Here is a 60,948-nt window from a genome sequence, read left to right as displayed (position 1 = left end):
AGTTCACCAAACTGACCAGTGCCAGCCCTACCCTTTACAGACCCAGGCTCTCACTCACAACAGTGACCAGCAGTCATCAGTGCAGAAGGAAACAGGGAACATGCAGCTACAGAAGCAATCATGCCAGGGCAGTGGGGCTCACACTGGCGACTCCAAAGTCACAATACTGCTTGGCTGACTGGCACCAATATTAAGGGAAACATCTGCACTGAAAATGCAACTCTTCTAGGGCTTTACCTAAAAACGCCACATTGGTACTTCCAGTTTTTCTCCCATTAGTGTTCTGAAGTTCTTGACATGAAGGTCTGGTCACATGACACATTCTGTAAGGTTACACCGATCCAGTTTTATACTAGACACAAATGTGACCTGAACATTCTAATTTAGTTTCTTCCTCTCAGAGCAGGGAGATGAAAGGGAACCAACCACCCTATTATTTTTGCCACCAATGCTGCACCCACTGCTGTCAGTACTTCCACAAGATGCTCTGCACGGCTTACTATTTCCACTATTTCACCAGCCAACATTGAGCTCACAATTCTTCATTGCTATTCTTCAACTAAACTGTACAGTAAGTTCTGCAGGGATGGATCCAATATTTCTACTTTTATTTACAAATATCACATAAATGGATTCTAGTTGAATCTACATGTTTAAATCCATCGGCTAAAAACATATTACATATTGTAAACATGGCAATATTTAATACAGTATCTATTCTAAAATATTTTCATGTCATGATCACATTTGTTATACCTGAAATTGAATTCATACACATTAAAGAATTACTAGCAATGGTTGCTCACTTTACAGTTGAGGAAAGGGGGCTAGGGCTATGTTTTATTATCTCAGAAACATCTTCAAAGTAAAGTTAAAGCTTGTCTTTGATTGGCTCCGTGTGTCCTTTTTTTTTGTATCCATATTTAAAATGAAGATTGACACAGAAAATAGCTAGGGCCCCTTCTAATTTACAGTATTTTAAAAAATCAGTTTAAGATTCTTAGGGAGAGTGTCTGTTGTGAAGAATTTTAAAAAAACAAAAACAAAAACAAAAACCTGCTGCAAAATAAACTTAACGGGAACGGGACATCAGACTGTCAGTAAAAGCTGGCCAGGGTGTCAGTCCTGCTTGGGCTGCAGCTGCCGTTTCCAGGCCTCATTCAAGTAAACTAGTCGTTTGTAGTTGATGATGAGAAGGATGAAGTTCAGCACATATGTGGTAACGCAGATGATGCAGAACTCCTTCAGCACAAAGTACAGGATGTAGGCCAGGTACACAGACCCCACCACAGACACGATGGAGGACGTCATGAGGATCAGAGCCGCGACTGCGCTCGCTGTTAGGCCTGCAAGAGAGAGACATGGCTGAGCCCACTGCCAGGCCAGGGGTTGCCTGAGGTCCACTGCAGTACATGAATACTGATCAGATGGGGTGCGAGTTTCACAGCATTTCACATGAAACACTGCTTGTTTCATAAGCTAGTCTTAGCTGAGGATATGCACACAGAGAAGATATGCAATCTCACCATCACATGAAGCAAGGAAGCCGATCTGCAAGATCAACAGCCCTGGCTCTCCTAATGCATATAGGGACAGGACAGCAACTTTTTCTTCCAAGCTGTACACATTTGGTGGCCCCCAACCCCCGCAGCACTTTCACTGCAGGCTCCCCATCTGTGGAAATTAAAATTTGCTTTTCATCTTTAGATCAAAATTTATCAAAAATCCACATGGGAGATGTCTATGCCAACATACTGCGAAAGAAGGGGGAAAGGTCTTGATAAACATTTCAGAATGGGCTGACTGGTGGATAAGGGAAGCCACACTTGGCCAGGTGGCCACATGTGGTCAAAGGCAGCAGTGTGTTACACCAGGGCTCTTAAGACAGACATGTGCCTGAGTTCTTGACTCACCTTCCCCTGTTATTTTGTAACAACATAAAAGTGGATGCACTTATTTTCAAGGACAGAGAAGGCATGGCATATTAAACCACCCTCTTACCCAATGGCTAACAAACAGTAACAAGAAAAGAAGAGGAGGTGATGGCAGACTGGAGGAAGTCATCAGGACTCAAACCTTGGGGACTACTGGTAGCAAGAGAGGTGACGAGAAGATGCCCGTGGGCTAAGCTCCACCATAGGGATTTAGCTTGGTCAGAACTAAGATGCTGTTCAATTACTTGTGCCAGAAACTGGCAAATCTGGCCAGCCACCTGCTTTTGTTAATAAAGCTTTATTGAACCCAGCCATTCTCATTTATATGAGTATAGGTGCTTTCACGCTAGAAAGACAGAGATGGGTAGCTGCAGAGGCCAGGAAAGCCTAAACTGGCTCCTTACTGAAAAAGTTTGCTCATCTGACCTCTGCTAAACTTCTAAGATTTCAAAGAAAAAAACCCCAATTTTGTCTCCTTAATTTTACCTACAATGGTCAGTTTTAAAAATGACATGGGCAGGCTGGTCTGTAGTGTCAGTGGTCAGCTGCTTGCCTTGCATGCACAAGGCCCTGGGGTTGATACCCAGCACCATGAAAAACAGATAAATAAAACAACATTAAAACAACATGAACACTTTCTTACTTTCTCCATGTTTCTCTCTTCTGAAGCCTACCAACAAGACTTGTGAGAACAAAGGGAGCTAGGATCAAGCTGATTAAATGACCACAAAAAGAATGCAATGTCAATGCTGCTAGTAGCTACAAAGTTGTTATAATGTAACCAGGTACTTGTGGCTTGGGGGGAAATTACCAGTAGAATTTAAAATGTGCTATAACTCTAAATAAATGATGGGGCAGCGATGTAATATTTCCCAGCTGTAAAAAAAATAATAAAAAAATAAAGACACAATGTACTGTTATTTCTTACAAAGATTATCAAGATAGATCAGTCAAGCAAAAGAAGTGGGGGTGGAGGGCAAGTTGTAGAACAGTATGTATAGCATCTGCCTTTTATATTTAGAATGGGAGGAAAATTAAGATCATATATTTATATTTTCCTGTGCATGCATAAAGAAACTCTAGAACAACAATGAGCTGTCAGTCACGGTGCAGGGCCATGGAAACTGGGCCAAGTGGAACTTCTGAAGCATGTGAATGTGTATCCATGAAGAAATTAAATCTCAAATGCGGCATCTCACATGGCTTGGTGGGGGTGAAGATGGTGTGCTCTGGAGTAGCAAGATAACTTCAAATGTGCCTCCAGTGATAGACACTGACATTACAAACACATAAGAGTCTAAAGACCTTAGAAAGCATAAATGGAAGTAATACACATGATACATATGACCTGAATCATGCATTAAAAAAAAACTAACCAATTAACATTACATATAGAATTTTTATTATTTCACCTTTATTTCCAAAAATTGATACAAAGACTTTTCTTAGGCTCTTTCCTTTTAAGGGAAAACAAACCATTCCATTGCATTTGGGCTTATATTTTATATTCTTCTTCAGAAATTCAACAAAATATATGGAATTAAAAAGTGAAATTTCTCCCCTCCACCACATCCTTTCCTATGCTTTTAAATGCACATATATAAACATGTATTTTACCCTATACTTATTAAGCCACAATTTGCTTTTTTCACTGAGTAGTACCTTAAGCTTTCCAGGATTTACAAACAGACCTACTGTTCCTTGAATGAATACATACAATTTTCTGATAGGAATGTGCCCTAATTTATTCAACCATTACCTATCACCTAGGCATCTTCCAATTTTTGCTATTTTAAATTGTACTGCTATGAATATCTTTGTGCAATGTCTTTGTACTTTTGCAGGATAAATATACAGATAAAGAACTGGGCAAACTTGATGAAAGGATCATTCAGAAAAATTCACAGTTTGCAATTTGCCTCTTAACATCTACTTCAGATGGAAGAGTTAAATGTATTTTTAATGAATCAAATCACAGAAGTCCTGGCAGACCACGGAATGAAACATTAACAATTAAAATGCACAGGCAAAAAAGGATGCATCTAAATCTACAGCTATAAAAATTTATACAATAAAAATTCACAAAACATAAAAAGTATAAAGAAGTAAAATGTTCACAACAAATATGAACACGGACTATTATCAGGATCTCCATAATTAAATGGGCAATAAAAGGAAATTTAAATACAATAAAATTAAAATAATAGCTAACAATATTTAACTATTAGAAATTTTTAAAAATATTAAAAAATGAAAACTGATGAAGCTTCAGGGAAACCAGACAACTAGGGGAAAAGCAAACCAGTAATATCTATTAAAATACAAACACTATTCTATGCTTTTGACCCATTAACCCCATGCCTAGAAATTTATATTATGGAAAAGAGTCCAAGAGGAAGGGAGGGCTGTAAAAAAAAAAAAAGTTGAGTATTGCAGCAGTATTTACGATATAAAAAGCATGAAACCCAGATGTCACCAGTAGCAAAACACACGAAGGGGACAGGCAGCACTGCATTGGAAATCAAGGAGCACGAAGAGTCACCTGAGGAAGCAGGAGACAGGGCTGGGGTACTCTGCAGCAGAGCGCTGGCCTGGCACATGCACGGCTGGCCGCAGCCCCCCACCATACACGCACACAGCAGAAGACAGTGCAAACAGCAGGTATATGAAGGCAATGGAGGTGTGGGTGCAGCTTACTGTTAATGCTTTCTTGATACAGGATATTTAAAACAGCTACTGGGTCAATAATAAAACAAGAAAAAACGTTAACAGGGAAGAATGTTGGATCACAACTGCCTTAAATGGAGCTGGTTTGGGACACCATGAGATGCTGCTCTCCATGATTAAACAAACACCAAGTGACACTGAGTTCAACGTAAGCACTGTAGAAATTCTGGTGAATCACATTTCACAACACAAAAATATGGAGCGAGCTAGTGGTTCTATCATTAACATATGCTTTTATTTACTATAAAAACACTTAGGGCAAGGGCACAAAGTACTGAGTGAACATAACAAACTTATTTTTGTATTGCTGTATAAATACTTACCAAGTAATAACTGTAGTATATAAAATATAAGTCCAAAGACACTGTTTGGCTGGTTTAATACACCATCCTTTCCAAAAATGGAACCCAAAAGACCAAATCCTCGACCCCATCTGTAAAATAAGGAAAACCAGTAACCCTATATTTGAGATTCCCTATTTTTAAAAATGTAAAATTATTTGAGAATGTTATCCAATTCTTAATCAACTAAGTTGCCAAATTCTTAAATATCTTTTGTTCAGAGTGATTTACCCAAAGAGGGAGCCAGTCCTAATTTTCAGTATTGCATCTGATTAAAAAAAAGGATTGCATAGAAACATATCTAAAACTGCCAATATACCCATCTGAATCTCCTAAGTGGCTCATTTCTATCTATTCCTTTTCTGATGTCGTCGTCATTTTCAGGAGGGAGCCTCTCTCAATTTGAGCCAGGGTCAGCAGCACCACTGACCTTTGGGCTAGGGATTCCTTGTGGTAGGGGCTGTTTTGGAAGGAGTGTTCAACAGCATCCTTGACCTGCTAGGTGCTAGAGCACTCCCCAACCCCCAATGAGACTACCCAAGATGCCTGAAGCCATTGTCAAACCTGGGGTGGGGATGGAGAGCTAATGGCTGAACCATTTTAGGTCTTCCATGGAAGATGGAAGAGCTGTTTCCTGGCAAAGTTTACCAGGTTATGTATGAAAAAAGACATCTTGGGAACACACTTTTAAATGCAGGACAGTATCAGCAACTATAGGTCTTCCCTAGAACCATATCTCAAAGGTAAAACTGATTTATATGCCCCATCATTTTTTAAAGTTAAATTTCAAATTTTCCATTTAACAGTTTTTTTTTTCAGAATGCTATGTTCTTAGTTTAAAAAGGATTAATTCTGGTTTAATAAAACCTGATACAAATGTCAAATTAATATTTACTTTAGATAAAAACTTTTGAAGGTTATTTTAACTCTGAATGAACGTGCTTTTTAAATACCAAAAAGAAAACAGTTATTGATGTTGTCAGTTGAGAGGCACTCTAATAAAACCTAAACTTTAATTCTGAAGATAGACTGCCTGAAAAATAAAGATTAATGGTTTAAAAGTACTCATGTTCAAAAAAGCTGAGTGAAACCCCTTCAGAATAACCATGTTGAGAGACAGGAATAACCCCAGTTCTACAACCAAGAGCTGTAAATACTTTTACTGTATAGTTATGTTAAAAAACACAAAGTAATTGCCATTATGTTCATTTATTTATTCTTTCATCCATCAAATGCTCACTGAATGTGTACCAGGCGGACACTGAAGTGCTGGGGAACTAGGAGTGGATGCACTGGACAAGGTGCTGCCCTTGGGGAGCTTACAATCTAGTGGGAGAAGTAATAGTCAGGTAAACAAAAGACCAAATGACCCTGAGGAACCAAGAAGCCTACTAGTGTTTGTAGCCAGGCAAACTAGTGTGTGGGTGTACTCACCATCAGGACCTCTGGAAGATCAAGTGTAGTCACCCAGGGAGGTCTTGTTAACATGCATATTTTGCTTCAGTGGGTCTATGGGGGCTTAGACTCTGCATTCTCCCAAATACAAACAAGACCCCCTCTAGGTGATGTTCAAGCTTCTAGTTTGAAGACTATACTATGAGGTCACTGCTCTGGACAGAGGATGGGTGAAGGAAACTACTCTAGCTAGGCAGCTAAGGAAAGCCTCTCTCAGGAATTCAGTTTGAGCTAAATCAGATCCTGAATGATAAGAAGCCAGTCTCACGAGGAACAGCAGATATAAAGGCTTTGAATGAGCTACCAGTGTACAAAGAAAGCCATCAAGGCTGACAGTGATAAGGGGGAGAGGGGCAGGAGAACCTAGCACAAGTCCAACCATTTAAATTACTTAGGGCCTGGTTTGTAGGCTTGATTAAGAATCTGAATTTTATTCTAATTGCAGTAAAGGACACTTACGATAGAAGCTTATTTATAATCACTCTTGGCCATGGTGTAAAGACCCAAACTGCAGGGGGGCAGGAGCACAGACAGGGAGAAACCACATGCCGTCAAACTTCTTAGCCTCACTCATCTGAAGTACAAATTCAAATTTAAACACTGCCTTTGGCCAATGGAAATAATGGGCATACTGCCAAAATTATCAGGGATAAACAATGTCTTAATCATTCATGTAAGATCACATGGATATTTTCCTTGAAAACAATGTGGTAATCCACAAAATGAATACAGTATCTTATCAAAGAAATACACCTTAAGATTTCAAAACAAAACAATACCAAAGCCTTATAGAACAAAACAGACTTCCCTATTCCAGCACTCCCCACACACACGTTCTGATCCCCAAAGACAAACATTCTACCTTCTGATCCCCAAAGACAAACATTCTGATGTTTTCAAAACTGTTTTTCACTCCTATTCACTTGAACATTTATAAATAGTGTTTATTTTGTCATTTCTTGATTTACGAATTCTAAATATTATCTTTTGACTTTCTAATATGGCAGGATGGAACACTGCTTTAAAAAAAAAAAATTTAGGGGCTGGGGCTGTAGCTCAGTGGTAGAGCGCCTGTCTTGCATGTGTGAGGCACTGGGTTCGATCCTCAGCACCACATAAAAATGGATAAATAAAGATACTGTGGGCTGGGAATGTGGCTCAAGCGGTAACGTGCTCGCCTGCCTTGCACGGGGTGCTGGGTTTGATCCTCAGCACCACATAAAAAGAAAACTGAAAAATAAATATTAAAAAAAAATTCTCTATCTTAAAAAAAAAGGTATTGTGTCCATCTACAACTAAAAAAATATTTTAAAAAATAAATTTAAAAAATCTTATTACAGAAACTTCAAACGCATGTGTACAAAGTGAACAGAACAGTGTAATAAACCACCCACCACCCAACTGCAATAATTGTGCCTTTCTTGTTTCATCACCATCTCTACCTACTTACCACTCTGGTTATTTTTAGTTATTTTCTTTAAGGTAAAATTTACATACCCATATAATTTTGACAAATGGACACACCTGGGTAGTCCACACCCATCATTATATAGAATGCTCTCATTTCTCCAGTTAAGTTCTGCTGAGTCCTCGCCCATCCATCCATGATTCCCTGCCCATGTGCAAAGGCATGGTGGACAGTCAGGCTCGTAGGAACCCAGCCTCTGAACCAGAGTGACATCACTGTCTTGTGGACCTCAGTGTTGTACTTTTGCCCTTACGTCACACTATATATATATATATATATATATATATATATTTACTTGTTTATTTATTTGAGCTGTAGTTGGACACAACACCTTCATTTCATTTATTTATTTATTTTTATGTGGTGCTGAGGATCGAACCCAGCGCCCCACACGTGCTAGGTGAGGCTCTACTGCTGAGCCCAACCCCAGCTCCACATTCTAGTATTTTAAACCAAACAGAATAGCCACTAGTTTTCTTAATAGTTAAAATAGTGAATTTGATGAAGTTGCATGTAATAACTGTAACAAATCAACTCACAAGCAAAGCAGGCCACATTACATGGGCATTTTCCTTGGATGTCTTTTTGTGACATGTATTTCACTTGGGGTGACGCCCTTGTGGTGCGTCCATCCATGTCGTAGCATGTGTTGGGACTTCTTGTGCAAGGCACTGAAGGCACACACCACACTGTGTTTACCCATTCAGCTATCTGCATGGCCTTGGTGGCTTCCACACTTGGCATGTAAAACTATACGTATGTATTTAGCCTCTTGATCCAAACAATCACAAATGCTCCTATAATTTTTCACCCATCCCTTTGAAAGGAGCAAGCCCATTTCAGGTACAGTCAATGTCCAGGCCATCAAATGAGAAGAGGTCCTTAACAAGAAGAAACTGGAATATCCCTCCTACCATTTTGTTGTTAAGGTTAACAGAGTGGCTTATGGGGAAGAGGTAGCTCTGGACAAAAACAGAAAAATAATCCATATTTCCTTCATTTTAAATTTATGAATTATGGTATATCATCAATTTAGCGACAACTTTCCAGAAAGAAAAATGACTATATGTTGATCCAGATGGCAAAATCAACTACAGATATTAAAAATATTGACGTTAATTGTTTGGGTTTATAAAATATTTGTCAAAGTTTCTTTGGTGGAAATGAACTTGTACCTAGAAATGGCCTCTTTCTTGGGTTAATTTTTCAACTTATCTCAGTAATTCACAAGGGATATAACCACTAGAGAGAATAGCTCCTGGGAAGGGTAACGAGGTGGGGTGCTGCAGGTGGCCACCAGGTTTGCGTGGCAACACACACATCCAATGCTTAGTTGGAGAGGACTGTTGGGAGGTTTTTTGAGTAACTCAGTGGAAGACTATTTATTTGGTAGGCTTTTTGTTTTTCTTATTTTCAACTTTACTTTACATATATAGTTTAAAAAAACCAGGGCTGGGGGCTAGGGTTGTGGCTCAGTGGTAGGGCATTTGCCTAACACACACGAGGCCCTAGGTTCGATCCTCAGCACCAAATAAAAATAAATTAATAAAGATATTGTGTCCAACTAAAAAAAAAAAATATATATATATATATAAAATCAGGGCTGGGGTTGTGGCTCAGTGGTACAGTGTGTGAGGTATTGGGTTTGATCCCCAGAACCACATTAAAAAAAAATAGGTAAACAAAATAAATGTATCCATCTACAACTAAAAATATATTTTTTAAAAAAAATCAGATGGCGCTAAAACACTTAGGATAAAAAACAGTGGTCCTCTGAACCTGAGTTACCTCAGAAGCAAGTGCTTACAATTCACATCAGTGGTTTCTCTACATATTTACCTACAAATTTCTTTTCTTCCTCCCACCCTGTTGCTAGGGAGGGAACCCAGGGCCTCACACCTGCTAGGAGAGCATTCTACCACTGAGCCAACCCAGCCTCTACAAATTTCGTTGTATAAAAATGCTGATCATTTCTAGACAATCAATATGGTACCTAGACTATGACTTATGACTTAGTGCATTTTCACACTGCCCTCGACATTGAGCTGAATTGAGCCAGGTGCTGAGTGGACAGGACGCCAACACAACACAGAGCTGCCAGTCTGTGCCTACTTCCCCAGCAGGTTAAAGTTTTGCACACTAAATGAAAGTTCACAAATAAACCAGGAAGCAGAGGCCACATGGCCACCAGGCCTCTTCATCTCTTGGAACTGGTAGTGAGCTCCATGAGTCAGTCCTTCCTCACGTTCCCATCATTCAAGCTGCTTTCGCATTTTCCCTCTGCCACTCCAAGGTGAAGTCCTATGTATCTAAACATAGCCACAATGATGTTCAAAAAGTGGTTTGTCTGTGATGTCAAGTCCCAGCACGCAGGAGGCTGAGGCAGGAGGATTATTTAAGACCAGGAGTTCAAGGTCAGCCTGGGCAATACAGCAAGACCCATTCTCTTAAACAAAAAAAATAAGAAAAAAGAAAAGGAAAGAAAAAGAGGAGGAGAGGGAGGAGGAGGAAGAGGGGGAAGAAGAAAAAAAGAAGAGATGAGGAAGCTAAAAATGAAAAAGGACCATTGTGCTGACTTCATAGTCGTTCCCACATTAAAAGTAGTCTGAATATACCAATTAAAAAACATTGTCATTGGGCTGGGGTTGTGGTTCAGTGGTAAAGCACTGAGTGGCAAAGCCCTGGGTTCAATCCTCAGCACCACATAAAAATAAATAAATAAATTAAAGATATTGTATCCCCGTACAACTAAAAAATATTGTTTTAAAAAAAATTGTTATTGTCAAACTTCATAAGCTGAGTTTAAGAAATTAATTTTAATATAACATAGGTTGAAACTAAAAAGATGAAAAAAAGATATACCATACGATACTAATCAAAGAAAACTAGAGCCCGGTATAGTGGCACTTGCTTATAATCCCAGCTATTTGGGATGCTCAAGCAAGAGGATTACAAGTCTGGGGCTAGCCTCAGCAACTTGATGTGACTCTGCTGCAAAATTTAAAAGGCTGGGGATGCAGCTCAGCAGCGAAGTTCTCCTGAGTCCAAGCATTATAAAAAAAGAAAACTAGATTATAGTTAAAATGCTAAATTTTATGTTATGCATACTTTACTGACAAGAAAAAAAATATAGTAGCTGTATTAACACTAGAAAATGCAGTTTCCAGAACAAGGGAATTTACTAGAGAAGGGAAAGAGACATACAATGAGAAAAGGTCAAGTGACCAATAAGACAATCCTAAATGTAAATGCATCTAACAGGAAAACTCCAAAATAAATGAAACAAACAGATTAAACTGAAAGGAGAAATGAATCTACAATTATGTATAAGGACTTCAATATACCTCTCTCAGTAACTGACAGGACAGAAAGTCAGAAAGGAAACAGAAGGCCTGACCAGAATTATTACTCATCCAACCTCACAGTTACAAGCACTCCACCCAACAACAGCAGAACACATGTTCTTTTCATAGACACAGAACACTCACCAAAATAGACTATTACAATAAATAAAACACAAACATATTGTAAACAAAATTTAACAACAAAAAAATTGGACGTAGGGTGCTGAAGACTGAATTCTGGGATTTGTGCATTAAGCACACACCTTACCACCAAGCTACATCTCCAGCCTAAGCACGTGCCCTACCATTGAGTTACATCTCCAGCCTAACAAGCAAATTTAAAATAACAGAAATCATAAAAGATGTCTTCTGACCATAATAAAATTAAACTAGAAATCAGTAGCAGAAAGATATCTGGAAAGTGTACTACTATTAAGAAATTAAATAACATTTTGAAATTTACAAATTCCACATGAGGTGATAGATATGTCCACCCTGGTACCCCACTAATGTGTGAAATTTTTATATTTTCATGTATCAATTAAAAATAAAATTTTAATTTAAAAAAATTCATGAATCAGCTGGGTGCAGTAGCACATGCCTGTAATCCCTGAGATTTGGGAGGCTGAGGCAGGAGGATTCCAGTAACTTAGTGAGGGCCCAGCAACTCGGCAAAACCCTGTTTCTAAATAAAACATTAAAAAATGGCTGTGAATATGACTCAGTAGTTAAGTGCCCCTGGGTTCAATCCCTGGTATCCCCACCCCCCAAGAAAAAATCATGAATCAAATAAGTTATACATAAATAAGAAAATATTCTGAACTAAATAAAACAACATAAAAGAATTGGTGGCATGCAGCTAAAGCAGTGCTCAATGGAAATTATTAGCGTTATTAAAGTGTTTATATTAGAAAAGAAGAAATCAGCCAGGCATGGTGGTGCACACCTGTAATCCCAGTGGCTCATGAGGCTGAGGCAGGAGAATTGTGAATTCAAAGCTAGTCTCAGCAAAAGAGAGGCAACTAAGCAACTCAGTGAGACCCTGTCTCTAAATAAAATACAAAATGGGGCTGGGAATGTGGCTCAGTGGCCAAGTGCCCCTGAGTTCAATCCCCGGTACCACCACCCCAAAAAAGAAAAGTATTATGCTTTAGATAATGAGCTGTCTCCCAAGAGTTCTTATGTTAATGTCGGAATGTGAAATGCTTGGATTGTGAGAGCTACAACCTAATCCTTGTAGGAAGAGACTGTGGGCAGGGGGCATGGCTGGAAGGGGTAGGTCACTGAGGGTGTGTCCTTCAAGGGTGCATCTTATTCCCTATGGTCCCTTCCTCCTTCCTGGCTGCAACAGGTGGAGCACTTTTTGCCTACCACACCCTTCCAGCATGATGTGCTGCCTCACCTAGGGCTCAGAGCAATGTAGTGGGCGGTTTATGGGCTAAGTCTCTGACATCATGAGCCAAAACAAACTTTTTCTCCTTTGAGTTGTTCTTGCAGGTATTTTGGTAATCATGATGAGAAATTGATCAACACAACAATGAAATCAATAAATCTCTAGTTAACCTTTATTCACAAACAGAGGTGAGGTGGGGAGAGAGGAGACATACATATACACAAAGTATTAGCTAGGCACACCTGTAATCCCAGCAGAGGCTAAGGCAGGAGGATTGCAAATTTGTGTAACTCAGCAAGATTCTGTCTCAAAATAAAAAAAAATAAAACAGGCTGGGGAAGTAACTCAGTGGTAGAGTACCCTGAGTTCAGTCCCCAGGACCTTAAAAAAAAAAAAAAAAGACCAATATCAGAAATGAAAGAGAGGGTATCACAACAAACACATTAAGAAAAGGAAATACTACATATGATCTGTGCCCACAAATTTGAAAAGTTGCATGAAAAAAACAATATTCTGAAATTCACAAATACCAAAATTCACTCAAGAAGTTAGCAGAGAACCCAAACAGTACTATTAATAGTTTTAAAAAATTTCAAAGAAAACCAAACTCCTGGTCTACATTGTTTGTTTTCCTGCAAAAATTCTACCAAATATATAATACCAATTCTGCACAATTTCTTCCAGAAAACAGAAGAGTGAATACTTCCCAACTCACTTTGTAAGGCTATCCTGACATCAAAACCAGGCTAAAGCATTAGAAGAAAAACAAGACAAATGGAAAGAAAACTCACTGCAGATCAATATTAACCATGAAAACAAGACATAAAAAATCTTAAAAAAATAAAAATAAAACCCTACAACACTGTCAATCAAATTCAGTGACAGACAGGATAATACATTGTAACCAATAGGGATTACTTCTGGGAATTCAAGGCTGGTTCAACCTTCAAAAGTCTATTAGTGTAATTAATCATATATCAATGTTCATAATAAAAAATGCTTTGCAAAGGAGGAAGAGAAAGGATTGTCCTTGATCTTATATACTCACCCAAAGGAAAAAAAAATCCTAGAATTAACATCACAATAAATGAAGAAAGACTAAATTCTTTCCCCCTAAAATAGGAATAAAATGACAATGTTTGCTTGTTCCATTCCTATTCAATACTAGCCAGTGGAATAAAGTGGGGGGAGCATTCAGGTTAGAAAGGAAGATGAATTGTTCGGAAAATTCCAAATGGGAAAATGAATACATAAATGAACAAGGGCCAAATCCCGCATAAATACAAATTCTACACTACAATTACATGAAGGGAAGAAGAAAGATAAAAATCAACAGGGGCAAAGAGATTAGGTGAGGAGACAGGGCCAAAGATGACAACTCATTCTTAGAAGATGAAAAATAAATGAATAAATGAAAACTGGCAGAACAAAGAAAGCTGATAGTAGGTGACTGCAGAAGATGTCATCGTAGGATGATTTGGGTAGCAAAGCCCCGGGAGGGCTCAGGAAGAAATGGTATCAAGAATCTCAGAAGCAAGAAGTAGAGGTGAAAACAGGAGAACTGGTACAAGCCCTATCCATGTACACTTCTAATAACAGTCATTTTACTGAATCTTAATATGAACAGATAGCCAAAGACATTTAGAAGAAAGACCTAACATGAAAGAGGTAAAAACAAAGTAAATAAACTGTAATACTTGTAGGAAGTAGACATAATGCAGGTAATAGAAGAAAACTGTATTGAATAGCACTTCCTGTCCCCTGCTCCTTCCACCCTGATCTCCATAGCTAGCTAGATCCCACATTCCAGGAGACCTAGTCATGTGTATATTATAATCTTTTTTTTTTTTTTTTGCCCTGTGGAAAAAAAATAAATATAAAATTCTGAACCACCATCTCTGATCAATAACTGACTGCTTCAGTTTTTTTGCTTTGGCTTTTCTGCTCTGCTTCCAATTTAGGAACAAGAAGTGAAAGAACAGTATCCTCCCATAACCAATCACACAGGGTACCTCCCCTCTGTTTAGTCCTTGTCCTAGCTTCTCTATACAACAACTTCCAACCAGGGAATAAATACCTCAGGTCTCCCCCCTGCTCCCCCTCCCAAAGTATTTATATTCCCCCTTTGAGTCTGTGTCAAATGCAAATAATAGTGGCTGATGCCCTTGCTATATATATCAAGCTCTGAGTAATAGCCTCTTGTTCTCATGTGCGCCAATTTCCACATAAGAGGTAAAAAGCTTCTAGAATTAAGAAGTGAATGAATTTATAGATCACAAGGTCAATACACAAAACTCAAAATTATTTCTATATATTAGCAACTTGTTGGAAATTTTAAAAAAGTGTCATTTACAACAGCACATACATAAAGAACGAACATATATAGGTACAAATCTAACAAAATATGTGTAGTTAACTATATGCTCAAAGTTATGAATGAAATAAGTCAAAGAAGGCCTACACACGTAAGAGACTATGTTCAATATGCCGGACGACTCAATATTATCCAGTTTATTAATTCTCCTCAGACTGCTCTATAGAGTCAATGCAATTTTAATCAATAAGACTTTTTTTGTAGACAATGACAATAATTTATATAAAAAGGTAAAGGAACTAGAAAAGCCACAGCAGTTTTGAAAAAGAATAAAGTTGGAAAATAATAACTTCAAGACATTCTAAAACCTCAGTTATTAAGACAGTGTGGCAGTGGTAAAGGACAGACACAACGACCAAGGGAAGACTAAGAGGCCAGAAACACATAATGTGGGGGCCACACCAGCAATCCCAGCAACTTGGGAGGCCAAGGCAAGAGAGTCACAGGTTCAAGATCAGCCCGAGCAACTTAGCGAGACCCTGTCTCAAAAATTAAAAAAAAAAAATAAATTAGAAACAGACATAAGTGATGTTTTTAGCATAAGTTCAAAGACAATTCAATGGAAAAAAGAATAGTCTTTTCAACAAATACTGCTAGAACAATTAGACATCCACATGCAACCTCACCTCCAAAACTGAAAATGACGAGAAAATACCCATAAGAAACTCAACCTGTATTTCATCCCTTAAACACCACTTACCATTAGAGAAGATGGCAGACTGGACTTCATCAAAAGTCCAAACCTTTGATTTAGGAAAGACACTCTTTTTTGGGAGGTGGGTGGATGTGGGGCGAGTACTGGAAATTGAACCCAAGGGCACTTAATTGCTGAGCCACATCTCCAGCCCTTAAAAAAATTTTTTTTTTTTTGGGGGGGTAGTTGTATATGGATAGAATGACTGCACCAGCCCCCTAGCCCTTTTAAAAAATATGTTATTTAAAGACAGAGTCTTGCTAAGTTGCATAGGGTTTTGCTAAATTATTGAAGCTGGCTTTGAACTCACAATTCTCCTGCCTCAGCCTCCTGAGCTGTTGGGATAGGAAAGACACTCTAAAATGCCTATAATATAAGGATTTTTGGTTTTAGTATCAAGGATTTAACCTATGGGCACTTTACTACTGAGCCACATCCTCAGCCCTTTTTATTTTGAGGCAGGGTCTTGCTAAGTTGCTGAGGCTGGCTTTGAACTTGTGATCTTCTTGCCTCAGCCTCCCAGGCTTCTGAGCTTACTAATGTATGCCACTGCACCCAGCAGAAGAAAGGATTTTGAAAATTTTCATCACATAGAAATGATACATTTTTGGGAAAACCTATGCTTACACTTAGTTGAATATTATACAATCTGTACATGCATCAAAATGTCACATTGTACCCTAATACATATAAATGTACAATTGTCTCAATTTAAAGAAAATGGACACACCATTACACTCTTACCAGAATGGCAAATGAACATAATGTAACAAAACAAAACACAACATTCAACTGCTGGTGAGGATGTAAAGCAACTAGAACTCTCATTTTTTTTCATATTTAAAAAAACATAGTACTTGAATTGCAGAAATTTATGGGGTATGGTGTGATGATTTGATACATGTAGCATGTAATGATCTAACCACTGTAATTAACCTTACCATCTCCTTAAGCATCTAAGTAAATTTTTTAATTGACATGCAGTACTTGTGCATATTCACCAGGCACAGTGCAATGTTTCAACTTGTGCACACAGTAAGTACTGATTGGTTCTGGGGGACTACGTTTCTATCCCCGTGCCATTGCCTTTGTTTGGGGCCTGAGAGCGCCTTTCTTCTAGCTAGCCACAAAACTTATGACAGGCTACTGGGCCACTACTGTGCCACAAGATGCCAGGACTTCCTCCTTCTCACTATTCTGGCACCCACTGTCCAGCCTCCCTCTGCCCCATCCTTAGAACTTGATACATTTTTGGTAAGTGATACAGAATGCCATGGAAAACAAATCAGCACTTTCCTTTCTTTTTCACTTTCTTCCATTCTTCTAAAAAATGTGGTCTTGCTACATTACTCAGGATGGCCTTGGAATCCTGGGCTCCAGGAACCCTCTAGCCTCCACCTCCTGGACAGTGGGGGCTGTGTATGTGCCACTGTGCCAGGCTCATTGGCAATTTCTTATGAAGTTAAACATATCAGTCATCATATGACCTAGAAATCCTCCCTCATCTACTCAAGAGAAACAAAAACATGCTCACACAAAAATCTGTTCACAAATAGTAACAGTGGCTTTATTTGTTATTGTCCCAAACTGGAAACAACTCAGTTGTCCTTCAACAAGTAAATGGATGAACAAACTGGTACTCATCATGGAATGTCACTTGGCAATTAAAAGGAAAGTGGGCACAGTGGAACATACCTGTAATCCCAGTGGTTTGGGAGGCTGAGGCAGGAGGATCTTAAATTCAAGGTCAGTCTCAGCAACTAGTGAGACCCTGCCTCAAAATAAAAAGGGATGGATGTGGTTCAGTGGTTAAGCACCCCTGGGTTCAATCCACAGTACAAAAGAAAGGAAAAGGAAAGACTACATGAAACAAGATGGATGAATCTCAAATACATTATAAGTGAACAAAGCCAGCTACACTCTACAAAATTCTATTCAAATGATATTTTAGAAAAGGCAAAACTTTTGGGATAAAGACGAGAGATCATGTTGTTAAGGGCTGACTATAAAGGGAACCATTCTAATGTTGATGGTAGCAGTAGCCATGTGACTATACAGGTCTGTCTAAACTCAACATACTGTAAACCAAATGGTGATCATCAATATATTTAAACTTAAAATTAATTTTAATATTCATTAAAATTTAAAAGCACAACAGAATGTTATTAGGTAAGGCTCTGTCAACATTAGATGCTACCATAAATGGGTAATTATATAGAAGCTAATCCTACTATTAAGGGTTTCCAAATGTCAATCTCTGTACATATTTTTTTTCTGAGGGGAAAAAAGTTTCTCCAGAAACAAAACAGAAATTCCACAAGTTTCCTACTACTAGGGTAAGAATGGGGATGAAGATGCCTGGCTGCTAGTGCTCTTAGAGCCTTGTCTATTTTCTCATTCTTTTAGTCCTCATGGCTGTATACAATTTCTTTTATTCCTTTACTTCCTTGGGGTTTCCTGAAGTTGTAGACATAAATACATGCATTAATTTCATTGTTTACTAGAAACTGAAAATTCATAGATTCCAGTGTTATCCAATATTTATGAAAGAAGCAACAGGGATGTGAAGTGGTGGGAGATATGAAGCTGGGTGTCTAAGTCAACACTCTAGAAGCTTAGTCTTAAAACAGAAGGTCACATTCAGATTTGTAATATAGTAAGTACTGTTAAGTACCTACATACCAAGTGAAGAGGGCTTAACTGCCTGCGCAGAATGAGTCACTTGGCCATCGTCAGCAGGCGGTCAGAACTGCAAAGATTGAGACCAACAGTGAGTGCTGAGACAGTGTTGGCCAGCTACAAAGCCTTCACTGGGATGAAGCGACATTTAGAAGGAACACTGACAGAGTTCCACAAATGCTTGAGCTGTGGAAGAACCACAGTGATTCCCAGGCTCCCCAGATCGCTGAGTAGACTGTGAGGCCATTAATGAGATAGAGCACTGGAGCACTGGAGGAGGCTCGAGAGCAGACCAAGCTTAATCGCTTAATCTCGACATGTTGAGTCTCCAATACCTCTGAGTCACAGGGATAACTATGTTCTACAAGCAATCAAACAATAAATCTGATATGTAAAATCTCTATATGTACAACCTTCTAAAATGCAGATTTAGAAATAAGTCCTAAAAACTCCAGCCATAAATACAACAGCACAGGAAGAACACTCTAAAAAAATTAAAATAATAAGAAGGTATTATTTTAAATCCTAGGGAGCACCAAAATTTAAGGATCCACAGAGGGACTAAAAAAGGGTGAGAGTGGTAAAAGAACCAGGAGAGAACACAATACCTGGAGGCCCTGGGAGGGAGCATTTAGGGAAGAATGTAACCTTCAATATCAAGTTCTAAGGGTGGTTTAGTCAAACAAAAAGTGAAAAGTACTTCCTGGATTTGGCAATTAAGCCAGTGATTAAATACAACATAAAAGAATGTGTATATATAGCTATCAATCATTACTAAATCCATATAAATAGAACAATCTGACCATTTATCTGTTACATTTGCAAAAAAAATGCCAATGGAATGCAGCCACTGTTTCTGGCTGCTTTCCAACTGTAACAGAACAATAAATTAGCTGGACAAAGATATGGCCCACAAAGCCTAAAATATTTGCTATCTGGCCTTTACAGAAAAAGTTGGCAATGTCTCTTGTATTTGACCAATATGACACCCCTACTGGTAAAAACTAGTCAGCTACAGTACATAAAGATAGAATCCCCCAATTAACAGAAGACTGATTTGCTGCTAAGTGGCCAACTGGCCACCAGAGGTCCCACAGCTGGTATTTCACTTGGTAGAGGGTAGGTCTAGGGCCTAGCTTGGGGTTTCAAAATCTGAAAACTCTGAAAAACCTTGAGAAGGTTTTTGTGTCCAGCCTCAGTGAGCCATCTGTAAAGACAATGGATGTTACTGACCCCTCCTGGGAAGCCTACACTGTCTGAGTCCCACTATGCCATAGGCTCACGAGGCCTCAGAGAAGGGCTATTCTATACACACCCCCATCTGCAGGGAAGCCTTGGTAATCACCAGGCAATCTGACAGGACTGATCTCATTGTGCCTCACATCATCCCTTTACTTGTCATGGCCAAGAAGGCAAGCTTTGTAAGGCACACATCTCTCACACTGCTCTGTACTATCCATTAAAATCTAATTTGTGCTGAGCATGATGGTGCATGCCTGTAAGGTGAGGCAAGAGGATCAAAAGTTCAAGGCTGGTTCAAGCCCAGCCTCATCAACTTAGTGAGACACTGTCTCAAAATAAAACTTTAAAAATGGGGTAGGGGGGCTGGGTTGTGGCTCAGTGGTAGAGCACTTGCTGAGCATGCTTTGAGGTCTGGGTTCGATCCTGGCAGTACATAAACAAAAAAAAGGTATTGTGCCCATCTACAACTAAAACAAATAATAATAATAATAAATAAATAAAATTAAAAAGGGGGGTGGGGATGTGACTCAATGGTTAAGCACCCCTAGGTACCATCCTTAGTACCAAAAACCAAAACAATCTAATTTTTCATTTCTCTCCCTTCACAAACTTCTCAGCTTTGTCCTCTGAAGTTTCAGCTTCCTTGATCAATAAGCCCTTAACTTAAAAGGAGAAAACCTTTTCTACCTTCTTTAGCGCTTCTCTAACAATGTGATTTCCCCTGCAGCCCATCCAACCTGAGATACTTTTTGCATCATACTCATCTGTCAGGTCTGGGAAGGGAAAATATCCTTCCTTTCTACTGTATTTTTTGTGGTGCTGGGGGTCAACCCAGGGCCTTGTACATGTTGGGCAAGCACTCTATCACTGGGCTGCATCCCCAGCCCTCCCTTTATTTTTTCTTTCATCTTTGCTCCTGTCTCCCTCTTACGAAACTTCCTTCCCCTTGGAGGTACTTGCATCACCATACATGCCCAGCCACTACTCTCACAACTGCCACCTACATCCTGAAGTCACAGCCTTCCATTCAAAAGGCCTTTAGATCAGGACAGCTGCTGCTCTTTATCTGTTCAAGATACCTCAACATTAGATATGAACAACCACTCAATTACCTCCTTAATAACTTGAACTCAGGTATTCTCCCAAGAATTAATGTCTCACTTTGTCATTACCAACCAGTATTTGAAAAGACAAATAATAATTAAACCTTTCAAAAATTGAAGACACCAAGCCACTGGATTTAAGAAGTTCTGGACCCCAAGACACATAAAGAAAACCTCATGCAGGTACATATTAAAACCTCAGAAAACCAGACATTAGACATCTTTAAAAGTAGCCACAGAGGAGGAAAAGGACATCTTACTCTCAATGCAACAACAAGAAGACTAAGAGCTAACCCAACAGACAGAAAGGAAGCCAAAAGGACAAGTGAACTGTGAGCCGACAATTCTACATACACGTTGAAGTATCACTTGGAAGTGAAGGTTTTCTTTCCCAGATGAATAAAAACTGAATTAGTTTGCCAGCACACCAGCAATGAAACAAGTTCATCAGGCTAAGGAATTATGATCCCAGACAAAAGCACTGCAAGACAGAGTGAATGAAGACGGAAAGGAGAAATGCAAAGACTAAATGAACATTAGTTCTGGAAAATAGTACCCATGTTTTGTGGAATTAACAAATATGTGATTAAAAATTAAAACAGGGCAGGGGGCATAGCTCATCAGCAGAGTGCCGGGGGGTTAGAGCCTCAGCACTGCAAACACACACACACACACACACACGGCAACAATGGGGCTGGGGATGTGGCTCAGTGGTAGAGCACTCGCCTAGCATGTGCGAGATGCTGGGTTTGATCCTCAGCACCACATAAAAATAAATAAAATAAAGGTACTGTGGGCTGGGGTTGTGGCTCAGTGGCAGAGCGCTTGCCTAGCATGTATGAGGCACTGGGCATATCAGCACCACATATCAATAAAAAAAAAAAAATGTCCATTGACAACTAAAAAATATTTTTTAAAAAGTTATTGTGTCCAATTACAACTAAAAAAATATTTTAAAAAGGTAACAATAATGATACAAAAAGGAAAGGAGTGATAAATGATACAAAATTATTCCAAGGTCCATGTTCTCACAGAGAAGTGATAAAATAATCACTATTGGGTTTTTACAGGCTAAGACCAAATGGCACAATCTATAGGGTAATGAGTAAAAGAAAATGAATATATCTGAATAAGTAAACAAGTAAGACAAAGTGTGGGGAAATGGAAAAATGAAGTGCTCAAGTACTACAAGACAAGAAAGTAATGAACAGAGTTTGCAGAAATAGAAGTTGGCTGGGGATGGTGACAGACGCCTGTAACCCAAGCTCCTCAGGAGGCTGAGGCAAGAGGATCAAAAGTTCAAGGCCAGTCTGGGCAACTTAGTGAGACCTTGTATCAAAATAAGAAAAAAGGGGCTAAAATATAGCTTGCATAGCATGTATGAGACCCTGGGTTCAACCCCCCATATGGTAGGAGGAAAAAAAAAAAGATGTTTTAATTTTAAAATCTACATTTATCAATAATTAAATTGACCATGTCACAGAGATACTAGTAAAAACGTGACTACTGGCATTTTTTGGGACATAGCTTATGCTGTATTTAGGGGAAATTTTTAACGATAAATGTATGCATTAGTGCTCCAAATATCAATCTCAAAAGTTGCAAGTTAAATTCCCCCAAAGGGGGAGAAGTTAGTTAATGTAAGAGCAACAGTCAAAAGAAATATGAAATAAAATTATAAGAGCACAAATCAAAGATTAGTGACCTCTGCCTAGACTCATCAATTTCAAGGAATGGGAAGAGCCTGACATGACAGTCTCTCCTTCACTTCCATCTTCCAGATCCTGGCTCTGACACCTGGCCAAGACCCCCGACACACATACCTCTCCTGGAAACTCCCTGTTTCCTATGTTCACATGACCAAGCTGCTTTTCTTGAGCACTCCTCTCAGACAATGTGCCTAAACCAGTATGCTCATCAGCTGCAGTGCCTCCTGTGCTCCAAGTGAGGGCTGTGCTCCAAGTGAGGGCTCCTTCCCCACCGCCTGCCCAGTGCCCCACAGTGGCTCGCCTGCAGTGGTCCCAATCACAAATACTTCCTGTGTGTCCACCACTTGCCTAGCGCTGCACCGGGTGCCCTCACAGAGTTCACATTCTCATAAGGAAGGGACAGGATGCAAGGTCACAAACACATAAAGCAGGAAAAGGTGAATTCAGTGTTGGAAGAACTGCATTTAACTTACGTCTAACATTCAGTCAGGTGCCAGGAAAGGCCTCGCTGAGGTGAGAAAGCAAACTCAGAAGGCTGGTCTGAGGACAGCTGGAAAGACAGTATGGAAGGAAGAGTGAGAAAATCAGAGGGGAGACTGACAGGTGATAAAGTAAAAAAACACTGTGGCTAGGGTAACAGCAGACCATTTGGGTCTTTAGGCCTTTATTATGACTTAAATTATGACTCTGAATGAAATGGGAAGTCAGAGTGGGGTGTGGTGGGGTGAGTGGGATAAGAAGTCCAGTTGTGTGACACTATAGAAATAATGTATGCAATTATGGGGACTTAGATTAAGAGGGTAACAGCGGAGGTGCTAAGAATGCTGAACCAAGGAAATTCTAAGGAACTTGCTCACAGATTGTTGGTGCAGAGATAGAAAAATAAAATAGTGCAACACAATAGAGGTTTTTGAGTTCATCAACTGGGAAAAAAAACTGCTGTTTCCTGAAATTAGGGAAAAGAAGGCTTGAGGAGATGATGTGGGACTCAGTTTTATGGACACAAGTTTGAATGCCACTGATATAGCCAAATGGAGATATCAGACAAGCAACCAGCTACATGAATGTCTCAAATGTGCAGCGTAAGCCAGAGATAACACTGGGGGAATGGTCAACACTTGGAAGGCATTTACAGTTATGATACTGAATGACACTAGCAAGCAGCCACTGATAAATGAACAGATCTATTAACTAGTGAGTAGTAACAAGCATTTGACTATCAGCCTTGAGGGTTGTCAAGGACTAACAAGTGGTTTATAACTTTAGTGACCTAAGTTTCTGTTGGATAATTGCAACAATGCTATTGTTTTTTTTTTTTTTTTAAATCCACCTTTGCTCTTGGACAGTACCATATGCCACCTTTGAGAAACTGCATAGCCAACATTAACACAATGTCAATTTCTTCAGGTTCCTCTTATTTGTTCTTCAAATTGGTGGCTTTTCCCTTAGCTAACACTCAGTTCCCAGCATTCTGCATGCATCCTGAAATGGGATACTGTCATGTCTTACTGAAACCTGGCCGAGAAACTTACCCTTCGTGGAGACTATCTAAAGACCATTCCAGCAACTCACTCCTATGGCTTACTCGTGTGTGTGTGTGTGTGTGTTGCTGGGGATTGAACCCAGGGCCTTATGCATGCGAGGCAAGTGCTTTACCGCTGAGCCGCAACCCCAACCCTCTGTGGCTTATTCTTGGATCAGCCAGTTCATTATGCTCTGCCTTTGGCCAACCCTGTCCTTCCTTCACACAACTGTTTCACTTGGCATTGTCTTGGCAATGTCCACATGCAATCATGAACTCCTCTGTTCACGTACTGAAGGAATGCTGCTGAGGGCATCCATGAAGTCCTGTATTCTTCAGATGAAACCCTACAAGAGATTTCATTTATAATTGATGGGCAAAACTTTGTTTTCCCTGAAGAGTAACAGGCAAACTTTTCTTTTCAGGCAGGACTGCCATGAAGCATATAATGCTTGATTCCATTCATGTCGTAATCCAGAACAAGCGAAACTACAGTGGAAGAAACCACAATAACGATTATCCCTGGGAGGTGGGGAACTAAAGGGCAAGAGCATGAGGAAACTTTCCAGGGTTATGGTAATGCCTGGCACAACTGAGAAAGAACAAAGTGAGACTTTTTCCTCAAGTGGCCCAACTGAGAAAGAATTGTCACTATAGTTGTCCCTACCGAGCTCCACTCTCCCCTGCTGATTACCAAAAATATCCCTAGACACTGTCAAGTGTACCCTAGGAGGCAAAATCACCCATAATTGAGAATCACAGCCTTATATCTTGAAAGAGTTTTGGGTCACACAGTGTACGTATCTGTCAAAATTCAGAGGATATACCCTTCATATCTATGTATTTATTTCACTGTATATTGTATGTGTATTTAGCTCAAAAGAAAATAAACTGTAAGCAAATAATGTGCTCTAATTAATGATATGCATGCTAAAGTAGAGGAAGTTTTAGTGATTGCCGGTGTTAAGAGTCTGGGTCTCCCCCAACCCTCTCCTACCAGCAGTATCAGAGATTGAACCCATGCTGGGCAGGTCTCTACCTTTGAGCTACATCCCATCCCCGGTCTGTTTTAAAATTCTAAGACAGGGTTCTTGCTAAGTTGCCTAGGCTGGCTTTGAACTTGTGATTCTCTTGCCTCAGCACCCAAACTTTCCCTCTTTTTAAGCTGATTATTTCAGATATTTTTACAATAATGCAAAGCTGAGGAACATAGTTGGAATACAGGGTAGATATTTGTACATGCGTATAATAATGCAAGTATAGTAAATGTTAATGGTAGAATCTCAGTGGTTGGTATACAGGCATTCTGTAAAATATTATTTAAATTTTTCTGTATGTTTGAAAATTTTTATTCTGGAAAGGAGGGAGCTTTTGAGATACTACGAACATTTGAGAGCAATGGCAGAAAAACATGAAAGTTTGGCAAATTACAGGTTATTCTGAATGGCTGGAGTGGTGTGGCCAAGTGAGGACAGGTAGAGCACAAACCACAGACTCAGAGGAAGCCTACTGCCCTTCGTAGGCAATACGTGTTTTTAAAGAGACAATGAAGGCCCAAATCAATGCAGAGAAGACAGATGTAAAGGGAAGGAAATGGAAACAGAATCACTGAAGTAGTGAAATTAACAGGGCTTAATCACCACCTGGATTTGCAATGAAGGGGTAAGCAGGGAAAGAGGTGTCCAGCTGGGGCTACTGGTAACATGGAAAAAGTCTCACTTTCTAAGACGAGGGACCAAGTAATGACTAAATACGATCATCTAATATCTTGAGACCTGGGAATCTCGGTGTAGGAGAAAAGACAAATGATGCAGATGAAAACTCTAGCTCTTGAATCTAACTCGGAGTGAAAGAACTTACCATGGAGCTGCAGAGGCAGCTCAGTGGTACAGTGCTTGTATCCACACACATACCCCCCCCCCAAAAAAAAAAAGGAACAAAAAACCTACCTCCCCATGTATTTTCACCTTAAAAAAGATACTTCCTTTACTCCAAACAATCATCAGTTGGTAGCAATAAAACCTAGATTGTGGTCTTCTAATTCTGTTTTCCCCCAACAAAAAACTAGGACTCCTTGAAGAGTAAACAAGACAAACTGATAATAGCAGTCATACCAGAAAAAATATGCTATCACAGAAAGCTATGATAAGGCTAGCTATTGATAATATGCCAAGATTCCTTATATGAATAAGGAAGCTCTCAAAGGCTACTGAAGTCATGCCAGAACAACACAGAATCAGGCAGGGTGGTATGAATGTAAATAAAAGTTAGTCAGTGGACTGCAGCACATTACAGATGCTTAAATTCTATGAATTCATAATGATACAAATTAGTTGGTCACTATTAGAAATGCCAGGGAAGCCAAGCACTGTGGTACAAGCCCGTAATCCCAGCGACTCAGGAGGCCGAGGCCTGAGGATTGCAAGTTCAAAGCCAGCCCCAGCAACTTGGTGAGGCCCTAGGAAACTTAGTGAGATGCTGTCTCCAAATAAAAACATAAAAACCGGCTGTGGATGTGGCTCAGTGGTTCAATATCTAGTACTAAAAACAGAAACACCACCACCACCACCAAAAACCCAACAAAAATACCAGGGAACTTACTCATTTTGAAAACTGACAAACACAAGATAAAACTGTGTACTCACTCTGCCTTTTCTACATATGGAATCACTGATTATGCAGTACTTCATCTGAGTACTTCATTAGATAAATGAAGAATAAATGAGATGGAAGGAGACCCTCAGGGTTATACAGTGGAGGGGGTAGAGAGAGAGGAGGGGAGGGGAGGGGAGAGGAGGGGAGGGGGGATGGTGGAGGATGGGAAAGGCAGCGGAGCACAACAGACACTAGTATGGCAATATGTAAATCAATGGATGTGTAACTGATGTGATTCTGCAATCTGTGTATGGGGTGAAGGTGGGAGTTCATAACCCACTTGAATCAAAGTGTGGAATATGATATGTCAAGAAATTTGTAATGTTTTGAACAACCAACAATAAAAAATTAAAAAAAAAAAGAATACATGAGAATATGTCACCATCTTGCAATATCTAATAAATTAATGAACTTAGGGATGAAATACAAAAAAGATGTAGCCCCCTCCCCGCCCCGTCTATAAAACCTCTAAATCCAACTACTGATTTCTCAGAAGTTGTTTTTCTCAGAGAAAAAAACATGATTTAATTAATAAACTACCAAGGGGTGAACAGAGGAAGAATTAGTGAATACAGAGGAAGGAATTAGGAGATATAGCTGCAAAAAAAGAAGTCTCAGGAGGGAGAAACAGAAAAACACATTTGAGGACAGCGGACCTGAGTTACTTTATACAGTCTCTTTCCTAAGAGACACAAAGTCAAATGTAGGACACTCTTTTTTGATTTTCTAGATTCCCCCTTAACCCAGTAAAGGACCTCCACCCAGGAGTGCATCACGTCAAGCTGCTCTGGGAGCTCTGGGAATGCTCCCATGCACCAGTACTGGAGGGCGCCCTGAGGTTTACTTTGACATAAAAGCTCTACCAAACCTAGAATCACAGGAAGCCTTCTAGGTGATTCCATACCTATTTAAAGTCTACCCCATTAATTGGTTGATACTCTCACTTTTTCCTCTTCTGAAAGCACAAAATTTTATGCATATGAAGACTTGGGTAGAGGAACACTGATTTAATAATAGCATAGCTCTTATTGGGCCACTATAACACAATGAAGAGCAGGTTCGTGTGTCCCTTCATGAAGACAAATAAAAGGGAATCAACAGGTCTGTGACGAAGCTCTAGAAAACAATTTCCAAGACTCAGAGAAGAAACACCTCTTTTAAAAAAAATTCACTACCTGTCTTAATCTGTTTTTGTTGTTGCTACATAACAAAATTCCTGAAGCTAGGTACTTATAAAGAAGTTTATTTAGCTCAGTTTGTGAGGCTACAAGTCCAAGGATGGGCAGCCCCACTGATTCAGGCTCTGGTGAGGGCCTAATGGCAAATCCCAAGAGACAGAACTCACAAAGCCAGATAGGAAGACAGCTCAATACAGTGTTCAGGCCTGCTCTTTTATAACCCACACTTATAAGCACTAACTGGGGTCTTGCAAGGATAGCATGCTCCCCAATGACCTAAGGACCTCCCTAAGGTCTCACTACTTAAAGGTCCACAACACCTGCCAATACTTCCACACTGGGGATCACATGTCCAACACCCAGAGCCTTGGGGACAAACTCAAACCATACCCATAGATTGTACTACCAGAATAAAGAATATCAATTATGCTTCACCAAAATTCCAGTTTCCAGTTAAGAGCAGCTAAGACGGGTGCTCAGTGTATATTTAGGAGCTGTGCAGGTAGAGATCCCACATAATGCTCCCTCTATTGAGGTCTTGCCAGCAACAGCATCACTAGCTGATACCCGTACCTCCTTCCCCAGTCTGTGATATACAAAAGACTGGTATCCAAAGGAAGGAAGTCTTTACCACAGTGCTGCTCAAAATGTGCTTCACGGACTGGTGTTGATCCTTGACTGTTTCTGGTCCATGAAGAATGTGTACAGAAATGGAGAGTAAAAATTTTCGTGATATTTATAGAAATGTAAATTTGTACACTGAATCTATTAATTTAAAAATGTGGCATGTATTTTTGTCTTGTTCGGCTCATTTCTAGTAACTTGCTTTGTTTATATTTTATGGAAGTACGGATCCACAACTGACTGTGGAAAGTGGCCCCTCACCACAATGTGAGCAGCACAGCCATACCTTCAGCACCCAGCTTCAAAGGATGCAAACCTATTTGTGGGGTCAGTGAGCTGAAGCTTCCTTGGAGCCTGAGATGGCAGCTGGAGAATGGACTGCCTGCCACATGGTGACTTTATGGGTGAAGACTAACATGTAAATGCTTCATGGAGTTATTGCCAGGGATTCATTACATAAATAAAAATAAACTGATAAAGCAAAGGAACCGTTTCAAAAGCATGGAAATGTCTGAGCACAGGAACGTGCTGGCTTAAGCAATGTCACTGCAGCACACAGTGCAAACACGTCCTTGACGGCTCCCTGGAGAACACACAGTGCAGCTTAACCACCACGGACACCAGGTCCGCGAATCCACACCTGCAAACAGTTCCAATTTCCAGCTATTTTCAAGTTCCTGATAAAACAGAGATATCCACATATTCTTTCAAGAATGTACTGTCAATATTTATTTATTTATTTTTAGTACCAGGAATTGAACCCAAAGGTAACTTAACAACTGAGCCACATCCCCAGCTTTTTAAAAATATTTTGAGACAGGGTCTTGCTAAGTTGCCTAAGACCTCGCTAGGTTGCTGAGGCTGGCTTTGAACTTGCAATTTTCCTACTTCAGCATCCCGAGCTGCTGGGAATTACAGGAGTGCACCACCATGCCCCGTTTTATTTTCAATTTTCTAAAAATTAAAGTGCAACAATGACTAACTATCAAGTTGTAGCACTTATTATTTCCAATAAGTGCTTTTACCTTGATATTATTTTGTTATGGAATTATATGTCAGTAGTGTATAGTGAACCTTGTTGTGTGATATAATTTTTATAATATAAAAAAGATGCACTGAGCCAGGCACAGTAGTGCAACATAGAATCCCCAACTCAGTAATGGAAACATATAACCCCAACTGCTTGGGAGGTGGAGGTGGGAGGTAGAGGCAGGAGGCTCCCAAGGTCAGCCTCAGCCACTTAGCAATAACCTGTTTTAATATGAAATAAAAAAAGGGCTGGGGATGCAGCTCCGTGGTAGAGAACCCCGAGTTCAACCACCAGTGTTCTGAAACACACACACACGATGCAGTGAAACCATCTTCTACAGATGTACATATTACAGCACTTAAAGCCTGAACTCTCTTGGGGCTTGAACGGTCTGTCATAAACCCATGATAGGTCAGTTCAGAAATCAGGAGCAAGCACTGAGAAACTTTTATTCAAATGTGTTGCTGCCATGACATCCAAGTATACAATCAAGGATTTGTCTTGCTATAAAAGTACTAATCCATCCAGGTCTCAGCAAATGTGCACATACATTACATGGTACTCACCATGCACAGTGGAATCAAGTTAGTTTGTCAACTGCCTAAAAGTATGTAAAACTCTGAAAAAAATACATTTATTCATTTTTATAACTAGTTCATTTTATAAACATCTTATGCCTGTTCTTTAAAATTTAGCACAAATTAAACTAGAGAAATCAAAAAAAGAAATAAAGTAAGCTATAGAAGACAAATTTACATATGGGGGGAAAAAAAAAAGCTCCAGTAGATTTTTTAGCATCTTTTCAGAGGACAGGACACACCTTGTTGCAGCACACCAAAAAAGATGGAGGAAATGACCCCAGGAGATGCAGACCAGAGGGGCATGACCCTCACATAGCGAGCTCAGCATCCCCGCCATACCTGACAGTGTGGCATAATGCCACAGCACTACCTGCAGAGACCCACTAGCTGATGCAGCAATGGAATCTCAAAGCTCAGAGGCATGTACGGACATTGTATGCAGAAGTATATGCAAAACAGAATTCCGTGAAACAGTACTAGACTCCAAAGCTAGTGAAAGTAAATAACAGTAGTTTCTCCACAAATCTCACTTTAACAGGTTTCCTATCCTAGTACTTAGATTATTAAAATGAAAATGCTAACTACAATTGTCAAAATAAAAAGTGAATGGTTCCACCAAAACATTTGCTTGGAAACAGTGGGACATCTGTACTTTCCATCTGTGGTACACCTTGCTACATTTAGAAACTAATGCCAGGGAAGATCAATTTACAAAACAAAACTTGCAGAGTACTGTATACTGCACCTTGACACCCGGGCACAGCTATTGCTAATGTGCTATTGGAACATGATGGTGACACGAAGGAAGGGTTCTGCTCTCAGGTTCACACCAACTCGCAGCAGCAGCCCTGGACTGGAAAGAACCACACTGGCAACAGAAATGGTCTGGAGCTTTGTATGGAGGAGTGTTCCCATGGCACAGGCCGAATGACATGAAAATATTAAGAATTCCCAAATTAAGGAGCTTGTATCAGAAAAGGAAATCACACATGGCTTCTTTCACTGACAAGATTTTATTTTAGTACCAAAAAAAGTTAGTTGAACAAAATAGTATGTTTAGGATTGAAACATAAATTATGAAAATTTAAATGCTAAAACATTAGCAGCTATTCTCTTTAGAAACAACTATTAATGAATTACTGTTAAAACAATGGTTACTGCGGGGTATTTTAACCACAAAATAAACTCAGTGTTTTTGTAAAATAAGAAAAAGGTTGGCTCCAACATTTAAAAGATGTGAACTGGGCAATCAATTGTCTGCTACCTCAGAACTTTGAAAGATCTAAATAATTCCTCACAATGAAAAAGCTCAAGTGCTTTTCAATGGCAGGACAAGATCAAAGGGTGAAAGCAAAAGCTAGAAACTTTTAGGGACAGTTTATACATCACAATACACCTTATAAATGCACTTTCCAGCCTAAGGAGAGCCACACAAAGGAAGGTCCACCCTGCTATCTGAAGTGACTATTCAGAACATCAACTGACAGACTGGTGCTATTGGCAGATGAGGTGTGTACTAGAGTCTTGCCACCCCTTGTTTTCATATGTGCAGAATGTGAGATGAATAGTCAGGAGTTTCCATGATGCTATTTAAAACCTTTTCTTCAACTCTCACCAACATAACTAAGTAACAATAGTTTCTGAGTATTACTAAATCAATAAACAGCAAAATTTGGCTATGTAGGGTCAGCTGAAAGAGGTGTTTCATTTAGTCCAATCTAAATAAATCAGTAAGAGGTAAGCTTACCTGTCATATTATAAACTTTAAATATTAGCTGGGGTGGTAGCACAGAATTGTAATCCCAGCTACTTAGGAGGCTAAGGAAGGAGGATAAAGGTTTGAGGTCAGCCTGGGTAATTTAGTGAGACACTGTCTCAAATTAAATTTAAAAAGGATTGGGAGCCAGGAGCAGGGGCACCACACCAGCGACCTGGGAAGCTGAGGCAGGAAGATCACAAGTTTAAAGCCAGCCTCAGCAACTCAGCAAGATGCTGACAAAATAAAAATAAAAAGGAGATGGGGCCATAGCACACTGGTAGAGTGCCTCTGGGTTCAATCCCTACTACTTCAAAAATAAACAAAACAAAAACCAAGAGGGTTGCAGATGTAGCCCAGTGGTAGAACACTTGTCTAGCATGTGCAAGGCATCAGGTTCAATTTCCAATATCATAAAAAACAACAAATTTAAATATTGGTCAAACAATGTTGGCTTAAAGCGTATAGGTGCTTAATACAAAGAATTAATAATTCATAACTTTTTAATCAGTTAAATAATTGCAAAACAAAACAAATAATAACTGCAAAACAACTATGCCTATATATGACTATTCATGTCCACTTTTTATGCTTCATATTACTGATATATTAATTACTAAAATGTAATCCATTTCTGCTTATATATTGTACTTCTGATGGTTTTTCTTTTTAAGAATACATTTTACAGACATTAGTCTGCAGTGGTTTGGAGATTTTTTAAAAATATTGTTTAGTTGCCAATGGATCTTTATTTTATTTATTTATATGTGGTGCTGAGAATTGGACCCAGTGCCTCACACATTCTAGGCAAGCACTCTACCACTGAGCCACAACCCTAGATCCCCAAACTGGAGATTTTAAGAGCCCTGTCTTTCACAGTCTACAGAGCTGGCCTTAAGTAGCTACTTATATCTTTATTTTATGTGGAAAAATTTCATCTGAAAAACCTCTATGAATTGGGATTCTGCTAACATTCAAAGTAAATTTTAACATTTAAGACTTGGAACATTGAGGCTACAGGTGAATGTCCTGTCAGAATCCACATCCAGAGCAGTTGTATGCATCACAAGAATGATCAGACCCATCACACTGGTGTGCTTGTTTTCATGTAAGTCTTGAAAGCCAGGACAAGGGCACACCATTCTCATATTTAATCCACGTTTTGCCCACTGACGCTTTTTTTGGAGGGAGAAACTGATGGAGGAAGATTCCTTAACAATAAGATTCATCTTGGGTTAATGAGATGAACAAAATTGTTTTGGAAATATCAGAATGTCCTGATTATAATCTCAGACACCCTAAAGCTCAGGAAAATTTGAACTTGAAAAATAATTAAACCCCTGGTTCCGATCTGTGGATTAGCTCTGCTAATAGCAAAACACCAAATCTCTTCTTCCACAATTAAAACACAGTGGCATGCATTGCCAGTAATCAAAAACTGCATACTGGGAGGTCTACTGAGGGTCACTCTGGAATGAGAAAGGAAGTCTGTGTGGCTATTTTAGGCTAGCAATCACAACGAGGGTACCTGAGGACGTCAGAAATATTGCTACCATAAATAGTTTTCAAGTATGCAGAAAGAAATCAAAAGCTTCCATTTTTACTTAAACTTTTATGATAATTTTACATTTAATGTGAAAAGCTAGTGAGGCCTCCAACAGTCATATACCCCAAATTGAGGCTGACTTTGAAGCTTACTCTTCCTCTAATCACTTGCTATGAGTAAATATGCTAATTTCATCTTCCACCCTATACAAGGCCTCTACCAAGTACCTACTAGGAAAAACCATACTTGGTATCAATACAAGGTTTTCAACCTGAGTGTAGCTCTGCTTTGCAATCTTTTTACTTATGGGTTAAAATCTCCCATTAGACCAAAATGAAATCCCAAATCTCTACTCTGGTGGGCTCTCAGTAGAAAATGTGGGCGGTGAATTAACACCACACACACCACACCACCTCCACCACCAGCACTCTGTTATACACATTTTGCTTTTATCATCTGTCTGGCATTAGACTGGACTTGAGAAGAGGAACCCTCATTTTTCTATAAGCCCTCAGGGCTAAATTTCAAAGTGTAATTAAGGGAAAAAAAAGAACTCCAATTCATTCAAGTTCTGAATTTGTGGTCCTCTCATAAACAGTCAGTTTGTATTTAGGGTTTGCTTGATTACTTCTTCCCTTGATCCAGTTCTCCACCCTTTGGGATCTTAAAAAATCAGGAAGTTGATATTGTCTAGAAAACATTCCAACATGGCAATTTTTGCAAATAAAAACTTTTTAAAAAAATATTTGTTTTTTAGTTATAGGGGACACAATAACTTTATTTTATTTTTATGTGGTGCTGAGGCCCAAACCCAGTGCCTCACCCATGCTACCTCTGAGCCACAATCCCAGCCCACAAATAAAAACTCTTAAACCTAACATTTTACTACTATGAATTTCATGAAACCACATTTTAGTTCTGTCAAAGGGGCTGAATTAAAGAAACAAACAAAACTATTAAAGAAACAAATGGAAAGTCCCTTATCTTTTATATCCCAGTCCTAATGTGTTTTAAACCTGATTAAATATTGAAGTTTAAGTACCTGGGAGCTGAAAAAGGCTATAAAAATCTAATAGTCTTAAAAAATTGCTGGAATGGGGGCAGGGAGGGATTGGGCACATAGCTCAAGTACAGCACCAGCCTAGCATGTGGGAGGCCCTGGGTTCCATACTGAGTAAGCCCCCCAAAAGAAGTTGGAACAAGTTATGGAAAATAATAAAAGTCATGGTGCTTAATGTTTTAAATGTCTCTGAGAGAATTTTGTGTTCCAAAAACTATCATAAAGTCAGTGGTCTAGGATGAGGAAAGTTTTATAAGATGAACAAAAATTTCACAAAGAGGATTTTCAAGCTGGTTGTACTGGGACATGCCTGTATTCTCAGCAACTCTGGAATGAGGAGTATTGCTTGAGTTCACAAGTTCTAGGCTGGCTTGACCAATGCACTGGGATCTAAGCTCAAAAAATTTTCCCAGAGGTGAAAAACATAAGTTGCCAAATTTAAAAGAGTAATAGAAACAGTAAATAGTAGATAAAACATTTCCACATAAAAAAGTGTATAAAAGTGAATGAGTTATTTCCAGCTCTAAAGAATGAAACAGATTAATCAGATGAAAGAGAAAAAAATATTAGTAACTCAGACCAACCTCACCAACAGTAGAAGCTGCAGAAAGAAAACACACTAGTTATTGAGCACCAGTAATTAATAAATACACAAATTTATTGAGTATCTGATATACTATATCCATGAGCTCAGGATACAACACTGAATGAGATAGACATGAAATGTGTCCTCAAAAATTCCATATTCTAGAATAAATGAAGCTGAAGTAATAACCAAAGAAATGAATGAAGAAGACTATACTGATAAAGCAGGGAAGGAGAGAAGGAGAAAAAATAGATGTATACATTCTGTGTCCCAGCCAAACTTAATAGAATCTTGGAATTTCCAAACTTCAAAGATTAAGAATACATCCTACAAGCTTTAGGGTGAGGAAGACCAAGTTATATATGATTTTTTTTAAAAATCAGACAGGGGCTAGGGCTGTAGCTCAGTGGCAGAACGCTTGCCTAGTATGTGTGAGGCACTAGGTTCAATCCTTAGCACCACATAAAAATAAACAAAATAAACACATCCTGTCCATTTACAACTACAGAACAATTTTTTTTTTAAATCAGGTAATGTTTTAAAACTAGTATCATGTGGACATAGATGAAGTTAAACTGGCCCCTTCATACACACAGTGGAACCAAAAATTGTTTTATGTACTTTTCTATATGTAAATCTGACAATTCCACTTCTAAAAAATAGTCTAAGCAAACAAACAATACTGTAAATAAAGATATACATAGAAGTATATAAGGATGTTCATCACAAATTATTTTAAATGGAAAATCAGAAAACAACTTACATGGCAAATCATCTAGGATGAAACAAACTACAATTTGGCTACTCAGTAGAATGCTATACAAACATTGAAACTGTTTTCAAACGTTTTATTACATGCCCAAATTTCATGACTCAAAGTGAAAGAAAACAAAGGGCATCTTAATTTTGTTTCTTAAAAAAGCACTTTTATGTGCATATACATTTACATGCATATACACATGCACATGTATAAATATACATAAAATCAACTGGAAGAAGTACACTAAAATGTTAATGATGGTGAGAACAGAGGTAATTTTTATTTTCTGTATATGACTATTTTTTTTTTAATTTGACTAGAAAAAATGAAATAAAAAGTGAATGCATGGTATCTTGCTATAGTCATGTCTATTCAGGATGTTGAGGCAGGAGGAGGCTTCAGCTCTTGAGTCCCAGACTAGTCTGGACAACAAAACAAGACTCAAAAAACAAAAACAAAACACAAATACAGACTCACACGGAGGAAGTGAAACCCAACAATCTTTTAACACTATTCACATTTCTCGACTGATATTGTTGTTTAAATCTACCAGTTTTCTGTTTCCTGTCTGTCTATGCTTTGTTCCTTTTCCCTCATATCCTAAACTACTTTGGATTAACTCAGTTACTTAAGATTCCATTTTCTCTCCACTGTCAGTCTATCAGCTGTGCCTCTGCCTAGATTTCCTGTTGGTTCCTCTAGCCTTCACATCCTTGTAGATTATAGCACAGACCTTATGCATCTTTAACTTCAGTCTGCTGTTCTGCAGGATACCACCTTACACTGGGCATACAATGGTTCTTGTACATCCCTCCCATCCTCTGTACTATTGCCAAACATTTTATACATATACATTGTAAAACCTACAATCATTCTGGACATTTACTGAACTTCTTGAATCTATAGTTTTCATCCAACATAAACATTTTCTTGTCATTGCTTTCTAGAGGTATTTTTCTATTCTCCTCTCTCTTTTCTGAGCCTTCAAATACATGCGTGTTCAATTGCTTTTGTCCCTAGCTACTGCCTATCTAGTCGCTGATGCTCCACCGGCTCCTCCATTTTCCCTTCTGCTTACTTTGGGCAGCTACTATCATCTTTAAGTTCACTCATTTGTAGGGCCTTATCCGCTGTTAATCACGTCAGCGTTTCTTCCATTTTATGTCCAACTCTAGATATTCTATTTGGGCTTTTTTTATCTTCCATTTCTCTCCCCATTATGTTAACCACTTACTCTACCTTTGAACACAGTGATAATTCCTGTTTTAATGCTTAATTCCATTATCTCCATCAGTTTTAGGATTGATTTTCATCCTGGATTTTAAGACGTATTTTCCTGGCTTTTTGCATGCCTTGGAATTTTTTAAAAATATATTTTTTAGTTGTAGCTGAACACAATATCTTTATTTATTTATTTTTATGTGGTGCTGAGGATAGAACCCAGCATCTCGCACGTGCTAGGCGAGCACTCTACTGCTGAGCCAAAAACCCCAACCCCACATGCCTTGGAATTTTTTATTTAATGCCAAACATTGTGACTTTTATGTTTTGGATGCTGAATTTTGCTGTATTCTTAAAATAGTGTTGGACTTTGTTTTGGCACACAGTTTTCTGGAATTGGCTGGATCTTCTAAGACTGACTAGTTTTTGCACTGTATTAGGGTGAGTACAGAAAAGCCTTTAATTTAGGGGTAACTTAGCCTCATTACCAAGGTGATACCCTTTTGATGCCTTTGTATATATTAGTGGGCACACTACTTCCAGCTGGCTTCAAGTGGTCTCCTCTCATGCATATGCAGACCACTACTCAAGAAGACCCCTAGGGTTGCATGTCTCTGGAGCTCTCTACATCTCTCTACTCTAAGGTACTCTGTCCCACAAATTATAGCTGCTCCATCCCCACTCCTATCTCTAACGTCTCAACTCAGTTAAGACTATCAGGCTCTCTCTGGATCTCCATCCCCATTCTACAGCCTGCAAACAACCTCCAGACAATAGGCTGGGGCAGTCACAGAGCACAGTAGGACATAGCAATTTAATGCTGCCTGTTATCAGGTATCTATGAACTGCTTCATATACTGTCCAGTCTTCCAGTTTCTTATGATAGTCAAGATAAATCCAGACCTTGCTATTCCATCATTGCTGGAGAGAATAAATACTGTAAATCAACTGTAACTGTAACTTAGTTTCACATCATCAGTATTTCTCCCATTCCACCTCTTTATAACACCTAAACTGTTTTACTCCCTTTTCCTTCAAATTTGCTCCATTCTTAGTTTGACACTAAACTCTAATTCTCCTCTCCTCTGACTATATGTGACTGATCTTGAACTTCATGAATATAACAAAGGGGGAAAAAAAAAACACTACAAAATGTAATCAACTATGCTTTCTAATTGAGTTCATATATATATATTTATAATACATATAAATATGTATTACATAAATTTATATATATTATTTTTCTGGTTATGTATCTGCAAAAGTGTATACACACACACGCACACACACACACACAGTTTTACAAATACACAACCAGAAAAATAACCAAAAGTTAATCAGTGACAATGTTATGATAATCTGTTTTGTAAACAGTTTTCTTCTTTATACTTTTCCATATTCTCAACATACACACAGTTTATAATGGGAAGCTATTTTTTAAGTTTCTGTTTCCAGCTCTCAGCTCCAGCTGTTTTTGTAGGCTATCACCTCAAACTGGTTTTTTGAAAACGAGTCACACATCTTCTACCCTAGAGCCTGCCTATCCCCCTCTGTCCTAAACAACTTGCAGAATCCTTCCATAAACTTTGGTCATTTCGATTTGCTCCTCTGATCCCACAACCAGTCAGAATCCTACTAAAAAAAATGAATTTCAATTAGCAGGAAACAGTATTACTGCAGCGGGCTCTAGAACAATGATCTCAGAGCAGCATGGAAAATCTAGCACATGGAAAATCAAAACCACACTGAGATTCCATCTCACCCAGAATGGCTACTATCAAGAAAACAAAAAATAACAAGTGCTGACAAGGGTGTGAGGGACAAGGAACCCTTATACACTGTACTGGGAAGGTAAACTAGCACAGCCACCACAGAAAATACTATGGCGTTTCCTCAAAAAACTAAGACTAGAGCTACAATTCAATCCAGCTATCCCACAACTCAGTGTACACCTGAAGGAATCAAAGGTGGCGTACTGGAGATACCACATGCCCATGCTCATGGAGGCACTACCACAAGAGCCAAGATATGGAACCAACCCAGATGCCCATCACTGGATGAATAGATAAAGAAAATGTGGTCTATATACACAGTGGAATGTTATTCGGCCATAAAGAACAAAATCATGTCATGGGGGAAAATGGGTGAACTGGAGATCATGTTAAGCAAGTAGGGTTCAGAAATCACATTTTCTCTCACATGTGCACATGGTAAAAACTAGAAGATGGACTATTAGGGAAGGGAAAGGGGATAAGAGAAAGGAGAGGGAGGGTAGATAAGATCAAAGCACATTACATGCATGTGTGAAATTGTCATTGAATCTCATTATTCTGTATAAATAATAATGTACTAACAATTACAGGAAAAAGAAAAGAGCTAGTAAAATGAAAAAACACTTTTTCCCAGGTCAGAGATGCAGGAGAAATCTCCTAAGAGGAAGCAATGCCCCTGGCACAGAACCAGATTATGCCTGGGGTAAAGAGGTAAGAACCAAAGTTGGATGTTAAGTCCAAAGAGAAAAATTATTCATTAGGGTCAAGAGGTTGAGGACTTGAGCACACAAATTTGGTTGCCATCTATCAATGAAAAAAAGGAGAAACATAGTAAAGCAAAAGTTCAAATGGCACTTTGGCAATAAAGTTGTTTGCTGCCCAAACTGGCATTTGCCACTACCTCTTTACCATGCTAATAACCAGCTCTGAATGAAAAGGAAATAGCTTAATGATCTCTTAAAATAAGTAACAAACAAATACAGAATTCAAAAGTTACAAAATAGCAAAGGATGAACCCTGAGGACATTGTGCTAAATAACCCAGTCACAAAAAGACAATCACGTGTGACTCTCCCTCTGAGAGGTATGCACAGCAGTCAAATGAGTGCTGCAGGGGAGGGAGAGGGATCCCTGTACTGGGTATGAAGGGTTCTGGAGAGTAGGTGCACAATAATGCAATCAGCTCAACACTACGAACTGTACACGGAGAAATGTTTAAGACAGTGAATTTTATGATATATGTACTTTGCCACAATTAAAAATTTTTTCAATTCTTAACGTCACAAAATACAGAAAGAGCATCTTCCAATTCTGCCCTCCAAACACTCAGTTCCACTCATCAGAGAACTGGTATTAATATGTTCTCCCACCCTTCCAAAGGTATTCTATTTATATATACCTATGTATGCATGTCTTTAAATAAGACAACCCATACACAAGCAGCAACTCAGCAGCTATATTACTCACGCACTTTGGTCTTTTCCTTTAATGTATCTTTCCCAAATTAGTTCCCACAGAATCAACTTACTTATTTTAAAAGTTGCTAATTCAATATATGATTATGTTATTATTTTAATAGCTCTCTACTGATGGGTAATTAGGGTTTGTCCAAACTAACACAGCACTAAATGTCTTCATATTATTTAACCCCTTAAACCCTGCTAAGTGTACATATGTATGTTATATGCCTAGATGGGAATTACTAAAACAAAAGGTATGTGCATTCTCTGTGTTACTGTATATACATGCACACTATTTTTTTTCTTTTTTTTAAAATTGGTTGTTCAAAACATTACAAAGCTCTTGACATATCATATTTCATACATTTGATTCAAGTGGGTTATGAACTCCCATTTTTACCCCGTATACAGATTGCAGAATCACATCGGTTACACATCCACGTTTTTACATATTGCCATACTAGTGACTGTTGTATTCTGCTATCTTTCCTATCCTCTACTATTCCCCCCTCCCCTCCCATCTTATCTCTCTACCCCATCTACTGTAATTCATTACACTATTTTTTTTAATGGATCTTTTATCTCATTTATTTACATGCAGTGCTGAGGATCAAACCCAGGGCCTCACACATGCCAGGCAAGTGCTCTACCACTAAGCCACAACTCCAGCCTCCATGCACACTATTTTTATATAAATTTTTTAAATTGAAGTCAATCCTCTGTACCTGAGTTCTCTACCTGAAGATTAAAACATGGATCGAAAATACTCAGAAAATAAACTGTCTTCACCGAACATGTATAGACCATTATTCCCAAAACAATGCAGTACAACTATTTACACAGTATTCACATTATATTACGTATTATAAGTAATCCAGAGATGATTTAAAGTATACAGGAGTATGTGCATAGGTTACATGCAAATACTGGGCCATTTCAGATGAGGATGAGGGACTTGGAATACTTGCAGACTCTGGTATCCACAGGGGTCTTGGACACCAAGGGATGAACAAATAGAATACAATCAGAAAAGTTTACAAATCCTAACTGCAGCTTGATGAACTTTCCTAATGTACACATACCTGAGAACCAGGATCCATCCAAAGAAACAGACTATAAGTCCCTAAAGTCTCTCTTGTATCCCTATCCAGAGTTCCTCAAGTGTGACACAACCCCCCTTCTAATACCATACAGTAATTTTGTCTGTTTTTGAACTTATATTTTTGTGTCTGGCTCTTTCACACAATGTTATATTTGTGAGTCATACATACTAGCAAACTGTAGTTCCTTTTTGTTGCTTTATAATATCCCAATGTGTACATACATGACAATTTATCCAAACTGCCCTTGAGGTATGTGCATTAATTTTAGTGAATATTATGAAAGTGATTTCCATAAAGTTTAAAATTCTACCATTAATATATGGAAGTAGCTCTTTTCCTATAGTTCATCCAACAGTTCATCAAATTGTTGACCTTTGCCAATCTGATACATTAAAAATGCTTTCACTTGTTTCAATTTGCTTTTCTCTTGTGAATGAAATTGAGGATCCCGTATTTAGGAGCTACTTGACTCTTGTTTGAACTGCCATTGAATGCCCTGTGCTCACTGTCTATTGAGTTGTTGGTCTTTCCCATAATCAAGGGCTCCTCTTTTTTTTTTTTTTTAAAGGAAATCAGTTCTTTGAACATGATGCCTGGCAAATATTTTTCCCACTTTATCAAGAGTTCCAACTGGGTTTATACTAGTTTTTGCTACACATAGTTGCCCCCCCCCCCTTTTAAATATAAATCATCAATTCTTTTCCTTATGTCTTCAGGGGTCTTGTAAAACAGAGCAAGAGAGATTCTCATACATTGCTGATTGTAGTGAAAGCTGGTATAATCACTCTAGAAAAATGTTTGGCAATATATCCTAAAAATAAACTTACATATATCCTATGGTCAGCAGTTCCACTCAATTTCAACAAAAAACGAGTTCTTATGTCCACTGACCATGTACAAGAATGTTCTTAGCAGATTTAGTCATATTAGCCCAAAAAATGGAAAACCACCAAAATTTCCATCAATAATGGTATAAATATGGCATACTGACAAAACACAACACTCCAAAATAGAAAAGACCTACAATGTGCAACATAAATATAAAGAATGTTGAAAGGTACATGTAAATTATAATTATGATGCACCTTTATTTTTTATGTATTTATATGTGGTGCTGAGAATTGAACCCAGTGTCTCACACGTGCTAGGAAAGCACTCTACTACTGAGCTACAACCCCATTCTCAATAAAAGTTTTTAAAAAGAAGCTAGACATAAGAGGACCTACTATATGATTCACTTTATTTGAAGATCAAAAGCAGGCAAAACTCATGCATTAATAGAGGTCAGAAAAATGGCTACCTAGGGTTGGGGCTATAGCTCAGTGGTAGAGCCTATGCCTGGCATGTGTAAGGCACTGGGTTCGATCCTTAGTACCACATAAAAATAAAACAAAGGCATTGTGCCCATCTACAACTGAAAAAAATAAATAAAAAAAGTGGCTATTTTTGGAAGAGGTAGTACTGAATGGGAGAAATGTGTATAGGGAAATTTGAGGTGATGGAGATAATCCATATTTTGATCTGAATGGTGGCTACTTTTGAGGATTCATATATAAAAATTTATTGAGTTGTATTTTTAAGACCCAAAATTTACTAAGTTTATCCCTGAAAATGCATATAACTACCTTTTTTTTTTTTGGGGGGGGGGGGGTACCAGAGATTGAACTCAGGGACACTTCAATCCTCCTGCTGCAGCCTCCCAAGCCGCTGGGATTATAGCAGCTGCTAGGAATACAGGTGTGCACCACTACACTTGGCTCAATAAAGATTCTTTAGTAAAGATTTTTAAAGAGAGAGATAGCAGGCAAGCTTTCACTGTTTTCCCAGATGGCTATTAAGATAACCCTATATTATTTACTAAAAAATTCAGTGTTTTCATCTTTATCACATAAATGCTTTCTGCAGATGAGGCTACTTCCGTAATCTCAAGTCTGTTCTAATGATGGCCTCTCTACTCTGATGGTCTTAATTATTTTACAGACTTAATTTACTTCAACAGACTCTTGTGTGTTAGATAGCACTGATCCTCTCTTCTTGAACACTGGTCTTCATGATTTTCACACAAAATTTCACTTTTTTTTTTTTCCATATAAATTTTAGAATAAAGGAGTTCCTCTATCCATACTGGGGATTTAACCCAAGAGCACTCTAGTCCCAAGTCACACCCCCAGACATTTTAATTTTTTTAAATTTTGAGACAAGGTCTTGCTAAGTAGCTAAGGCTGGTCTTGAACTTTAAATTCTCCTGCTTCAGTCTCCAGAGCCACTACAATTACAGGTATGTGCCATCACACCTGGCTTAGTATTGAGTTTTGAAAAGACTACTGAAATATTATTTGAGTTTATATAGAATTTATAGATTATTATCACTGAGTTTAAGACCTTCAAGATAAGATGCACAATTATCTTACTCCAGTTGAAAAGAGCTCTATTGGGCTGGGGATATAGCTCAGTTGGTAGAGTGCTTGCCTTGCATGCACAAGGGCCTGGGTTCAATCCCCAGCACTTACCAAAAAACCATAAAAAAATTTAAAAAGTAAAAGAGCTCTATTAGATTAAAAACATTTTTTAAGATGACATGAGTTGTGCTTAAAATGAAAGTAAAATAAATTGGTTACAATGTTCCTAAAACTTCATTACTGCGTGATCAAGAAGTGACAGAGATGTCACCAATTTTAACATGCATCTTAATTTAGAGGATACATCTTTTCAATGTGACAGCTATCCTATTGAAGAGTAAGTTATGCCTTAGCATTTATTCTTTTATGTCCTTCTGTAAAGTTTTACAATATTTTTCAGAGATACCTTTAATTTTCTTGTTAGTTCTCAAGTTCATTTCAAAGATGACTTATTTTTTTCAAAAATTCCTATATATTAGCATTAAAAACAAACAAACAAAAAAACCCTAAAGGCCAAATTACATGGGAAAGTCACGAACATGAACTGGAAGACTCAATGGAGTGAAGACTTCAGCTACCCAAAACTTACCCCACTTCACAGCTTCCCCTGAAACCCCCTCATGCACATTGTACAGCTCACAAGCCCACAGGGCCCAGTATGTAGAAAGGCAGCAGGGAGCCCAGCCTTGGCTTGGCAGCCACTGATACTAAGATCTGTGAAACTGGAGCAGTGATTCTCAAAACTTTTTCGTCTCACCTCTCTACAAAATATTGAGACTTTAAATAGCTTCAGTTTATATGAATTATCTCTATTATACTTATCTCATGAGAAATTAAAACAGAAAAGTTTTAAATACTTACTGTTTCCTTTAAAAATAACAAGAAATCCATGACACACTTACATACCATTTTATGAAAAACAACTGTTTTACAAGACAAAAGAACTGAGAAGGGTACACTCTTTAAGTCTCTGTCTGGCTTAACAGAAAGCAGCTGGATTCTCAGATCTGTCAGATCTGCTGCTGCTGCGTCACAGGCCATACACCTCTGGAAAGCCCTAACCAATGGCACATGACAGCTTCATCTTACTACAGAAAGAGCTCTGACCTGGCAAACCCAGGGAAACGGTCTCAGGAACACTATATGGTACCCAGACCACTCTTTGAGAATTCTTAAAATAGAGTATTTAAGAAAATGAGACAGAGGAGGCCCATGAACAAAGAAAAGAACAGAACAAGAGAACCCAAATTCCTGTACATTCACTGATGTTTCTTTCCAATAAACTGTACCGCAATAACAATAATACTCAGGTAGTCATACAGGAAAAATAACTGACCCGTATCTCACACTACTTAAAAACGTCTATGTAAACGATTGATGTAAATGTGAAAGACAAAACAATAAAAGATAGGATATCTTCTTCATACCAGGATACAAAAGTCTCTAATTTCAAAGGAAAACATTAACACATTTAACTACATTAAAATTAATAATGATTTCTGTTAACCAAAAGGTACATTTAAGAGAATAAAAAGGCAGCTGGATGTAGAAGTACATGCCTGTAATCCCAGTAATTTGGGAGGCTGAGGCAGGAGTATCTCAAGCTCAAGGCCAGCCTCGGCAACTTAGTAAGTTCCTTAGTAACCTAGTGAGACCATGTCTCACAATGAAAACTAAAAAGGGCTGGGAATATGGATGTGGCTCATGGTAAAGCACCCAATCCCTAGCCCCCCCTCAAAAGAGACAGAGAGAGCTAGAAGGCGGGGGCGGTGGCAAGGTAAAATATGAGATTAAAAAATACATAGAGGCTGATTGAGGTGGTGCACTCCTGTAATCCCAGCTACTTAGAAGACTGAGGCCGGCCTGGGCAACTTGGTGAAACACTGTCTTCAAACAAACAAACAAATAAAATGGGCTAAGGATGTAGTTCAGTGGTGGAGCACTTACCTAGCATGTGTGAAGCCCTGGGTTCCATCTCCAATAATGCAAAAAAAAAAAAAAAAAAAGTATCTGTGACACAGATACAGGGTGTGTGTGTTAGATATGTGTATACATGTGTGTATACATATTATTTATATCTATAGATAGCCATCTATCCTACAAACCAGTAAGACAGACAGAGCACCTGACAGAAAAACAGGCAAACGGTGTTAATGAGCTCTTAAAAGAGACGATATCTAAATGGCCAAAAAACACGGAAAGGCTGCTCAATCTCATCAGTAACCAGGGTAAAACAAATTAAAACCAAAGAGAAGTATTAAATAGTACAACCACTTTGGGAAAGACTTTAATAGACACTCATCTACTCTGTGACCTAGAAATCCACTCCTAGACATAGAACTAATAGGAATGAGTACATACATAAAAAGATTTGCAGAATGTCCTAGCAGCTTAATTCACAAGAGTCAAACCCCAGAAGCAGTATTCAATGAATAAGTGAATTATAATATAATCATAAAACTCAGCAACAGAAACAGAATAACTGATACAATCAACAACTTTAATGTATTATACAAAACCACTACACAGGTGAAAGAAGCCAAACACCAGAGTACTTGAACCCATTTATATGAAGTTCAAAAATAGGCAAAATGATTTTATTGTGAATCAAGTCCAAACTCTGTAATCAGAATAGCACCTTCTGGGGCTGAGGCTGTAGCTCAGTGGTAAAGTGCTTGCCTCACATGTGTGAGGTACTGGGTTCAATCCTCAGCATCACATAAAAATAAATATTTAGCTGTTTATCTACAACTAAATAAATATTTAAAAAAAGAATAGCACCTTTTGACTGGAAGAAAGCAGAAGAGAAGCTACTGGGGTGAAGGAGATGTTTCTTTATCTTGGGGTACATATACATCTAAAAATACTGAAGCGGTAATTTAAGATTTTCGCATGTATTACATATAAAATATTCCTGAGTTACATTCAAAAACCCATAACATATAAACCACAATGGTCAATTTGAAATTTAATAGATTAGGGGTTGTGTGTAGGTTCAGTTCCTTAGCATGCACAAGGGCCTAGGTTCAATCCCCATTATTGCAAAATAAATAAATGACAAATAAACATATAAGTAGAATTTAACAGACCGACAGTTCCCAAGTTTGGCAAAGAGGCAGATACACAGGAATTCTCATATACAAGTTGGAATCTAAGCCAAAGTGACCACTCTGGAAAACAGTCTGACAGTACCGACTGAAACTGAAGATAAATAAAACATTGGGCTGGGATTGTGGCTCAGTGGTACAGTGCTTGCCTGGCATATGTGAGGCACATATAAAAATAAAATAGAGTTATTATGTCCACCTACAACTAAAAACATTTAAAAAATTAATATTCACAATTGCTGCAAACTGAGAATAACTTAAGAGCCTACCCAAAAGAAAACAATTTAGTCAACTGAAGTATATTCAAAGTAGAATACTAATCAGCAATGATTAATGAATGAACAAACTACAGTTCTATAAAACATGGATGAGTCTCACAAAACAATACTCAGTGAAAGCAGCCAAGTAAAACTAAAACTTTCCATTAATACCAAGTTCAAATAACAGACAAAACTAAGCTTTCAAGCTTGCATGCAATCTTGGTGAGAATGAGAAAACTAGAAAAGTAACCATTAGAATGTTATGCTTCCAAATTTCAAAAGGTTAAAAACAATCTATTGGATGTGGTGAGTGGATGGGGAGGGGAGGCACAGACAAGCCACAGTTTCTGATTTGCACACTGCTTGGGTGGTGACGCCTTTCACTGATAGCAAACAGCACTTTCAGAGGAAGAATATGAATGTAATCTTGGACATGTTGAATTTGAAGTACTTCTGAAATGGCCAAATAGAAATGTCCAGTAAGCAATTTAGGCAATTAGATATGCAGATCAAGTGCTTAAAAAGGAGGTTGGTAAAAGACAAAAATGTTGGATTCACACGTATGTGAAGCTGTGAGCAGGGATGTGATTGTTAAAGAGAAAAGAAAGTGACAGGAGGGACAAGAGCTGATCTGTGAAACATTAACAGTAATGGCCAGGTACAGACATAAGCCAGCAAAAAGAGAAGGGAAGGAACCAACTGGTAGGAGGAAAATCAAAGAGCACATCATGAACCATTAAGCAGGAGAAAAGCACATCTCAGGAGAAACAAGCCACTGGGGGGATGCTGAAGAGTACTTAGGGAGGGTACATATCATATGTGACACTCAGCAAGCCAGTTCCTACTCCACCTCTTTGCTAGTGAAGACCAGCAACCACCCAAGAGAAAACCAGGGTTTCTGAGAATGGCTCTAAGTTTTGGTGTGGGTCTTTTGAGAAGAATGATCAGGGCCCCTTTTGCTCTTTCCACTCTCCGGAATAAGAGGACAATGTGACAGCACTGGCTGTGTCTGTGCAACTGGGCAGTCACCACTACAAGGTTAGCTTCTTGTGACAGAGGCAGAACAGGAAGGTTCAGCGACCCCACCGCAGCCCCGCCTTCTCTTCTTCAGGGGACAGCCAGGGCCAGAACTACTTGGGCAAAAAATGCCCAGGGCAGGTGACAAGGCCAGATCAGCAGTCAACCAAGGCAAAAGGACTCTCTCTGGTTACATGACCCAGAGCAACTGATAGGAATGAGTTAAATCAGGCTCTGCTCAGATCACATGAGGAAGATCTAGTAATGTTTGAGAAGTGGGGAGACAGAGAGGGCTTAATTCATGGTGTTCTAGGATTCAAGTTTAAAACCCAGCACCGCAACAAAAATAAATAAAATATAAAGTATTTTTACTTTCCATTCATCAGTACACATGTTTACTAAAATTCTCTCCCAACAGATTTGAAAATAATGGCTATGGATTTGAGTGATATTCCTGGAGTCCCTTCACCAGAATGCCATCATAAAATCATCTGATTTCTCAATTTCTAGCACCATATAAATCACACACCCAAATACTCAGAGACATGCATGGTTATCCACACTTTACCTACTGCTAAGAAAACTTCACAAATTAAACCATGAAGAATAACTACTAATTAAGATTTTCCTTGAAACACAGGTGATTAATATTGAAATGTTAACTAAAATAAAAACAAGCAATAATTTAAAAACCATTATTACTCCCCTAAAATATTTAAATAACAAACTATAAACTTGCAAAGGTACTGCTGACAGTAAATTAATATAATCTGGTGACACACAGTAGGAACTGCCCTTATTATAATTTTTTTCTTTAACAAAATAGAAAACAACAAAGGCTTTATTTTAAAAAATCATAGTACAAAGCTTATTAAAAATGAGACTTGTCCAAGAATTAACTTTAAAAGAGAACCAAGGGATTAGGGTTAGGGTCAGAACACTTGCCTAGCACATGTGAGGCACTGGGTTCAATCCTCAGCACCACATAAAAATAAAATAGTAAAATAAAGGCATCAGGTCCATCCACAACTAAAAATACTTTTAATTAAAAAAAAAAAAAAAAAAAAAAGAACCAAGATGTTTTCATGCTTTTTTTTTTGGTGTGTGGGGGGAGCGGTTTTACTGGGATTGAACCCAGGGCCTTGTGCATGTGATGCAAGCACTCTACCAACTGAATTATATCCCCAGTCCACATTTACACACTTTTTAATAAGAGTGTTTGTTGAATACTTTGGTGCCAAATGCTTGTACACCTGTTGCTCAGTTTTAAATAACTCTACAATGCAAATGTCACACTAAACCTACAAATAAGAAAAGTGAGCAGAGACTAACCTGTCCAATGTCAGAGGCAGAAGACTTTAGCATTGGGCCTTGAAATTGTAAAACACAAAAGTGTTTATAGTATATTTTTATTTTTTGGTACCAGAGATTGAACTCAGGGACTTTCAACCACTGAGCCACATCCCCAGCCCTTTTTTGTATTTTATTTAGAGACAGGGTCTCACTGAGTTGCTTAGCGCCTCACTTTTGCAGAGGCTAGCTTTGAAATCGCAAATCCTCTATCTCAGCCTCCTGAACCGCTGGGAGTGTAGGTATATACCACCACACCCAGCAATAAGTGTTTATAATATTTTAAAGAATAATATATTAAAATATGAGTCAAATGTTATGAAATCCCTGTCCACTGACACAGAACAAGCATTCTGAGGAAGAAATCCTGAAAACTGGTCATCTAATACAGGTCTAGTACAATCTAGCTCAAATACTTGGTAGAAGAAAACCCAAGACTCAGTGCTTCTTTTATCTTTGTTTACAAGAACAGGGTATAGGGCTGGGGATGTGGCTCAAGTGGTAGCGCGCTCGCCTGGCATGCGTGCGGCCCGGGTTCAATCCTCAGCACCACATACAAAGATGTTGTATCCACCGAAATCTAAAAAATATGTATTAAAAAAATTCTCTCTTTAAAAAAAAACAACAAACAAACAAAAAAAAAAAAACAGGGTATAAAAGAATGCCTGGTTTTACATTTTTCTGACCACGCTCCAGATGCCAGCCCTTCCCCAACTCGGGTGGAGGTCTATATTACATTCACTATGACCACTTGCCACTCTCCTTATTGCCAGTTGGTAGAAAACTTTCATTCCTTTCTTTGTGCTGTTCCCTGGAGTTCTTTCTAATCATCCAGGAAATAATCAATCTCTCTTAAGTTCCTAGTTCTGCCTGGTGATTTAGCCAGCACCACAACCCAGGGCCAATTTTCCTGTCTTCAAGTGCAGCAGATCCACAGACTCAACACCTCCCTCAGAAAGGGCTATCCAACCACTATAGATTTAGCTTTCTTCCCTCCCACTACCTAGATTCACTTTATCTTCCTTCCAGCTAACCTGGATAGTCTTTTTTCTAGCTTACCCACTGCAGATCTGTTAACTAACCGGGTATAACAAATGTCTGGTCTTCACGGGTTTCGGCTTAGATAGCAAACACTCCAGCAGCTATTTGTTCAATACCACATCTTTATAGTTATGTTCTGGCTTTTCCAAAAAGATTGCTCTGAACAGATAAGAGCTCTAATACAAACTCTGGGAATTTCTGTCCTACTTTTATTTATTTATTTATTTTTAGTTGGAGATGGACACACTACCTTTTATTTGTATTTATATATTTTTGTTGTGCTGAGAATCGAACCCAGTGCCTCACATTTGCTAGGCAAGCACTCTACCACGGAGCTACAGCCCTGTCATATGTTTTTATATTTAAAAAACGGCACTATTGTTTGTACAATATTTTTTCATTTGGCTGATATGGGTATAACTTATCAATATTTGATCTCCAAGGAACTTGGAAATAGTAAACTTGAAGTGATAAAGTGCTCTTGGACTCTTGAGCCAGGTAGTCTGGGTTAGAAGCGGGCCCCTGCCACTGCCCTGTCTAGATCAAGTGTCATGCACACGCTATGTGCCTCAGTTTTCTCTTCTATAAAATGACAATGAAACTAACCTACCTCATAGGACTGTTCTAAGAATATATGTGAAGCATTTAGAGTACTGCCTAGCATATAGTAAGCTCTACCTGTAAACATTTATCTCTACTTTATGGTCTTTCAGAATTACTTCTTTGTGACTCTTTCTATTTCTCATGCTCTGTTAGTTTATACTACTTCTGAAATTTCTGTACCAGAAAACAGTTGTAATACAACAATCTATATTTAATTCACGTTAGTCAAAACTATTAAAACAAATTTTCTTTCTCACACTAGCATTCATAAACATTTCACTAAATATGATTACAAGCATTTAAAACTATGGTGGTGATAGAATGCTAAGAAAGAAGGAGGATACAAATAGGGCTATGGTGGTGCACACCTGTAATTCCAGTGACTTGGGAGGCTGAGGCAAGAGGTTTCCAAGTTTCAGGTCAGCCTCAGCAATTTAGTGAGACTATTTCAAAATAATAAATAAAAGGGCTAAGGGTGAAGCTCAGTGGTAGACTACCCCACCCCACCCCCCAAAAAAAGAAAGAAAGGAAGACAGAGGTCAGAATTATGATAACACCTTCATGTTTAAAAAAATGATGGTAACAATATGGTTGTTTCTATGCTGAAAGGAATAAAGTGGCTCTGTAAAGTTCTACAGCCCCCTGAGTTACAGGGAGGAGCACACTTCTGGAATGGGGGGAAAGGAGACCTTACTATACCTGCTAAGCCATCCTTCAAATCTCAAACAGCAAACACAGGCCTGCATGATAATCACACAAGGGATAGATCTAGGATCCAAGCTAGTTCTCTGGAAACCACCAGTTTGGAAACCAGATTTCCAATCTTAACCTTCTACTTCCTGTGTTCCCCTGGGCAAGCCAGGACCTCTGAATCTGTCGGACAAAGAGCAGCAATAAAAATCCACAGATTATAAAACTGCATTATTTCAATAGAGAATGAGTAGTGAATAGGTGGTGGGTTTTTATTTATTTATTAGCTATGGAACAGGTACAAGTACAACATTTTGTAAAACAAGGAAATGTTTTGTGAATTGTTAAGTCTATTAATCTTTCAAGATTATCTGTACTATTTTACATAGAAATCCTTCTAGGGAGTCTAATGCAACTTATAGGAAATACCTACAAAGAGTATTCTGCATATTATTTTGTTTTTCTTGCACTACTTCTGAAACTTTCCTTTTTTTTTTTTTGGTTTTGTTTTTTTGTGGTACTGGATTGAATCCTGGGGGGCTCTACCACTGGGTTATGCTCCACCCTTTTTATTTTGAAACAGGGTCACTAAGTTGCTTAGGGACTTAAATTGCCCAGGATGGTCTCAAACTTGCAATCCTCCTGCCTCAGACTCTTGAGTAGGTGGGACTGCAAGTGTTTGACATTGAGCTTGGGCTGAAATTGTTTTAAATGCTTTACATCTTGATGCTTTGACAGGGAGTAAGCAATAAATTATACTAAAACAATTAATGCTTAAATACACAAATGACTAACCTAAAACAAGAAACTCATTTTACTTAAACACATGCATGATCTGACACTGCAAAAAACAGAACATCTCCCATCAACAACAGGTATAACTGAGTATATACTTTTAGTTCATCTTTAATCCTAACATTGATCTGGCAAAATAGATTTTCAAAAAAAATTTATGTTTTAATTATATGTGGGCACAATATCTTTATTTTACTTTATGTGGAAACCACCAGTTTGGAAATCTGGTTTCCAAACTGGTGGTTTCCAGTGCCTCACAGCATGCTAGGCAAGCGCTCTACCTCTGAGCCACAACCTTAATCTGGCAAAATAGGTTTTGATATCCCTACTTAACGTAAGAATCAACAGAGGTTCCATGAACATAACTGGCTCTAGGCCACAAGTCTAAGCAGTGGTAGAACTAGGAGCCCACCCAGATCCTTTGAATTTGAGTTTGAAGCACCAAACTAAGGGAATCAAGAAGTGCTTACTTAATTTTGGTTGACAGGCTCGTTCAGGTTTACAGCAGAGTTTTCACCAATTTATGTAAAAGTGAAAAAAAATAAAAACAGTGTGCACAGTGGCACACACCAGTAATCCCTACTGGAGAAGGTGAGGCAGGAGGACCACAAATTTAAGGCCAGCCATGAGGAGGTATAGCTCAGTGGTACAGCATCCAGGGTTCAATCCCTAGTACTGAAGGTGGGGGGGGAATAAAGTTTTTGATAAAGCTAAATTATTCAATTTAAAGATCTTTTATTCTGAAATTATGTTCTGTCAAACTGAGTTAAAATATCCTTAAAAAATAAAATGCAGCAATAGATAGTGGTGTCAGTTGTTACTATCTTTTGAGGGGGGGCGGGTACTAAGAATTAAACTCAGGGGCACTCAACCACTGAGTCACATCCCCAGCCCTATTTTGTTTTTTTTTTTTTTTTTTTTTAAAGAGAGAGAGAGGAGGGGGGGGAGGGAGAGGGGGGGAGAGAGAGAGAGAGAGAGAGAGAGAGAGAGAGAGAGAGAGAGAGAGAGAATTTTTTAATATTTATTTTTCAGTTTTCAGTGGACACAACATCTTCATTTTATTTTATTTTTATGTGGTGCTGAGGATTGAACCCAGCGCCCCGCGCATGCCAGGCAAGCGTATTACCGCTTGAGCCACATCCCCAGCCCTATTTTGTATTTTTTTTAGAGATGGGGTCTCACTGAGTTGCTTACCGCCTCGATTTTGCTGAGGCTAGCTTTGAACTCAAGATCCTCCTGCCTCAGCTTCCCTAGTTGCTGGGATTGATTACAAGTGTGTCCCACCATGCCCAGCTACAATTGCTATCTTTATTGGCTGTACTTGACAGAATTTAAAAACTGCAATTCTGTTCTGTTGCAGCTCCCAACTTTGAATTTCTTTTGAAATCCAAAATCTTGAAATATTCTCTTATGTAATTATGCCTCTCAAAATTTTAAAGACCTTTATACACAGATACTACTCCCTAAGAATGTCTCATTAATCTCTACCTTATTTGACAAATTAGGAAATTTAAGAATTGAGAAACAAGAATAAAGTAAGTTTAAGTAATTCAAAATCACAAGTTAACTCGGGATCCCAGAGGAAGAGTCTCCTGAGAATCTTTTTCGTCTGTTAATCTTTTCTTATCCTTTACCTTTTAATCCTACTAACTCAAACCTGGACTCAAACTTCCTTCTCATAAAACAGTCACATCTTTCTGTACTGCTGATATATGCCAATCAATATTTGAACTAACTTGAGGCCTTCAATAATCTACTTACATTGAAAGGCATTTTCACCTTGTCAAAATAAAACTGTTTAATGATGCTTACTCAATCCACTTCCAAAAGAAAATAAGTCTACCTAATCAGACTTCAGCTGTTTCAATTTCCAAATCTGCAATAAATATTCACATGTACACACATGGATTTTGAAAGCAGTTTACAAAACAGGCTGATCAAACTGGATACATTTCTTCAGAATAACTTTATCATATAAACAGCCAGTGAACTATTTATTCATATTATTAGCAAGTAGTATTTCTTACCCATCTTTTGGCAAGAATCAAATTCGAAATATGTACATTGCTACATAATTAAATACTAGTTTCATTCACGACATAGTAAATTCACTTTTAAAAGTAGAGATCCAGTTATTTTAATCTAACAATACTTCTAAATGTTTTTTAATATTAATTGATATTACTTGATATAATTTTATGAAAATTCTTAGTTTATACTTACTACATGGTTCAAAAACATTTCTTCTTAAAGAAAAGTCAATTTTAAGAATTTAAACACAAAGTACTCTTTACATGCCCAAATAATAAAAAGTCTATTAAAAATTTTATAGACTACATAATGTTCCCCAAAAGTCCAAAACTGGAGCAGTGTCCCACACCTGTAATCCCAGCAACTAAGGACGCTGAGGCAGGAGGATCACAAATTCAAGGCTAGCCTGGGCAACTTAGCAAGAACCTGTCTCAAAATAAAAAATATAAAGAACCAAAAGGGCTGGGCATGTAGCTTAATGATAAAGTGCCTCATGGGTTCAAACACCAGTACCAACTCCCCCCCAAAAAACCCTAAAACTTATGACCGACTCTGTTTAAATTTCTTATTTATCTAATATCAAGTTATTATTTGTTTCTTTAATACTTCAAATATGCTGCTGCACAGACTTCTCATTATGTATTTATTCATTCAACTAACTTCGGGTTGGATACTTTTAAGTTTAAAAGCCCTTCCCAAAAGTAAAAATAACATCAAAATGTCTGCATAAAATATATTTAGTGGATCTCAAGGAGTATCTGTAACTAATAAAGCTCAAGTTGGTTCAAATAACCAACAAATGTGAGCTTTTTGTCACAATGATATATTTTGCACTGTAAACTACATTGTAAATGCATTTTTTAAATGTTTAATGCAACCAGGAAGATTCAACAGGGATTCAAGCAGGTACAGGAATATGGTTTAAGATCAAATTAAAGAGTACCTGGTACATGAAAAAGGACAAGTGGGAAACATCAGCAGCCTGAAGTTTGCAAACAGAAACAAGGCAAACTCCCAGATGCTAGTTTGTTTGTAATTATCAATATGTGGGTCAAAATAAACCAGGGAGCTATACATTTCTGTTTATCAAGCAATTTACAGATCCACAAGAGGGGAAGTAATGTCTCAAATGTGACTACTGTTTACAAACATCAAAATATTAGGGATATGGTTATGAAATCATTCTTTTCACTTTTGCTGAGACCCCGTTATAAAAAACAGCACCTTAAAAATCCAAGTCCCCGGTCTTTCAAAGTAGCTTACCTAGGAAAATTTAATGCATTAAAACAAAATATAACTGACAAATCAATCACGTTTTTTAAAAAAACTAAACCGCCCGGTGTGGAAACCCGTTCAGCAAGTGCCTCGTCTTTGTGAGTGCGCGCTGCACGGGCCGGCAACCTTCAGGTCCGCCCGCAGCCCGGCGGGGCACTAGCGCCGGTCCAGCGCAAACTTCCACCGGACCTCACTCGGCCTCGCCGCGAGCAAACGTCCGGCAATCGGACGCACTCGGTGAGGGCGTCCCTCACCGGCCGGTCGCGCTCGCGCCGGTCGGCGAATGTCACCGGCCGCACGCGTCCCGCGGCCTGCGGTGGCACCTGCCCCGGCCCGGCCCACGCCCCGGGCCGCTCGGCCTGCGCAGGCGGCCGGGAGCCCGCAGGCCGCCCGCCCCCGCCCGCGCCCCACTCCCGCCGCCGCCCGCGCCCCGCTCCCGCCGCCCCGGTCCCCGCCGCCGCCGCCGCGCTACCTGGAGGCGAGCGCGGCGGAGCACTTCACCCAGGGCCCCAGGTCGCACAGGGCACGGTGCTCGGGGTCGCGCTCCTTCGCCCGCTCCACGTGGTAGGCGTAGATGGAGAGCAGGATCCCGGCGGCGCACACGGCGTACCGGGCCACCCGCTCCCACCGCGGCACCGACACCCTCAGCAGCACGGGCGCCGCCATCTTCCCGCCGCCGCCGCCCTCCGCCTCCTCCTCAACCGCCGCCGCCCGTCGGGGCCCGACCCAGCCGCCGCCGCCGCCGCCTTCGCCGCCGCCACCGCCGCCGCCGCCGCCGCGCCCCATTGGCTCGGTAGCCGCCTCCGGGCCCCGCCCCCACAGGCACGCGGCCCAACCGCCCCGAGAGGAGCGAGCCGGGCGGGGCGCGAGCGCGAGCGCGAGCGGAGGAGCAGAGCGCGCAACCGCCAGCAGGCCTCCGAGATACAGGCGGCGAGGCGCGCGGCGGGGGCGGGGCCACGGGGGGGCGGGGCGGAGAAGGCGGGCGCGGGCGGACGGACGAGAATGCGCAACTGCAGAAGACTGCCGAGACCCAGCAGGCGCGGCGCGCGGCGGAAGGCGGGCTGAAAAGGGGCGGAGCCAGTGGGGAAAGGGGCGGGACGGAGAAGGCGGGCGCGAGCGGATGGGCGGAGCGCGCAACCACCGGTCGCCGAGACCCTGGAGGCACGGCGCGCTGTGGAGGGCGGGGCCAGAGAGAAGGGCGGGGCCAGAAGATAGGAGAGAGGCGGGGGGAGAAGAGGTGGGGCGGGAGGGCGCGGCCAGAGGGGCGGAGCGCGTATCCACGGGCCGCCGAGACCCCGAAGGAGCGGCGCGTGGCGGAAGGCGGAGCCGAAGGCAGAAGGCGGGGCCAGCGGAGAGGAGCGGTGCGCACAACCGCTGACTGGCCGGGCCGCTGGGAGGCGCGGCGCGCGGGGGGCAGGGTCCGCGGCGGAGCGGTGAGTCGCCGGCCTCAGGGGCGGGCGCTGAATGAATTTCAGACAACTCTGTGCGTGACTTTGCAGGCCCGGCAATCAGTTGCCATCCTTTTGCCTTTTTCGTCTTATCACTTGATATTTCTGACCCAATCAAAGTTAACCCTGGCCCGGAGCTCCATAGTCACGCTTCAATGACATGATCTTCCCTGGCACTCCCGGCAGTCACCTGTGTCCAACCTGTGCAAAACTTTTTTTAAATATGTAATACTTTAATAAAAAAGTATTTAAAGTTATTTATGACTGCTCTACTTTTCCGTAAGCTGAATTTCAGGAGGCTTAACATAATTCAGATAATGTAGAAAAATATAAAAGTGAACTAAAAAATCAGGACACAGAAAAAGGCAAGTCAGAATAAAAGGATAACCAGGCCATAGGGACTCGCAAAACAATTGATATAGAGCCACAACGTTGGTTCTGAGCTTTCTGGTGGCCACAGCTAAAAGGAAAACACATAAATCTCACTGTTCCAAAAGAAATATGCTGTTTCTGGAGATTACTAGCTTTTCTCTGGTTGCAGCACTCAAATTTTTAGGGGCTTTATGTAGACATTTGGGGTAATAATCAGTGTCCTTAGTTATCTATTATTGGGTACAATTTACCCCAAACTTTGTACTTTAAAACAAACAATAAACTTATTTTTGCAGTTTCTGTGGGTCAGGAATCTAGGTGCAGTTCACCTGGATCATATGACTCAGTGTGTCTCTGTCTCTGTCTCTCTGTCTACATCAAGGTGTATGCTTGCTTAAAAATCCTTTTTTAAGGGGCTGGGGTTGTGGCTCAGTGGCAGAGTGCTTGCCTAGCATGCATGAGGCCCTGAGTTCAATCCTCAGCACCATATAGAAATAAAATAAAATATTGTGTCCACCTAAAACTAAAAAATAAATATTAAAAAAACAAAAAGAATCCTCTTTCAAGCAGTCTGGTGGCCGATGACAAGCCTCTGCTGGAGTCATCAGTTTGCTGCCCCTTGCACCTTTCCATAAAAAGCAGTTTCCCCCAAGAAATCGAAGAGAGAATTGGAGGTGTGGGCCCCTGGTAGAATATTTCCTTAGCATGTGTGAGGCCCTAGGTCCCATTAAAACACACAATATGATCTTGTAACCTAACCTCAGAAGTGACCTTCCTTCACCTTTACACATTCTGTTACTAGGTCCGCCCACACACCAAGAAAAGACATACAGGCTTGCATAGCAGGAGCGGCTGCCACTGTTTCTGCAGTTCCTCCTTCACGTTGGTGGAGTTTTTGACCCTAGTTGATCCTCTCCAGAACTGTCATGGTGGCCACCCTATTCAGAAGGGGTTTCATCTACAAGTTAATCCCATGTAAATGTGGGCACAGTGGCCAGAAGTTACCTCAGTGTATCTGCATTACTAAAGAGACCTCCCTTCCCTAGAGTGAAGCAGATGGAGTCACTATACCAGACCTTAAACTATACTACAGAGCATGGTATTGGCACCAAAACTGACTGGAAGACCAATGGTACAGAATAGAGGACACAGAGACTAACCCACAAAAATTACAACTATCTTATATTACACAAAGGTGCCAAAAACATGCATTGGAGAAAAGTTAGCCTCTTCAACAAATAGTGCTGAGGAAACTGGAAATCCATTTGCAACAAAATGAAATTAAACCCCTATCTCTCATCATGCACAAAACTCGACTCAAAGTGGATCAAGGACCTAGGAATCAAACCAGAGACTCTGTCTGCATCTATTAGAAGAAAAAGTAGGCCCTAATCTCCAATATGTGGGATTAGGCCCCAACTTCCTTAAAAAGACTCCTGTGGCACAAGAATTAAAATCAAGAATCAATTAATGGGATGGACTCAAACTAAACAGTTTCTTCTCAGCAAAAGAAACAATCTGTGAGGTGAATAGAGAGCCTACATCTTGGGAGCAAATCTTTACCCCTCACACATCAGATAGAGCACTAATCACTAGGGTATATAATGAACTCAAAAAGCTAAACACTAAAAAAAAAAAAAAAAAAAAAATCAATAAATGGGCCAAGGATCTGAAGAGACACTTCTCAGAAGATGATGTACAATCAATCAACAAATACATGAAAAAGTATTCATCATCACTAGCAATTAGAGAAATACAAGTCAAAACCACTCTAAGATTTCATCTCACTCCAGTCAAAATGGCAGATATTATGCATACAAACAATAATAAGTATTGTCGAGGATGTGGGGAAAAAGGTACACTCATACACTGCTGGTGGGACTGCAAATTGGTGCAGCCAATATGAAAAGTAGTATGGAGATTTCTTGGAAAATTAGGAATGGAATCACCATTTGACCCAGCTGTCCCTCTCCTGGGTCTATACCCAAAGGACTTAAAAACAGCATACTATAGGGACACAGCCACATCAATGTTTATAGCAGCACAATTCACAATAGCTAAACTGTGGAACCAACCTAGATGCCATTCAGTAGATGAATGGATTAAAAATGTGGCATATATACACAATGGAATATTACTCAGCGATAAAAGAGAATAAAATCATGGAATTTGCAGGTAAATGGATGGAGTTAGAGAAGATAATGCTAAGTGAAGTTAACCAATCCCAAAAAAAACAAATGCTGAATGTTTTCTTTGATATAAGGAGGCTGATTCATAGTGGGATAGGGAGCATGAGCATGGGAGGAATAGACAAACTCTAGATAGGTCAAAGGAGTTGGAGGGGAAGGGAGGGGGCATGGGGTAATTAATGATGGTAGAATATGATGATCACTACTATCCAAAGTACAGGTAGGTATGAAGACACGAATTGGTGTGAATATACTATGTATACAACCAGAGATATAAAAAATTGTGCTCTATATATGTAATAAGAATTGTAATGCATTCTGCTGTCATATATAAATTTAAAAAATTTACATAAAATAAAGAGACCTCCCTTTCCCAGGCATGGAGACACCTCAGCATCACACACCTCAGTGGACCCTGACAGAGTCTGTCCCATTGGTCCTTCTCTTTTTGACATATTTTCCCAATTAGCTCCTTCTGCTTCTGTCTGCTTACTCTCAAAGTCTGTGTACCAATGATTTTAGGTTGTCTGCTACAGGTAATTTACACGTCTGCCCTGGCAGTAACGTAAAGGACACTGTAAGAGGAACTTCGAGGAAACCTGTGACCTTGCTATGTGTTTGACTGCTCATTGCTAAGCAGCACCTCAGGTACACCCTCCACTACTTCTCACCTTGGAGATTTAACACACACTGTGGCTTAGCCACTGCTCAACCATCTTATTCCTGGAGGGCTTTCCCACTCTAAGTGATGATTTTGTTTTCTCAAGTCAGCTTTTTGGATACAGAAGGAGAAGTGGCCTCAGTAGTTCTCTTGTTTTGATCTGTTTTCTCCCACCAGAAAGCAGAAAATGACTGCCTTTTATCTGTTAAACACAATTTATGGAAAATCATTGTTGGGGTCTAAGCTCTCACACTAGACTCTAACAGACCAAAGCATGCTAAAGTTCATGTCATCAAACAGAAACTCAATTGTCTATCAGATCTTCAATGAAATCAGGAGACAGCCAACAGCCACCCACAACAGTCTAGTCCTAGCTGCTTCTCAGGCAGTCCCT

General features: G+C 39.4%; 1 protein-coding gene across 1 annotated transcript; it reads right to left on the bottom strand.

Moving 5' to 3' along the window:
- Positions 1-591: 591 nt before the first annotated feature.
- Positions 592-56,597, bottom strand: Vkorc1l1 (vitamin K epoxide reductase complex subunit 1 like 1). Its single transcript, XM_027948644.2, has 3 exons — positions 56,357-56,597; positions 4,985-5,094; positions 592-1,346 (listed from the first exon to the last, which is right to left on the bottom strand). Exons 1-3 carry the CDS (start codon positions 56,548-56,550, stop codon positions 1,120-1,122), a joined length of 531 nt encoding a protein of 176 aa, XP_027804445.1. The 5' UTR covers positions 56,551-56,597; the 3' UTR covers positions 592-1,119.
- Positions 56,598-60,948: the final 4,351 nt, after the last annotated feature.

Source organism: Marmota flaviventris, chromosome 19 (assembly GCF_047511675.1).
Source record: "Marmota flaviventris isolate mMarFla1 chromosome 19, mMarFla1.hap1, whole genome shotgun sequence".
NCBI lineage: Eukaryota > Metazoa > Chordata > Mammalia > Rodentia > Sciuridae > Marmota > Marmota flaviventris.
The sequence above is the reverse complement of the archived record's forward strand: the minus strand, read 5'-3'. Positions and strand labels throughout refer to the sequence as shown.

Bases quoted from the DNA above. Each gene is read 5' to 3' on its own strand.
- Vkorc1l1 (XM_027948644.2), bottom strand. From the start codon at position 56,550: ATGGCGGCGCCCGTGCTGCTGAGGGTGTCGGTGCCGCGGTGGGAGCGG. The intron at 5,095-56,356 runs GTAGCGCGGCGG...CTTATTTTACAG, and splicing joins TCCGCCGCGCTCGCCTCCAG to ATGGGGTCGAGGATTTGGTC. The intron at 1,347-4,984 runs GTAAGTATTTAT...TCTCTCTTGCAG, and splicing joins TATACTACAGTTATTACTTG to GCCTAACAGCGAGCGCAGTC.